The sequence below is a fragment of the Henckelia pumila genome, chromosome 1 (assembly GCF_033568475.1).
Source record: "Henckelia pumila isolate YLH828 chromosome 1, ASM3356847v2, whole genome shotgun sequence".
In the NCBI taxonomy this organism is placed as follows: Eukaryota; Viridiplantae; Streptophyta; class Magnoliopsida; order Lamiales; family Gesneriaceae; genus Henckelia; species Henckelia pumila.
The window spans coordinates 151,673,249-151,745,337 of NC_133120.1; the positions used below are offsets into that span (position 1 = coordinate 151,673,249).

A 72,089-nucleotide genomic window follows, 5' to 3' on the forward strand; every position below is an offset into this window, starting at 1 on the left:
ACTATGACAAGTAGGGGATACATTTTAAGGGGTGGGAACGGGCCATAAACCAGGCCCGCTTTTATTACATATGACAATTCATATTGGGCCATAAACCAGGCCCATTAATAAATCCAACAACAATAAAAACAAATGTAAATTCCCTAACATACACCTACAAAATTGGTCATGGCAATCGATCATCCTTATCCAATAATATTTAATTAAAAATTAATTTATTGGATAACATGCAATGACAATTAAATTAAAAAGGATAAAATCATATTCCATATATAAAATCTTATTTTACATACAAAATCATATTTTATCTTTTTATCAAATAAAATCATATTTTACATATAAAATCCAATTTTATACATAAAATCATATTTTACTCAATATTTCCATAAGATCATATCTTATCATCAATTATACCAAAAATAATTAATTTCATAAAATCTGATTTAACGGATAAAATCTATAAATTTTCCAAAAATTCAAATTTTATCCAAAAATCAATTTTAAAATTTTCGGACTCGAACAATTCGATCCGACGCCTCGTGGACCAATCAAAAACAATTTTCGATCGGACCAAAAATAGAATTTTAACATATTAAAATTTTAATTAAAAATAAAATTAATTTTCCCGGGCCGCCCGGGACGATCCTGGGCAGCCCGCGCCCCAAAAGGGGCTCGGGCCGGGCAGCGACGATCGCTGCCCCGGGCAGCGATCCAATCGCTGCCCATGTTTTGCCCGTCAAAAATTTAATTTTAAAAAATTTGTTTTGTTTCAAAAACCGAGGCATAAAAATTTTTGTACAATCGATTAATTTAATCGCTTGATCTGAGCAACCTGTCTCTGATACCACTGTTGGAGAACGGTGTTCAGATCAATCAGAATTGATACCCGGTGCAGCGGAAGTTTTAAAATTTTATATGGAACGATTCCATATCATGGGTATCAAAACTTTACGATTAAATTGTGCGTGTAAAAATTAAATAACAATTAAATTTTTACCTTGAAATCTCGAAACGAGATTATGGACACCAACAGATAACTCTGCTCTTGTTGTATATCCCAGGAACTGATGGACGAACAATTCTTCAATCAGGTCCACGAACAGAAGTTTAATCCCTCTGATAGATTGCACTAGAAAATCTATCAGAAGTTTCTGCGAAGAGAATTAACGAATTTGATCCGTTAAACCAGACTGCAAATTCGAAATTCACAGGCTGGAATTTTCGACAGAGAGAGGAGAGGGGTGGCGGCCACTAGAGAAAAACAGCTAGGGTTTTCGAAAATTGTGACCTCTGTTGTGTAATTTCTGTACTGCAATAACTTATTTATAATGTGGGCTGCTAACAGCTTAGGGCCCATTAGTCATAAGTTCAAGCCTGACAAGCAAAGCCCGCATGTTCAGAAATTAATATAAAATTCATCAGACTCTGATTGATAAACCAATTTCACCAATGTGCATAGAAACCATTTCTGCACCTTTTAAAGTCAAGATAAATTTTCTGAATCCGAATTCAGTGATTTCCAAAAATGCCCATCCCTATGTCATTTTAGGAAATCTTACTCTTCTACTCTGATATAAGAAGCCCTACTTCTTTGTTCATTAAATTTAACTCTTTAAATTTAACTATCTCAACGGGGATTAAAAATCCATTACTTGTGTGACCCTCAATGGTTCAGGGATACAGCTAGCCGTGGGCTCACAACTCCTTGTGACTCGGAACAACAATTTCCGACTTACCCATTGAATCATGGTAAGAGCGCCTAGCAACATCGCCCCATGATTCCCTAGGTATCACTGATAGTGCCTGCAAGAACCAATAGATTTTGGTTAGCGTACAGTACGGTCCCTTCTTCCATATATCTCGATCGAATCAACAACCATTGGTAAATCGAGAGTCGTTCGAGATTCGATAACTATGCAATGCATCTTGAAGATCAAATAGTGACATCGCATGTGCTACTAAGAAACCATTTCATAAAACACATCATGTACTCTGGCCAGAGATTCGTCACACTAATATCTCCTCAGATTGCATAGGATATCCACACTAGCAAGTATGTGGTGAATCCTTGACAACAAAGCATCGACTCCTATATGTGTCGTAACTGTACCCAATCCCGACACCTGATGACCCCAATAGAGTCGGTAAACGAGTCAAAGTATAGTACTAGCATATAGAGTCTCAATGATGTTTCAAGTAGTAAGGACTAATGGTGTACAACCAAAACCGCGGACTTTATCCACTCGATAAGTGATAACCACTTGGAAAGTTCGGATAGGGTAGTTCGATCATTCATCGTATGAATATCCATTTGCATGCTTTGAACATCTCTATGTTCCATACCAATGAAACGTGGTACTAAGCATCGCAAATGCTAGTCTCAATCTCGAGCGATCCTTATCCTTATTAACGGACGGCTCAATCGACTAGGAACTGTTTAGAATATATAGTGACTATAAGATGTGTTTCATGATAGCCATCCCCATGTGCCACCACATCTTACATACACTATAGTATATTCAAGGTCTTCATCTAAACATCTTATAGTATGTCACAACATAATATTATGATAAAAGATAAAGTAAATGCCATTATAAAAGTGTAAATTATATTAAACAAAAGATTGTTTATACATAGAGTCATAAAAGCCCTTAGCCACAAGTTGGCTCACCGGGCACCCACTCTTTCATTGTAGGCATGGGATCTAGAGGTACGTAAGTACTGACCGAGATAGCCGACATGATATATATGCTTATATGTTGCATGAGTATGTGCTATGTGTTTCACCATGTTTTACAGCTTTAGCACATGAATGTTTTTATGGTAGACTGCATCTGGTATGATGTGAGTCATGACAGTTTCCATCGGTGAGAAGTTACTCCTTATGGATTCGTGTTTGGGGAGACTCAGCCCCTGATTTTTCTATCACTAAGAGCGGCCACGACGGTGGGTTTTTACTCTATAGTTGATAGAAGAATATACGAGTACCCCGCGGAGTCGCTCTCTTAGCACGGTACTGTATATTCATGGCGCCCTGAGTATACTATTTTATCCAGTATTTTAAAGTCATTTGCTTGTTGCATATTAGTTTATATATCATTGCTTTCGTATTGAGTGTTGTCGCTCACGCCCCGGTGTTGGTGTTTTTGGGACTCCTTGTGGCGGGACACGTTTGAGACTGGATGGTCCAGGTGATTCGCAGCAGGGTTGAGGTTGTTACCTGTTGCAGCGAGAGTTTAGTGGTAGGGTTTGTTACCCTAAGACTTTCGATTTGGTTGTATAAGAGTATTTATACACTATTTTGTCGTCGGTTGTATTCTGCCGATTGGATTTGTTGTATTTTAAATTATCCTCTCTTTACGCTTTAAGTATTTATTCCATGCGCTAATTAAACTCTGACTTGGTAGTAGATCCGGGTAGGGTCGCTACATAAGTAGTGACCGAGATATCCGACATGATATATACAACTATATGCTACATTTTATGTGTCATGTTTTACTTTCATTTGCACATGCATGATCATATTGGACTCGTATCTCGTTGGAGATGAGTCATATCGGTAGGAAAGCTCAGTCCTACATTTATTGTGTTTTGTCTATCATCGGAAGACTCCGCGACGGCAGAGACTGACACTAAGGTGATAGGGCGAGTATGTGGATATACCCTGCGGAGTGGCTTCCCGATGGTACTGCATATTCGATTGGCGCCCCTGAGCGGACTGTTTTAAATCAGTATTTGCATACATCATATTTGTTTATATATCTATGCTTTTGTATTGAGCGTAATCGATCATGTCCAGTATTTCTGTATTTTTTTGACACCCTATTCGACAGGGCAGGTTTCAGATTGGGTGATGTCGGAGGATCGTGGTAAGGCTGAGACCATGGTTCAGGTTTCAGTTAGTTTTCCTTAGTTGTTAGGAATTCGTTACCCGTTTGATTTGGTTGTATAATGATTTTTACCTTATGCTTTTAGTGTCGATTTTATTCCGCCGACTTTGTTGTAATTGGGATTTTATTTTCCACTATTATTTCTGATTCTGATTCTATTAAATTAATTGCATGCTTAATTAGTTTTGATTAGTAGTGGATCTGGGTTGGTCGCTACAAACAAGACTGGATTCCCAAGGTGAAACACTCGGTCGGATATAACCCTTATCTAGCAGATCCTGTAACTGCTGCTTCAACTCTCTCATATTTGATGGTGCCAGACAATAAGGCCCTCGAGATATCGGTGATGTCCCTGGCATCAGCTCAAAACCAAACTCTACCTCACGGACAGGATGTAACCCTGGAATCTCATCAGGAGATACATCCGAAAACTTTCGGACCACTGGTATATCCTGAACATCCCAAATATCTGAGGAAGCATCCACGTCATAGATAAGTTAGTCTTCTCCTTCAGACTCTAAAGCACGATGTAGCGACCCAACCCGGATCCACTATCTAATCAGAGTTATAGTAAAAGCGCACGCAATAAAATCTTAAAGCGTAAAGTGCGGATAATTAAAATACAACAAATCCAATCGGCAGAATACAACCGACGCTATCACAAGCGTAAAAAAAATACTGTTATACAACCAAATCGAAGGTTCGGGGTAAATAAATCCCTACCCTCTACAACCTCAAACTCTCCGAAGCTCAATCCTGCTGAGAGCCGCCTGGACCGTCCAACCTCAAACCTGCCCCGCCACAAGGTACACAATACCCAAACATAGGGGCGTGAGCTAGAACGCTCAATATGAAGAAATGATATAAATACAAATATGTGCGCACAGATGATTTAAAACTCAAGTGAAAACACTTGCTCATGGCGCCGGGAATATACAGTACCAGCTAGAGAGCTACTCCGCGGGATACTCGTATATTCCATATCAGGGCTGAGCCAACCCCATCCTAACCCGAATCCAAAACAGGATACGAGTCCCATATGGAAACTGTCATACCTGACTCAAGTCCAAAATAAGATCATCGTTCCCTATGGAGACTGTCAATGACACATCTCTCCGGATGCAGTCATACGTAAAATCATGTATGTGCTAAGGCGGTAAAACATGCTAAAACATGATAAAACATATAGCACATACTCATGCAACATATAAGCAATTATATCATGCCGGCTATCTCGGTCAGTACTTACGTACCTCTTACACTACTGGTCAAACCTAGCTCTGCTGGTCTAGACTCCAAGCCTACTAGTCCAGCCTACTAGCTACTACAATGCAAATATCCATGCTCAACAATTAAGCTCTAAAAGCCTTAACTAAGCTATTGCATACTCCTAAATAATTTTAGGAAGCCAAATTATACCTTCGTCCGTCATCAGCCCGCTGGTGTAGAATCACCTCAAAACTTAGGCACACCTCCGCACGACGCCGGGATCGCTAGGCAACTTCCGGATTCCCAATAGGATGCCTAGAACTCCGTAGATCTAAGTAAGGAGGTTCGAAAACCAGAGGAAAGGAGGGGAAATCGGTGCACAGAATGAGGGCTCGGACCCCTTATTTATAGACGGCGATCGGAACGCCTGATCCCTCATCGGAACGTCCGATCGCGAACGGAGCGTCCGATCATGACATCGGAATGTCCAATGTCACCTCACGTGCGTAAGCAGTGACGTCATCTTGCTGACGTCGGTGATGACGCCAGCCCTAGCCAAAACGGAACGTCCGATCCTCTAACGGAACGTCCGATCCCGATCGGAGCTTCCGATCTGTGCTTCGGAGCTTCCGATCCACTTCGGATAATTTTAGGCAAAATTAGTAATTAATTTCCTTAATTACCTTGATTAATTGCGGGTCACTACATTCTCCCCCACTTAAGAAATTTCGTCCTCGAAATTACATTTTAAGGAAAACATAGAACACTAAATCAATGCTCTTATTACAACTGAATAATATACATTCGATACAATAGAGTACAAAATCTTAAAACAACTCGGGGTGCTCGGCTAACATCCGACTCTCCAACTCCCAAGTAGCTTCCTCTGTACCTCTGCGTTGCCACTGTACCATCACCAATGGTATGCGCTTGTTACGAAGCACCTTGTCCTTCCTGTCGAGAATCCTGAGAGGTTTCTCCACATATGACAAATCGTGGTCTAGTTGCACCTCAGTCGGACGCAAGATGTGGGAATGATCCGCCACGTACTGTCTCAACAAAGACACGTGAAACACATCATCAATCTTCGAAAGATTCGGTGGCAAGGCTAGACGATAAGCCACGTCTCCAACTTTCTCGAGAATCTCAAAAGGACCAATAAATCTTGGTGACAACTTACCCTTGCGACCAAACCTCATCACCTTCCGAAAAGGTGACACACGCAAGAAAACATACTCTCCTACCTCAAAATGAAGTGGCCTGCGGTGAGTGTTCACGTAGCTAGCCTGTCAATCCTGGGCTGCCTTAACCCTGCGTCGGATCAATTCTACTGCATCAGTCATCTGCTGAATCATCTGAGGACCCTCCACTTGCCGCTCACCAACCTTGTCCCAAAACAAAGGTGTACGACAACGGCGTCCATAAAGAGCCTCAAATGGTGCCATGCCAATGCTGCGATGAAAACTATTGTTGTAGGCGAACTCCACCAAGGGTAAATGATCATGCCATGCTGGACCAAAATCCATCACCGCCGCGCGAAGCATATCCTCTAGAGTACGGATAGTCCTCTCCAATTGTCCATCAGTCTCTGGATGATAAGCCGTACTCAAGCTCAAAGTAGTACCAAGGGCTTGCTGGAAACTACCCCAAAATCTCGAGGTGAATCTCGGATCTCTATCGCTGACAATGCTCAACGGAATCCCATGCAATCGAACAATCTCCCGCACATACAATTGTGCCATCCTATCAAAAGTGTAATCGCGGTTACAGGGAAGAAAATGCGCTGACTTCGACAACCGATCCACGACAACCCAAATAGCATCACAATTCCTGGAAGACATAGGCAAGTGGGTGACAAAGTCCATCGTCACATGCTCCCACTTCCATTCAGGAATCTCTAAGCTGTGAAGTAACCCTCCGGGTCGTCTAAACTCTGCCTTGACTTGTTGACACACAAGGCATCGGGATACGAACTGATAAACGCTGCGCTTCATCACTTTTCACCAAAATCGAGTGCGAAGATCCTTATACATCTTCATGCTGCCTGGATGTACAGAAAATCGACTGCGGTGAGCTTGCGATAAGATCTCATCCCTCAAAGTAGAATCCTCGGGTACCACAACTCGACCAAAAAGACACAATAGACCGTCTCCTTGCAGATGAAAACCAGAAGTATTATCACCTTCAGCCAGCCGGGCCAACTTTTGAGTCTTCAGATCAGAATTTTGAGCTTCCCGGATTCGTCTGTATAGCGCTGGCTCTGCAAGCACATAAGAGACACGAATCCCTTGTTGTTCTTTCTTATGACGGAACATGAATCCCAAAGAACAACACTCCTCCACTGCCTTCGAAACTGAACTGGTATGAGTGGAACTCACATAAATCTTGCGACTAAGCGCATTAGCAACGGGATTTGGAGAACCTGGATGGTACCTGATCTCACAATCGTAATCCTTCAAGAGATCCATCCAACGACGCTGCCGCATGTTTAACTCAGCCTGAGTGAACAGATACTTCAAACTCTTATGATCGGTGAAGATCTCAAATCGTTCTCCGTACAAATAGTGACGCCATATCTTAAGATCAAAGACAATGGCTGCAAGCTCTAAATCATGTACGGGATAGTTCTCCTCGTGAATCTTCAATTGTCTGGAGGCATAGGCAATCACGTGGCCATTCTGAGTCAACACACACCCCAAACCCTGGAGAGAAGCATCAGTGAAGACTACAAAACCACCTGATCCAGACGGTAAAGCAAGAACTGGAGCTGTCGTCAGACGACGTCTCAACTCACAAAAACTGTCTTCACAAGCATCAGACCAAACGAAAGAAACGTCTTTCTTTGTCAACTGAGTCAAAGGCTTAGCTATCTGAGAGAAATTCTCCACAAAACGACGATAGTATCCTGCTAAACCAAGGAAACTACGAATCTCAGAAGCTGTAGTCGGACGCGACCAATTCAAAATAGCTTCTGTCTTGCTAGGATCAACAGATACGCCATCTTGAGAAATGACATGACCAAGGAACACAACTCGGTCAATCCAGAAGTCACACTTACTCAGCTTCGCGTACAACTGTCTCTCCCTCAAGACCTAAAGTACAGTATAGAGATGGTAGGCATGCTCATCCATGCTGCGAGAGTACACCAAAATGTCATCGATGAACACCACCACGAACTTATCCAGAAAGTCGCGGAAAACTCTGTTCATCAGATCCATAAAAACAGCTGGAGCATTCGTCAAACCAAACGGCATCACTAGAAACTCATAGTGTCCATACCGCGTACGAAATGCTGTCTTAGGAACATCCTCTTGTCGAACTCGCAACTGATGATACCCAGACCGAAGATCAATCTTCGAATAGACAGATGTACCCTGCAACTGATCAAAGAGATCATCTATCCGCGGAAGAGGATACTTATTCTTCACTGTCACTTGATTCAACTGACGGTAGTCAATACAGAACCGCATCGAACCATCCTTCTTCTTGACAAACAGTACTGGGGCTCCCCATGGCGAAACACTAGGTCGAATATAACCCTTATCAAGAAGATCTTGCAATTGCTTCTGCAGCTCTTTCATTTCTGACGGTGCCAATCGGTAAGGAGTTCTGGAAATCGGTGCAGTCCCTGGCACTAACTCAATGCCAAACTCGATTTCCCTTATTGGTGGCAAACCTGGAATCTCCTCTGGAAACACATTTGGAAAGTCACGAACCACTGGTATCTCTTGGATATCTGGCTCTCCTAAGGATGCGTCAATGACATAGATAAGGTAGCCTTCCACGCCAGACTCTAACGCATGCCGGGCCTTCAAAGCTGAAACCACTGGCATCGGGGGTCGCGCTCCCTCACCATAGAAATACCATGACTCGTCATCCTCTGGATGAAACTGAACAAACCTCTGATAGCAATCCACTATCGCTCGGTAGGTAGTCAATAGATCTATCCCAATGATGCAATCGAAATCCTCCATCGCTAGAATCATTAGGTTAGCACTAAGCTGATGTCCCTCAAAATCCAAAACACAACCCACAACTAGACGCTTGGCTAAAACCTCGCTCCCCATAGGAGTAGAAACCACTAATAACACGTCTAGAGGAATATATGGCAACTTATACTTATTAGCAAAACGTGCTGAGACAAAAGAATGCGATGCACCGGTATCAATTAAAACATATGCAGGAAAACCACATAAACTACAGATACCTGCAATCATCCAATCGCTGTCAGCCTCTGCCTGCTCCTGGTTAAGCGCAAAGACCTGACCCTGGGTACGTGGCCTCAAAGAAGAATGACCCCGAGAAGGAGTCTGAGTAGGCTGTCTCTGAGACTGCTGCGGATGCTGGTGCTGCTGTGAAAACTGCTGCTGGAAAGGTGGCTGCTGGTACTGAGGTGGCTGAACAGATGCCTGAGAACCTCCGGAACCACTCGCTGCCCCAATCAGCATAGGACAATCTCTCTTCATGTGACCCTCCTGGCCACACTGGAAGCATGCAGTGGCTGACCGTCCACACTATCCTGGCGGATGTCTGCGTCGGCACTGAGTACACCGGTTCGGTATCTGTCCACCAAAACGATGCACCCCACCAGATCCAGAGGAAGAAGAAGAAGTACCTCCTGGCTTCTTGAAGGACTGTCCTCTCGGACCCAAAGGACTAGAGCTCGCTGGCCTGGAAGAAGAAGAATAAAGTCCCCTGTTCCTCCGAATACTGTCCTCGGCCTGGCGACAACGGTCCACCAAATCCTCGTAAGTCCCATCGCCGCCCACAGAAACCATATGATGAATGTCAGGATTCAAACCCTGAAGGAAATGATCAAACTTCGCCATAGAACTATCAGCAATATGAGGACAAAAGGGTAGCAGATCAAAGAACTTCAGCTGGTACTCCTCGATCGTCATCGTCCCCTGTCGCAAACTCAACAACTCACTGGCTTTTGCCTGACGAAGAGCTGGAGGAAAATAAAATCTTTGATAAGCAGTACGGAACTCCACCCAAGTAGCTGAACCTCTAGCTGCTATGAATGGTGTGGAAGTAGATCTCTACCACTTCCTCGCTCTGCCCTCAAGCATAAAGGCAAGAATCTCCATCCTATCCTCAGCCGTGCAACGGAACTCCTGGAAGCACTGCTCCATCCTCTCCATCCAATCCTCCGCCTCTTCAGCTGTCTCACCACCCGTCAAAGGCTTCGGGCTAACTTCTTTGAATCTACGCATGCTCACTCGCCTGTGCTCCTCGGGCTGTCCCCGATGTCTACGATCATCCGGATCGCCCCAACGATCGCCGTCTACGCTACCGTGACTCTCGTCGTAATCTGCCATCTGTTACATAAGAACAGATAATTACTTAATCCGCTTTACGATATTCCCAGTGCAATGCGTTGCTCTGATACCAAAAATATAGCGACCCAACCCGGATCCACTATCTAATCAGAGTTATAGTAAAAGCGCATGCAATAAAATCTTAAAGCGTAAATTGCGGATATTTAAAATACAACAAATCCAATCGGCAGAATACAACCGACGCTATCACAAGCGTAAAACAAATACTGTTATACAACCAAATCGAAGGTTCGGGGTAAATAAATCTCTACCCTCTACAACCTCGCACTCTCCAAAGCTCAATCCTGCTGAGAGCCGCCTAGATCGTCCAACCTCAAACCTGCCCCACCACAAGGTACACAATACCCAAACAAAGGGGCGTGACCCAGAATGCTCAATACGAAACAATGATATAAATACAAATATGCGCACACAGATGATTTAAAACTCAAGTGAAAACACTTGCTCATGGCGCCGGGAATATACAGTACCGGCTAGAGAGCTACTCCGCGGAGTACTCGTATATTCCATAGCAGGGCTGAGCCAACCCCATCCTGACCCGAATCCAAAACAGGATACGAGTCTCATATGGAAACTGTCATACCTGACTCGAGTCCAAAATGAGATCATCGTTCCCTATGGATACTGTCAATGACTCACATCTCTCCGGATGCAGTCATACATAAAATCATGTATGTTCTAAGGCGGTAAAACATGCTAAAACATGATAAAACATATATCACATACTCATGCAACATATAAGCAATTATATCATGCCGGCTATCTCGGTCAGTACTTACGTACCTCTTACACTGCTGGTCAAACCTAGCTCTGCTGGTCTAGACTCCAAGCCTACTAGTCCAGCCTACTAGCTACTACAATGCAAATATCCATGCATCAACAATTAAGCTCTAAAAGCCTTAACTAAGCTATTGCATACTCTTAAATATTTTTAGGAAGCCAAATTATACCTTCGTCCGTTGTCAGCCCGCTGGTGTAGAATCGCCTCAAAACTTAGGCACACCTCCGCTACGACGCCGAAATCGCTAGGAAACTTTCGGATTCCCAATAGAATGCCTAGAACTCCGTAGATCTAAGTAAGAAGGTTCGAAAAACCAGAGGAAAGGAGGGGAAATCGATGCACAAAATGAGGGCTCGGACCCCTTATTTATAGACGGCGATTGGAACGTCCGATCCCTCATCGGAACGTCCGATCGCGAACGGAGCATCCGATCGTGACATCGAAATTTCCGATGTCACCTCACGTGCGTAAGCAGTGACGTCATCTTGCTGAAGTCGGTGATGGTGCCAGCCCTAGCCAGAACGGAACGTCCGATCCTCCAACGGAACGTCCGATCCCGATCGGAGCTTCCGATCTGTGCTTCGGAGCTTCCGATCCACTTCGGATAATTTTAGGCAAAATTTAGTAATTAATTTTATTAATTACCATGATTAATTGCGGGTCACTACACACGATGGGCTTTCAGAGCAGATACAATCGGCATCAGGGATCGCGCTCCCTCACCGTAGAAATACCAAGTATCACCATCCTAAGGACGAAACTGGACAAAAATCTAGTAGAAATCCATTGTGGCTCAGTAGGGAAGGTCAATCCCCGATGATGCAGCCAAAGTCATCCATCGCTAAAACCATCAAATTGGCACACAAATGATGACCCTCAAACCCCAAGGTACAACCTACCACTAGATGCTTAGCTAAAACTTCCTGTCCCATCGGGGTCAATACAAGTAAAAGGAAGTCTAAGGAAATGCAGGTCAACTTATACCTCTTGAAAAACCGTGCAGAAATGAACGAATGATATGCACCAGTGTCAATCAATACAAAAACAAGTATACTAAATAAGCTAAACTTACCTGCAACAATGCGCTCAATCTCGACGTTGGCTTGCTCCTGGTCGAGTGCAGAGACTGGCCCAAAATTCGTGGGCGCAAAGTAGACGGACCATGTGATGCAATTTGAGGGCGCTACTGGATGGTAGTCTGAGAACCAGAACCACTACCTAACCCTCCCTGGTTGGGACAATCTTTATTCATATGACTCATTGACCGTAGATGACACAAGCTCAAGATACTCGACGACGCTCATCAGATGGGTGCTTCCTCCCATAGTGCTCACAAAGGTCTTCCCTCTTCTTCTTTCCAAATCGGAACACACCATAAGAACCAATGGAAGAAGACGTCGAGGCCTACTTCTTGAATGACTAAGCACGTGGTCCAAGAGAACTAGCAGGTTGGGAAGACTAAAACTACTTTGTGAGGTTAACACTAGTCTTTGCCTGTTGGAACTGGTTCACTAAACCCTCATAAAAGATGGGGTAACATAGATGGTGACTCGGTCGTAGATCTCATGATTCATACCCTGTAGGAAGTGATCGTACTCCGCCTCAGAACTGGCACCAAGATGCGGGCAAAATGGTAAGAGATCGAGGAACTTCTGCTGATACTCGTCGATCGACATTGATCCTTACTTCAGATTGAGAAACTCCACAGACTTTTCTTGATGTAGGGCTGGAGGAAAATGCAACTTCATGAATGCCCTACGAAAATATGCTCACATAACCTGTTCTTGCTCCTAGAGCATTTGTGCGGACGTGGATCTCCACCACTTGCGGGCACTACTCTCAAACAAAAAAGTGGTCGCCTTCATCCTCTGCTCGTCAAAGCAATCAACTTCAAATCCAAAAACAGATTCGGAGGGAAAAAGGAAAATCTCTAATGTTAGAAGTGGGTAACAAAGTTATGGACGGGTCCTATCCGATCCCTTTCCCTAATTATTAGTTAAACAACCACCGTCTCTAGTTCTCTCTCTCCCTGCCGTTTACAAAAATTCACCAAAAATAATGATAATAATAATGATAATAATAAAGCATAACAAGCGTAGAAATGGAACAAAAGGTGGTAGATGCATGAGTCAGTAAACGCCAACTGCTTCTATATTAAACTTCTCTCTTCGATTCTTACCACCTTCCCCTTGTTATCTATTCTTTAAATCACCCCTTTTCATAATTTTTTCTCTTCGGTAACTTCTACCTTGTCTTGTTCCTGGATAGGTATTCCCGCAAAAACTCCTGCTCCTTGAAAAGGAGCTTGTGATGTAAAGATTGTGTTTTTTTTTGTTTTGGTCGAAATTATTTTGTCCGCATTGGTTGACTACTTGTCTTGTTACTAATTGTTGGGATTTGGAATTAATGTTGTTCTAATGATTTTCATCTTGTTATTTGTTTAGTTTAGATTTCGTGGTTGGATCTTGTTTTCTTGTTGGGATTTTCGCTTATACGAGAAAGGTTGTAGGTTTGTGGTGGTTGACTTGTAAAACTGGAAAATGGGATGATTTTGTTTTGATTGTGTTAGTTCTTGTTTGCTTTATGAGTTTTTTAGTTCAACTTCATGGCTAATTTTAGCTTTCTGTTTTTCATTCTCACTCCTTTATATCTTTAAGATTTGAACAGTTAGCTACTATGATACTTGTAACGCCTAGAATTTTCTTAGGTGATTTCGCATGCATAACTAGGAAATAATTGAATTAGAATTTAGTAAATGGGTTAAATGACCTTAGTGAATTATGTGATTTTATTTTCATGATTTAAATATTATTTATCTTAGTTAACCCGTATTTATTTTATTTATGAAATTCTTAGGAATAATATTTATTTTACCGCGTAGACGGGACCGTGGACGTACGAGATGTTGGTTTTTCACCAAAAATATTTTATGAAATTTTTATGGACCTTAAATATTATTTTAAGGTATTATTCTAGGAAAATTTTAGTATAATTAATTATATATATATATAGTATTCTTTTTCCTCCAAATTAAACCCTTTTATTGACTTTTAGGGACTTTTAAAAATCCCTTAAGTTAATATTTCGAGATTTAGAGTTATTATCAGATTTTCTAGTGTATTAAGGAGTTTGAAAATATATTTTTTTTACTAGGATATTAATTGGTTAATTATCCTAAGCATAATTTAAACTAAAAATCCTACCCTAGCTCCCCAAAACTCACGTTTAATCACCCTAGCCGCCATTTCCTTCTTCTCCATCGTTTTCACCAGAAAACTCACAACACACACAAGTACTTTGAAGATTTATTTGAAGTTTTAAAGTCCGTTCATCCCGGTGTTCGTCGTACGCGTCGCGATCACGTTTCTACTTCGAAAATAAATCAAGGCACGTTTGAATTCTCTTCTTGGCCACCATTTAAGTTTTATATTCTGATCTTTCATGAAAACCATTGATCTAGCATGTGTGTTCGATTTTTTTTGTGATGAATTTGCATGTATGCATAAGTTATTCACGTTTTTCATGCTTCCTTCATGAGTTTTCTTCACGTTTTCTGACATGGTTCAATCAGGGTCTGCTGGCTCATGGTTAAGGGGTGTAATAAGGTCCCTAGGGTTGAGCTATGAGGTCTCTAGAGTCTGGAATAGGCTAGAAACGGACCGGTTGTGTTTCTGTCACCGGGTCGTGCAGGTTCATGGTTGCAAGGAAGGAAGGTTCGTTCTCCTTCCTCAGACCACTATTTAATGCGTGGTTTGTTGGGTTTGAAACTCTAGGATGTTAGCTAAGTCTTAGAAGTGGTTTCACAGTCTTTGGCGGTCGGAGGAAGTCGCACGAACGAAAGTTTGGCAACTGCTCGCGTCTGCGTGCGAGCTGCAGATGGTCAGGATTTCAGAGCTTCGTTCTCACTTCATAGTCGATGGTTTGGTCTGGTTTTTAGCTTGTTGGAAACTTCTTTGAGTGTACTACGTTTGGGCGGTTGTTTCACCACCAAAGGTTGCCAGAGCAAGCGGCACGAACGAATCTCGTGGAACTGCTCAAGCTACTGGCCGAGAAAGGGGTAGGGGGAGGAGTTTCGGGCTGGGCTGCTTATTTTCAGGCTAGGCCGGGCTGGGGCGGTCCGGGTTGGGTCTGGTAGGTCCGGGTCGGGTTAGTAGAGTCCGGGTCCGGGTTAGGTGGGGCGGGCTCGGGTATTTTTAATTTTTAAGTAATTAAGAGTTTAAATGGTTTTTGATCCAATTTAATGTTTAGAAAATTATCTGGGCCTCCAAATAATTTTGTTTGGGCCTTAAATAATTTATTTAAGTTAGCCCAATAATTTTTATGGGCTTGGGAGCCCATTGGAATTTTGGGTCAGTCTTTGAATTTTTGGATCAGTCTACAAGTTAATGAGCTTAAGTCTAAGGAGTTAGCAGTCTGAACCAATCCATGAAAATTATGCATGGTCCGTAAATATATATTTAATTATTGCATGAATATTTTAAGTAAGAAAATTATTGTTTTTACATTTATTATTAAATAATTAAATATATATTTACGGGCAATATTTTATGAAAATAAGATCATGAAAAAATTTATGTATGTGCATGATACTATATGTATATGTGTGATGCTGGGCAATGAAAAATATTTTAAGGGAGTTGAAGTGGGTGTGTGACAACCTACGAGATTGGAGATGGGATGCCTAGGCCCGGAGACCTCTTCATATGACACGGGATTGGAGATGGGATGCCTAGGCCCGGAGACCTTTCCATATGACACGGGACTGTGGGTCGGGATATTGGGGCCTGATTGCCTTTCCATACGATTATGATTATGTTTGCCTGATGAAAGGGCCAAGAAGTGGAGATCCCACTGCCACGTACGTTGGTTTTAGATTGATCAATCGACATGACATGTCACACAACATGGATATAACCTTCAGATTTTTAAATTATGATGTGCCCAAATTATGATGCATGATGACTATGTTATGAGTATGTATGTTATGTTATGAGACGACCATGAGCTATGTATTTAGGACATGCATGTATATATATTATTTATTATGTATCGTGCATGTGTTATGTGATGCATTATTTTTAATCATGTTGTTATTATGAGATAGAGCGTGCTGAGCCTCTAGGCTTACTAGACTTAAATGGTGCAGGTGAGCAGATAGATACTGATGTAGAGCCTTTTGCCCCGACTGGCGGTGAGGACGTATGAGATCCCGACAGTTGGCTAGCCCGTGACCATCGCTCTAGTCAAGTTTTAAATGAATTGAATATTATTATGTTTTCCGCACATGTTTTATGATTTAATTATGGGTTTACGGAGTTTAGGTGAGATTTTTTATTGAGAGGTTGATGATGATTTTATTGCATGAGTTATACTTATTTTGTTTGCATGCAAATTCTTATTATGGATTTTAGTGGGAACATTTTTATGAAAAATTGTTTATGTTTATAATTATTTTAAAAAGTAATTATTTATTATGTGTATATATATATACGTTTTAATTATATATATTATATTAAGTATTGTTTTATTTATTCATTTTAGATGCATGATTTTTAAAAATATTTTATATTAAATATTTAGTTATTTATTTGTAAAAAAAAAAATAGTAGTAGTAGGATCGAGTTGTTTCATTTGGTATCAAAGCGCGGTCCTTGGAGGGTACTAGACTACTGCGTGGAGCTCAGAAGTCGCACTACCAGTCTGTAAGTTTTAATGTTTTAATTATTTTTATTTATGGGGCTTAGGATTTATGATATATTGGTTTAAAGTATGAAAAATTTTAAGTATACTTAGTTATGCATTGCGATCACGTGAGAGATTTATGAAAAATGCAGCATGGCTCCCCGAAGGAATCCTCAGGAAACCAACCCCAATAATGGCGATGAGACGAACCAGAATCCACCTCTACTTACTCCATTTGAGCAGGCCAGTGTGAACATTTGGACCGGGATTACGAGACTGCTCGAGAACCAGGCTGCTCAGCCGAGGAAGTCTCATGAGGAGGATGTAGCGGAGAGATTCAAGAAGCAGGAGCCCAAGGAGTTCAGAGGAACTACCGATCCACTTGTTGCTGAGGAGTGGATCCGATCTTTAGAGACCATATTTGCCTATATGGGAGTCACTGATGTTGACAGGGTTCGATGTGCTATCTACATGCTTAAGGAGGATGCAGCTCTTTGGTGGGAAGGAGCTGTAATCGGAGTGAACTTGATGACCCTGACTTGGGCAAATTTCAGGACTATGTTCTTTGAGTAGTACTACACTGCAGAGGAACGAGGAATATTGATCAGGGAGTTTATGATTCTCCGTCAGGGAGACAAGTCTGTTGCGGAATATGTGAAGCAGTTCGAGAGAGGATGTCATTTCGCGCCCCTGATTGTGAATGACAAGCAGGAGAGGCTGAGGCACTTTACTGATGGGCTTAGACCGGATATCAAGCACGACGTTTTCATGGCTGATGTGGCAAATTATAGTGCAACAGTGAAGAGAGCTTTGAGGTCCGAGCAAGGGAGAAAGCAGATGCAAGCAGTGTAACGCCCCGTTTTTATCTTAAATGAGTTTATTGAGTTTATCAGAGATTACAGAGTTCTCGAGCCGGTTTGATTTTGATCAGGGTCCTTTTTGCAAATTTTGGAAATTTCAGGGACTAAAATGCTAATTTTGATTTTTATGTATTATCTACACATGGATTTTAATTTGGAGAAGCCTCCATCTTCCTCTCCAACCGTGAGCCTCCATTAGAGCCGCCCCTTTGGAGTTTTGAGCTTTCAGATTTCCTCCCGAGCTCGATCCGTCCGTTAGAAATTAATTCTGAAGGCAGATTATCGATCACTGTAGTGAGAGCTCTGTTATATTGTAAGTTCTTCTACGATCGGATACATTCTAGTTTTTGGATGTTGTTAGAATCGTTCTAGATTCGAGTATGTTGTTCTCTACAGAGTTCTGATCGTTTATTATCTGTCGGTTTTGAATTAGAGCGACGTTCGGAATTGTTATGATTTTTGGAAGTATTATTCGAAAATGTGGGTTTTGAGATTTGTTGGGTTTGTCTTGTTTTTGTGGTTTTAGCATTGAATTGAGTTGATATCAGTATTGAACTGCTGTCTGCATTGCCGATTTGTTCAGTTTATAGCCGTTATGCCGTCGGTTTGAGTTTTGAGGGTTTCGAACCGTTTTTGAGTTGTTGAACTTGGCTTGTAAGTTGGTCTTTGTTGTTGATCAATCTCTTGTATCTGAACAGATTCGTTTGGAGTTGTCAAGCCCTGAGTTAGCAGCTGATTGATCGTTTCAGAGTTGGACGAAGATCGGTAATGAGATTTACCTTGATCCGTAGTTGTTGTTTAGATTGTATAGTTGTTGATACAATCTTTTGTTGTAGCTTTCCTGGAGTTGGAACTACTGCATTGAAAGGTAAAAGCAGTCATCGTAGCGGGATAGCATACTCGGGACTGTTGGTTCTCGAGTTTCCCTTTTTAAATCACATATTGCATTGATACTTGTTCTAGCACATGGAACTTGTAATTGTTGATTGATTGAGTTTTTGTTATGTGGCTTATGTTTATGTTTCTGTTATGCATTCATCTTGAGCCTACTTTGATTTCAGCGGGCAGAACCGCCCTTTTTGTTAGACGTTTGGGAACTATGATTGAGTGGCCTAGGTTGTAGTATTTCGCCTAGTGCTAGCATACTCATTATGGTTGCTCAAAGTCTAGAGGAGTGGGATACGTGGCACCACCTCGATTGGGAGAGTCGGTGAGTCGTTACGTGATCTCATCCTCGGGATCCCAAAAGCAGAGCAATACTCCCGTGTTTATCAGAATCGATATCCTGGTTTTAAAGACATGCATATCATTAACTTCGACTTGAATATGTGGTTTGATAGCATGTTGTATATTCATTACTTGATATGTTGCTTTTACTGGGATTATCATTCTCACCGGTTATCCGGCTGTTGCTTTGTTTTGTATGTGTACTTGGCAACAGGTGGGGCAGGAACAAGTCAGAAGAGGCATGGTTAGCTTCGAGGGCAAGTAGTAGAAGTGAGACTCGGTTTAGAATTCGAATTAGCATGTTTATCTAGTTTAAGATTGAAGCATGTTAGAACTCGAACTTGATATGTTTTGTTATTCGAATTAGTTTGTATTCGGATTGTAATCTGAAATCGAAGCATGTTGTTGTTGTATCGATTTAGACTTCTGGTTTTTTTTAGGCCTTCTGAAAGCATGACTTGTTATGGCATGTTTCCCTACACCCTGTTATTGTAATTGTATTTGAAGGCATGTCGGACCAAACGCGGAAATCCCTTTTCTTTTTCTGCAGCCTGAGCATTTCTGCCCAGGCCTTCCGCGTGCGGGCGAGGCGTTCCTCGCGCGCGCGCGAGGCCTCCGTTGGGCCTCGGGATCGTTTGCCCGCGCGCGCGCGAGCTTGGTTCCTCGCGCGCGCGCGGGCGTTTAAAAAAAAAAAAAAAAAAACTTTGACTTGTTTTACTCTTGGATTCTTGTTCGCTTAATAGTTGTTTAATCCGAGATTAGTGGTTTAGAACCGAGGTCTCACATTAAGTGGTATCAGAGCGTTAAGATTCTTGGTCGAACTAGAGTGAGCGGGGTAGATCGAGTCTGTGTGTAATGACTCCTCGCATGTGTTTGAATTATTTAATTGTGTACTTAATTCCATGCGAGCATGCTTTATTGTTTGAGCATTATTTGAATTACATGGTTGTGTGATTTAAATTAATAAAGCATGATCTACTTGAGATATAACTGTTTCTATTCTCGACTGGTTTTCGGTATTCCAAGCGGTTGTAAGGGCACTGATGGTAGCGATTGAAATATCTCGTGTGCTAACCTTTGATTATCAGATGGGTCCTCGTCGAGTGATAAACAGAAACACACCACCAGTTATCCCTGCGACTGAACAAGCTAGCACTGAGGTTGATCAGTTGGATGCTTCAGCAACTCCTATGGAAACCTTGCTGAAGAGGTTTCAGTCGTTCAATCCGCCATTGTTGATGGGTTCAGAAAGTCCAGTTGACTGTGAGAGTTGGTTGGATGATATGGATCAGTTGTTTGATTCCATTGACTACACAGATGACCGCCGAATCAGGTTAGTAATTCATCAGCTGCGTGGTGGTGCTAAGAGCTGGTGGATCATGACAAAGAAAGCAATTGAGAGTAGAGGTACAGAGGTTACTTGGACTCTTTTTAAATATGAGTTTTATAAGCGGTTTTTCCCTATCTCGTATCGTAAGGATAAGGGAGCAGAGTTTGCAAATCTGAGACAAGGGAATCTGAACATTGAAGAGTACGTGGCTAAGTTCGATAGTCTGTTGCGTTTTGCACCGCTAATTGCCGGAGATGAAGAAGCTAAGGCAGATCAGTTCATCAACGGGTTGAACCCCGATGTCTTCACGTTGGTTAACACCAACAGGCCTAGCAACTTTGCGGATGCCATGAATTACGCAAAGGGAGCAGAAGCAGGCTTGTGGAAGCAAAGAGGTAATCAGGGGGCACCTCAGCAGCAGAGGCAGTATCAGAACCAACCATCTCAGTACCAGAATCAGCCACCTCAACATCAGAACCAGCAGCAGAGGTATGAAGGTGGAAACAGAAAGGACCAGTACAAGGCAAGAGGTAAACAGTTAAAGAGACAGGGGAACAGTTCGTCCAGTTCCAGTGGTTCGAAGCAATTCGGTTCAGGACCGAGTTCTGGGTCATCATCCTTGTACTGCAGCAAGTGTGGAGGAAGACACTCACCGGATCAGTGTGTGGGAGTCTTCGGCAATTGTAACACATGTCAGCAACCGGGACACTTCTCTAAAGTGTGCCCTCAACGTAATAGAGATAGAGCTCAGAGTGGGAGTTCGTCTAGACCTGCAGCTCAGCCGGAAAGGCAGTCGTCTGCAGTGCACTCTTTCCAACCCCAGCAACAGCAGAACAGACAAGGAGGTAGCTCTAGTGCAAATCAGCCTCCGAGATAGCAAGCACGAGTCTTTGCATTGACAGAGGATCAGGCTCAGGCAGCACCTGACGATGTCATAGCAGGTAACTGTTCGATTTTCGGTCATTCTGCTCATGTCTTGATAGATACAGGTGCTTCCCATTCCTTTATCTCTGAGAAATATGTGTTATTGCATGCTTTGCCAACTGAATTGTTGCCTACAGTAGTAGCTGTTACTTCACCTTTGGGTGGAGGAATTGTTTCTGTCCGACTAGTCCGTAACTGTGAATTTTGTTTCGAGGGGAATTTGTTGGAATTCGACTGTATTGTGCTTGGGTTGTCAGATTTTGATTGTATTGTCGGGATAGATGCTTTAACCAAGTACAGGGCGACAGTTGATTGTTTTCTGAAAGTTGTCAGGTTCAGACCTGAAATGGCAGACGAGTGGAAATTCTTTGGTAAGGGTTCTCGATCTAGAATTCCTTTGATTTCAGTGTTATCTATGACTCGTTTGTTACAGAGAGGTGCAGAAGGATTTTTGGTTTATGCGGTTGATGTACTTAAATCTAGCCCAGCTTTGGTTGACTTACCAGTGGTTAGAGATTTTGCTGATGTGTTTCCGGAAGATGTTCCTGGATTGCCACCCATTCGAGAGGTTGAATTCAGCATTGACTTAGTGCCAGGTACTCAACCTATTTCAAAAGCTCCTTATCGTATGGCACTTGTTGAATTGAGAGAGTTGAAGGAGCAGCTTGAGGATTTGATTGCCAAGGGATACATCAGACCTAGTGTATCGCCTTGGGGTGCTCCTGTTCTATTCGTTCGGAAGAAGGATGGTTCTATGCGGCTCTGTATCGACTACCGTCAATTGAATCAGGCTACAGTTAAGAACAGGTATCATTTACCCCGAATAGATGACTTGTTCGATCAACTGCAGGGTTCTTCTGTCTACTCTAAGATTGATCTGAGGTCAGGCTACCATCAGCTGAGAGTGCGAGAGGAAGATGTTCCTAAGACCGCATTCAGAACGAGGTATGGTCACTTTGAGTTTATAGTCATGCCATTCGGTTTGACTAACGCTCCAGCTGTTTTTATGGGTTTGATGAACCGTATCTTTCAGCGTTATTTAGATGAGTTCGTCATTATCTTCATCGATGATATTCTTATCTACTCGAAGAACCGTACTGACCATGCAGAGCACTTGAGAATCGTCTTGCAGATTTTACGAGTTGAGCAGTTGTTTGCCAAGCTATCGAAATGCGAATTCTGGTTAGATCGAGTTGTCTTTCTCGGTCATATTATTTCTGAAGATGGGATTTCTGTCGATCCCAGCAAAATCGAAGCGGTTATGAATTGGCCTAGACCGACATCAGTACCTGAGATCCGAAGCTTCATGGGTTTAACTGGTTATTATCGTCGTTTCATCGAGGGTTTCTCGTCTATTGCCAAGCCTATTACCCAGCTGACTCAGAAGAATGCGCCTTTTGTCTGGACTTCAGATTGTGAGGCTAGCTTTGTTGATCTGAAGAGGAGACTGACCAGTGCTCCAATTCTTTCTATTCCGAAGGGTACTGGAGGTTTCACAGTCTATTGTGATGCTTCTAACCGAGGCTTGGGTTGTGTTCTTATGCAGCATAAGCATGTGGTGGCGTATGCATCAAGGCAGCTGAAACCGCATGAGACTCGTTATCCTGTTCATGATCTTGAACTTGCAGCGATTGTATTTGCTTTGAAGATCTGGCGTCACTATCTTTATGGTGAGTCTTTCGAGATCTTTTCTGATCATAAGAGTCTTAAGTACTTGTTTTCACAGGCAGAGCTGAATATGAGACAGAGAAGATGGTTAGATCTGTTGAAGGATTTTGACTGTGAGATCAAGTATTATCCAGGGAAGTCGAATGCAGTTGCAGATGCCTTGAGCCGAAAGCTTTGTTCGTTATCTCTTTCAACTATCGGTGTTTCTCAGTTGGTCGATGATTGTTGCACTTCTGGTTTAGAGTTTGAAACAGATAGGGAGACTATCAGAGTGTTTGCTATTCAAGTCGAGCCGGAGTTGTTTGTTGCAATCAGAGAAGCACAGAAGTCTGAGCCGAGCATTCAGGTTTCGATAGAGAAAGTCAGAACTGGGCATCAGTCAGAATTCCAGGTTAGAGATTCAAGAAGCAGGAGCCCAAGGAGTTCAGAGGAACTACCGATCCACTTGTTGCTGAGGAGTGGATCCGATCTTTAGAGACCATATTTGCCTATATGGGAGTCACTGATGTTGACAGGGTTCGATGTGCTATCTACATGCTTAAGGAGGATGCAGCTCTTTGGTGGGAAGGAGCTGTAATCGGAGTGAACTTGACGACCCTGACTTGGGCAAATTTCAGGACTATGTTCTTTGAGTAGTACTACACTGCAGAGGAACGAGGAAGATTGATCAGGGAGTTTATGATTCTCCGTCAGGGAGACAAGTCTGTTGCGGAATATGTGAAGCAGTTCGAGAGAGGATGTCATTTCGCGCCCCTGATTGTGAATGACAAGCAGGAGAGGCTGAGGCACTTTACTGATGGGCTTAGACCGGATATCAAGCACGACGTTTTCATGGCTGATGTGGCAAATTATAGTGCAGCAGTGAAGAGAGCTTTGAGGTCCGAGCAAGGGAGAAAGCAGATGCAAGCAGTGTAACGCCCCGTTTTTATCTTAAATGAGTTTATTGAGTTTATCAGAGATTACAGAGTTCTCGAGCCGGTTTGATTTTGATCAGGGTCCTTTTTGCAAATTTTGGAAATTTCAGGGACTAAAATGCTAATTTTGATTTTTATATATTATCTACACATGGATTTTAATTTGGAGAAGCCTCCATCTTCCTCTCCAACCGTGAGCCTCCATTAGAGCCGCCCATTTGGAGTTTTGAGCTTTCAGATTTCCTCCCGAGCTCGATCCGTCCGTTAGAAATTAATTATGAAGGCAGATTATCGATCACTGCAGTGAGAGCTCTGTTATATTGTAAGTTCTTCTACGATCGGATACATTCTAGTTTTTGGATGTTGTTAGAATCGTTCTAGATTCGAGTATGTTGTTCTCTACAGAGTTCTGATCGTTTATTATCTGTCGGTTTTGAATTAGAGCGACGTTCGGAATTGTTATGATTTTTGGAAGTATTATTCGAAAATGTGGGTTTTGAGATTTGTTGGGTTTGTCTTGTTGTTGTGGTTTTAGCATTGAATTGAGTTGATATCAGTATTGAACTGCTGTCTGCGTTGCCGATTTGTTCAGTTTATAGCCGTTATGCCGTCGGTTTGAGTTTTGAGGGTTTCGAACCGTTTTTGAGTTGTTGAACTTGGCTTGTAAGTTGGTCTTTGTTGTTGATCAATCTCTTGTATCTGAACAGATTCGTTTGGAGTTGTCAAGCCCTGAGTTAGCAGCTGATTGATCGTTTCAGAGTTGGACGAAGATCGGTAATGAGATTTACCTTGATCCGTAGTTGTTGTTTAGATTGTATAGTTGTTGATACAATCTTTTGTTGTAGTTTTCCTGGAGTTGGAACTACTGCATTGAAAGGTAAAAGCAGTCATCGTAGCGGGATAGCATACTCGGGACTGTTGGTTCTCGAGTTTCCCTTTTTAAATCACATATTGCATTGATACTTGTTCTAGCACATGGAACTTGTAATTGTTGATTGATTGAGTTTTTGTTATGTGGCTTATGTTTATGTTTCTGTTATGCATTCATCTTGAGCCTACTTTGATTTCAGCGGGCAGAACCGCCCTTTTTGTTAGACGTTTGGGAACTATGATTGAGTGGCCTAGGTTGTAGTATTTCGCCTAGTGCTAGCATACTCATTATGGTTGCTCAAAGTCTAGAGGAGTGGGATACGTGGCACCACCTCGATTGGGAGAGTCGGTGAGTCGTTACGTGATCTCATCCTCGGGATCCCAAAAGCAGAGCAATACTCCCGTGTTTATCAGAATCGATATCCTGGTTTTAAAGACATGCATATCATTAACTTCGACTTGAATATGTGGTTTGATAGCATGTTGTATATTCATTACTTGATATGTTGCTTTTACTGGGATTATCATTCTCACCGGTTATCCGGCTGTTGCTTTGTTTTGTATGTGTACTTGGCAACAGGTGGGGCAGGAACAAGTCAGAAGAGGCATGGTTAGCTTCGAGGGCAAGTAGTAGAAGTGAGACTCGGTTTAGAAGTCGAATTAGCATGTTTATCTAGTTTAAGATTGAAGCATGTTAGAACTCGAACTTGATATGTTTTGTTATTCGAATTAGTTTGTATTCGGATTGTAATCTGAAATCGAAGCATGTTGTTGTTGTATCGATTTAGACTTCTGGTTGTTTTTAGGCCTTCTGAAAGCATGACTTGTTATGGCATGTTTTCCTACACCCTGTTATTGTAATTGTATTTGAAGGCATGTCGGACCAAGCGCGGAAATCCATTTTCTTTTTCTGCAGCCTGAGCATTTCTGCCCAGGCCTTCCACGCGCGAGGCCTCCGTTGGGCCTCGGGATCGTTTGCCCGTGCGCGCGCGAGCTTGGTTCCTCGCGCGGGCGCGGGCGTTTTAAAAAAAAAAAAAAAAAAAAAAAAACTTTGACTTGTTTTACTCTTGGATTCTTGTTCGCTTAATAGTTGTTTAATCCGAGATTAGTGGTTTAGAACCGAGGTCTCACAAGCAGCTTACCAGCAGAAGTGGCAGTTTTAGCAGCATTTCCGTGGTCAGTCTTCGCAGCCAGCGAAGAAGCAGTTTACTGGGCCGGTTAAGGGCCCGAATCCTCCCAGACCACAGCAGAGGCAGCAAGGCCCACAGAGGCCGCAGCAGAGAGGGGCAGTCGCCCCAAATCCTGGAGGTATTCCCTTATGCAAGACTTGTCTGAAGCCTCATGCGGGACAGTGCATGGCTGGTTCAAGTGTCTGTTACAAGTGTAAGCTACCGGGGCATGTTGCGATGAACTGCCCTAATGCGAGGAACATCCCGGGACGTGTTTATGTCATGCAGGCAGAGGAGGCTGACCCAGACATGTCTTTGATCACGGGTAATTCTAACTTGTGTATTATTCGATAGTTGCATATCTATTATGAGTTGCATGGGAAATTCATTTTACGTGTTAGTAATTGGGTTAATTGCCCTTGCATGTATAGTATAAAAAAGAAATGAATACGAATTTAGGTAATAGTATTCTTGTGAGACCTCGATTCTAAACCACTAATCTCGGATTAAACAACAATTAAGCGAACAAGAATCCAAGAGTAAAACAAGTCAAAGTTTTTTTTTTTTTTTAAAAAAAAAATAACGCCGCGCGCCCGCGCGAGGAACCAAGCTAGCGCGCGCGCGGGCAAACGATCCCGAGGCCCAACAAAGGCCTCGCGCGCGCGCAAGGAATGCCTCGCCCGCGCGCGGAAGGCCTGGGCAGAAAAAAAATGCTCAGGCTGCGGGAAAAAAAAAAAAGGATTCCGCGCTTGGTCCAACATGCCTTCAAATACAAATGCAATAACAGGGTGTAGGGAAACATGCCATAACAAGTCATGCTTTCAGAAGGCCTAAAAACAACCAGAAGTCTAAATCGATACAACAACAACATACTTCGATTTCAGATTACAATCCGAATACAGACTAATTCGAATAACAAAACATATCAAGTTCGAGTTCTAACATGCTTCAATCTTAAACTAGATAAACATGCTAATTCGACTTCTAAACCGAGTCTCACTTCTACTACTTGCCCTCGAAGCTAACCATGCCTCTTCTGACTTGTTCCTGCCCCACCTGTTGCCAAGTACACATACAAAACAAAGCAACAGCCGGATAACCGGTGAGAATGATAATCCCAGTAAAAGCAACATATCAAGTAATGAATATACAATATGCTATCAAACCACATATTCAAGTCGAAGTTAATGATATGCATGTCTTTAAAACCAGGATATCGATTCTGATAAACACGGGAGTATTGCTCTGCTTTTGGGATCCAGAGGATGAGATCACGTAACGACTCACCGACTCTCCCAATCGAGGTGGTGCCACGTATCCCACTCCTCTAGACTTTGAGCAACCATAATGAGTATGCTAGCACTAGGCGAAATACTACGACCTAGGCCACTCAATCATAGTTCCCAAACATCTAACAAAAAGGGCGGTTCTGCCCGCTGAAATCAAAGTAGGCTCAAGATGAATGCATAACAGAAACATAAACATAAGCCACATAACAAAAACTCAATCAATCGACAATTACAAGTTCCACGTGCTAGAACAAGTATCAATGCAATATGTGATTTAAAAAGGGAAACTCGAGAACCAACAGTCCCGAGTATGCTATCCCGCTACGATGACTGCTTTTACCTTTCAATGTCGTAGATCCAACTCCGGACAAGCTACAACAAAAGATTGTATCAACAACTAGACAACCTAAACAACAAGCAACGGTTCAAGGAAATCTCTTTACCGTTCTTCGTCCAACTCTCGACGAACAATGCTGCTAACACAGGGCTCGACACACTCCAACGAATCTGTACGAATACAAGATTTGATCAACAATCACGATCATTCACAAGCCAAGGCTTCACTCAATGCCAAAAACGATTCGAAAACCCAAAACTCAAACCGACGGCATAACGGCTATAAACTGAACAAACCGGCAACGCAGACAGCAGTTCAATACTGATAACAACTCAATTCAATGCCCAAAACAACAATAACAAAGCAAACCCATCAATCTCAAAATCCACATTTTCGAAAATGGCTTCCAAAAATCATAACAAATCCGGACGTCGCTCTAATTCAAAACCGACAGATAATAAACGATCAGAACTCTATAGAGAACAACATACTCGAATCTCAAACGATTCTAACAACATCCAAAAACTAGAATGTAACTGATCGTAGAAAAACTTACGATAGAACGAAGCTCTCGCAGCCGTGATCGCTAATCTGCCTTCAGAAATAATTTTCAACGGACGGATCGAGCTCGGACTGAAATCTGGGAGCTTGGAAACTCAAAGGGGCGGCTTCAATGGGGGCTCACGGTTGGGAGGAGGAAGGAGGTGACTTGTGAAATAAATATCAAGTGTAGATAATATATAAAATCCCCTATTTGCGTTTTAGTCCCTGAAATTTCCAAATTTTGTAAAAAGGACCCTGATCAAAATCAAACCGGCTCAAGAACTCTGTAATCTCTGATTAACTCAAATAAACTCATTTAAGATAAAAACGGGGCGTTACAATTCTCCCCCACTAAGAAGAGATTTCATCCTCGAAATCAACGAGAACCACAACTCATAAGATAGAATAAAGAACTAAAGACAGTAAGAAGAACTCACGTCATCCGAACAACTCTGGAAAACGTTGTCTCATGTCAGATTCTGTCTCCCAAGTCGCTTTCTCGACTCCGTGACGGCTCCACTGCACTTTCACCAACGGAATCAACTTGGTCCTGAGTTGCTTTTCTTTCCGATCAAGGATCTAAATCGGTCGCTCAAAATAGCTCAGGGTCTCGTCTAACTCGGCTTCGTCAGGCTGAAGGATATGAGAAATATCTGGTTGGTACTTTCGCAGCATAGAGACGTGAAAAACGTCGTGAATACCAGATAAAGACGGAGGAAGTGCAAGTCTGTAGGCAAGATCGCCTATCTTCTCGAGAATCTCGTACGGACCGATGAATCTCGGAGATAACTTTCCTCTCTTACCGAATCTGACGGTGCCTCTGAACGGAGAAATCTTAAGGAATACACGGTCTCCCTGCTCAAAACTCAGAGGTCGACGTCTGACATTCGCATAATTCGCCTGTCTATCTTGAGCTGACTTCATTCTGGTCTGAATGATCTTAACCTGCTCTGCCATATCTCTAAGCATCTCCGGTCCCAAATCTGGTGACTCGGACAATTCATCCCAAAACAACGGAGATCGGCACTTTCTACCATACAAAGCCTCAAAAAGCGCCATACCGATACTCGCTTGGAAGCTGTTGTTGTAAGAAAACTCGACAAGAGGCAAAGAATCCTGCCAACTAGTGCCAAAGTCTAGCACTACCGCTCGCAGCATATCCTCCAACGTCTGGATAGTCCGCTCTGACTGTCCATCTGTCTGAGGATGATAAGCTGTACTCAGATGCAATCGAGTACCAAGTGCCCCCTGAAGACTGTGCCAGAAGTGAGAAGTGAATCTAGGATCTCTGTCTGAAACGATCGACTTCGGCACACCATGCAATCTCACAACATTGCTAACATACAACTCAGCCATCTGATCATGACGATACGTCATCCTGTACGGAATAAAACACGCAGACTTCGTCAATCGGTCGATCACTACCCAAATAGCATCGCATCCTCGAACGGATCGTGGTAGCTTCGTGACAAAATCCATAGAAATGTGATCCCATTTCCATTCAGGAACAGATAGGCTGTGCAAAAGACCACCTGGTCGCTTCCGCTCTGCTTTCACTTGCTGACAATTCAAACACCGAGATACAAATCTCGCAACATCGTCCTTCATTCTCTTCCACCAGAACTGACTCTTCAGATCGTTGTACATCTTACGACCTCCAGGATGAACGCTAAACCGACTGCAATGAGCCTCTCGGAGAATACGCTGTCTCAACTCCGAAATATCAGGCACAACAATACGGTTATTCACAAACAAAACGTCATCTCTAACCTGGAATTCTGACTGATGCCCAGTTCTGACTTTCTCTACCGAAACCTGAATGCTCGGCTCAGACTTCTGTGCTTCTCTGATTGCAACAAACAACTCCGGCTCGGCTTGAATAGCAAACACTCTGATAGTCTCCCTATCTGTTTCAAACTCTAAACCAGAAGTGCAACAATCATCGACCAACTGAGAAACACCGATAGTTGAAAGAGATAGAGAACAAAGCTTTCGGCTCAAGGCATCTGCAACTGCATTCGACTTCCCTGGATAATACTTGATCTCACAGTCTAAATCCTTCAACAGATCTAACCATCTTCTCTGCCTCATATTCAGCTCTGCCTGTGAAAACAAGTACTTAAGACTCTTATGATCAGAAAAGATCTCGAAAGACTCACCATAAAGATAGTGACGCCAGATCTTCAAAGCAAATACAATCGCTGCAAGTTCAAGATCATGAACAGGATAACGAGTCTCATGCGGTTTTAGCTGCCTTGATGCATACGCCACCACATGCTTATGCTGCATAAGAACACAACCCAAGCCTCGGTTAGAAGCATCACAATAGACTGTGAACCCTCCAGTACCCTTCGGAATAGAAAGAATTGGAGCACTGGTCAGTCTCCTCTTTAGATCAACAAAGCTAGCCTCACAATCTGGAGTCCAAAAAAAAGGCGCATTCTTCTGAGTCAGCTGGGTAATAGGCTTGGCAATAGACGAGAAACCCTCGATGAAACGACGGTAATAACCAGCTAAACCCATGAAGCTTCGGATCTCAGGTACTGATGTCGGTCTAGGCCAATTCATAACCGCTTAGATTTTGCTGGGATCGACAGAAATCCCATCTTCAGAAATAATATGACCGAGAAAGACAACTCGATCTAACCAGAATTCGCATTTCGATAGCTTGGCAAACAACTGCTCAACTCGTAAAATCTGCAAGACGATTCTCAAGTGCTCTGCATGGTCAGTACGGTTCTTCGAGTAGATAAGAATATCATCGATGAAAATAATGACGAACTCATCTAAATAACGCTGAAAGATACGGTTCATCAAACCCATAAAAACAGCTGGAGCGTTAGTCAAACCGAACGGCATGACTATAAACTCAAAGTGACCATACCTCGTTCTGAATGCGGTCTTAGGAACATCTTCCTCTCGCACTCTCAGCTGATGGTAGCCTAACCTCAGATCAATCTTAGAGTAGACAGAAGAACCCTACAGTTGATCGAACAAGTCATCTATTCGGGGTAAAGGATACTTGTTCTTAACTGTAGCCTGATTCAATTGACGGTAGTCGATACAGAGCCGCATAGAACCATCCTTCTTCCGAACGAATAGAACAGGAGCACCCCAAGGCGATACACTAGGTCTGATGTATCCCTTGGCAATCAAATCCTCAAGCTGCTCCTTCAACTCTCTCAATTCAACAAGTGCCATACGATAAGGAGCTTTTGAAATAGGTTGAGTACCTGGCACTAAGTCAATGCTGAATTCAACCTCTCGAATGGGTGGCAATCCAGGAACATCTTCCGGAAACACATCAGCAAAATCTCTAACCACTGGTAAGTCAACCAAAGCTGGGCTAGATTTCAGTACATCAACCGCATAAACCAGAAATCCTTCTGCACCTCTCTGTAACAAATGAGTCATAGATAACACTGAAATCAAAGGAATTCTAGATCGAGAACCCTTACCAAAGAATTTCCACTCGTCTGCCATTTCAGGTCTGAACCTGACAACCTTCAGAAAACAATCAACTGTCGCCCTGTACTTGGTCAAAGCATCTATACCGACAATACAATCAAAATCTGACAACCCAAGCACAATACAGTCGAATTCTAACAAATTCCCCTCGAAACAAAATTCACAGTTCCTGACTAGTCGGACAGAAACAATTCCTCCACCCAAAGGTGAAGTAACAGCTACTACTGTAGGCAACAATTCAGTTGGCAAAGCATGCAATAACACATATTTCTCAGAGATAAAGGAATGGGAAGCACCTGTATCTATCAAGACATGAGCAGAATGACCGAAAATCGAACAGTTACCTGCTATGACATCGTCAGGTGCTGCCTGAGCCTGATCCTCTGTCAATGCAAAGACTCGTGCTTGCTGTCTCGGAGGCTGATTTGCACTAGAGCTACCTCCCTGTCTGTTCTGCTGTTGCTGGGGTTGGAAAGAGTGCACTGCAGACGACTGCCTCTCCGGCTGAGCTGCAGGTCTAGACGAACTCCCACTCTGAGCTCTATCTCTATTACGTTGAGGGCACACTTTAGAGAAGTGTCCCGGTTGCTGACATGTGTTACAATTGCCGAAGACTCCCACACACTGATCCGGTGAGTGTCTTCCTCCACACTTGCTGCAGTACAAGGATGATGACCCAGAACTCGGTCCTGAACCGAATTGCTTCGAACCACTGGAACTGGACGAACTGTTCCCCTGTCTCTTGAACTGTTACCTCTTGCCTTGTACTGATCCTTTCTGTTTCCCCCACTGTTTCCACCTTCATACCTCTGCTGCTGGTTCTGATGTTGAGGTGGCTGATTCTGGTACTGAGATGGTTGGTTCTGATACTGCCTCTGCTGCTGAGGTGCCCCCTGATTACCTCTTTGCCTCCACAAGCCTGCTTCTGCTCCCTTTGCGTAATTCATGGCATCCGCAAAGTTGCTAGGCCTGTTGGTGTTAACCAATGTGAAGACATCGGGGTTCAACCCGTTGATGAACTGATCTGCCTTAGCTTCTTCATCTCCGGCAATTAGCGGCGCAAAACGCAACAGACTATCGAACTTAGCCACGTACTCTTCAATGTTCAGATTCCCTTGTCTCAGATTTGCAAACTCCGCTCCCTTATCCTTACGATACGAGATAGGGAAAAACCGCTTATAAAACTCAGATTTAAAAAGAGTCCAAGTAACCTCTGTACCTCTACTCTCAAATGCTTTCTTTGTCATGATCCACCAGCTCTTAGCACCACCACGCAGCTGATGAATTACTAACCTGATTCGGCGGTCATCTGTGTAGTCAATGGAATCAAACAACTGATCCATATCATCCAACCAACTCTCACAGTCAACTGGATTTTCTGAACCCATCAACAATGGCGGATTGAACGACTGAAACCTCTTCAGCAAGGTTTCCATCGGAGTCGCTGAAGCATCCAACTGATCAACCTCAGTGCTAGCTTGCTCAGTCGCAGGGATAACTGGTGGTGTGTTTCTGTTTATCACTTGACGAGGACCCATCTGATAATCAAAGGTTAGGACATGAGATATCTCAATCGCTACCATCAGTGCCCTTACAACCGCTTGGAATACCGAATACCAGTCGAGAACTGAAACAGTTATATCTCAAGTAGATCATGCTTTATTAATTTAAATCACACAACCATGTAATTCAAATAATGCTCAAACAATAAAGCATGCTCGCATGGAATTAAGTACACAATTAAATAATTCAAACACATGCGAGGAGTCATTGCACACAGACTCGATCAACCCCGCTCACTCTAGTTCGACCAAGAATCTTAACGCTTTGATACCACTTAATGTGAGACCTCGATTCTAAACCACTAATCTCGGATTAAACAACAATTAAGCGAACAAGAATCCAAGAGTAAAACAAGTCAAAGTTTTTTTTTTTTTTAAAAAAAAGAACGCCGCGCGCCCGCGCGAGGAACCAAGCTCGCGCGCGCGCGGGAAAACGATCCCGAGGCCCAACGGAGGCCTCGCGCGCGCGCGAGGAACGCCTCGCCCGCGCGCGGAAGGCCTGGGCAGAAAAAAAATGCTCAGGCTGCGGGAAAAAAAAAAGGATTCCGCGCTTGGTCCGACATGCCTTCAAATACAAATGCAATAACAGGGTGTAGGGAAACATGCCATAACAAGTCATGCTTTCAGAAGGCCTAAAAACAACCAGAAGTCTAAATCGATACAACAACAACATACTTCGATTTCAGATTACAATCCGAATACAGACTAATTCGAATAACAAAACATATCAAGTTCGAGTTCTAACATGCTTCAATCTTAAACTAGATAAACATGCTAATTTGACTTATAAACCGAGTCTCACTTCTACTACTTGCCCTCGAAGCTAACCATGCCTCTTCTGACTTGTTCCTGCCCCACCTGTTGCCAAGTACACATACAAAACAAAGCAACAGCCGGATAACCGGTGAGAATGATAATCCCAGTAAAAGCAACATATCAAGTAATGAATATACAATATGCTATCAAACCACATATTCAAGTCGAAGTTAATGATATGCATGTCTTTAAAACCAGGATATCGATTCTGATAAACACGGGAGTATTGCTCTGCTTTTGGGATCCCGAGGATGAGATCACGTAACGACTCACCGACTCTCCCAATCGAGGTGGTGCCACGTATCCCACTCCTCTAGACTTTGAGCAACCATAATGAGTATGCTAGCACTAGGCGAAATACTACGACCTAGACCACTCAATCATAGTTCCCAAACGTCTAACAAAAAGGGCGGTTCTGCCCGCTGAAATCAAAGTAGGCTCAAGATGAATGCATAACAGAAACATAAACATAAGCCACATAACAAAAACTCAATCAATCGACAATTACAAGTTCCACGTGCTAGAACAAGTATCAATGCAATATGTGATTTAAAAAGGGAAACTCGAGAACCAACAGTCCCGAGTATGCTATCCCGCTACGATGACTGCTTTTACCTTTCAATGTCGTAGATCCAACTCCGGACAAGCTACAACAAAAGATTGTATCAACAACTAGACAACCTAACAACAAGCAACGGTTCAAGGAAATCTCTTTACCGTTCTTCGTCCAACTCTCGACGAACAATGTTGCTAACACAGGGCTCGACACACTCCAATGAATCTGTACGAATACAAGATTTGATCAACAATCACGATCATTCACAAGCCAAGGCTTCACTCAATGCCAAAAACGATTCGAAAACCCAAAACTCAAACCGACGGCATAACGGCTATAAACTGAACAAACCGGCAACGCAGACAGCAGTTCAATACTGATAACAACTCAATTCAATGCCCAAAACAACAATAACAAAGCAAACCCATCAATCTCAAAATCCACATTTTCGAAAATGGCTTCCAAAAATCATAACAAATCCGGACGTCGCTCTAATTCAAAACCGACAGATAATAAACGATCAGAACTCTGTAGAGAACAACATACTCGAATCTCAAACGATTCTAACAACATCCAAAAACTAGAATGTAACTGATCGTAGAAAAACTTACGATAGAACGAAGCTCTCGCAGCCGTGATCGTTAATCTGCCTTCAGAAATAATTTTCAACGGACGGATCGAGCTCGGACTGAAATCTGGGAGCTTGGAAACTCAAAGGGGCAGCTTCAATGGGGGCTCACGGTTGGGAGGAGGAAGGAGGTGACTTGTGAAATAAATATCAAGTGTAGATAATATATAAAATCCCCTATTTGCATTTTAGTCCCTGAAATTTCCAAAATTTGCAAAAAGGACCCTGATCAAAATCAAACCGGCTCGAGAACTCTGTAATCTCTGATTAACTCAAATAAACTCATTTAAGATAAAAACGGGGCGTTACAATTCTTAAGGGCATTGTTGTGAATTATGGGATTTATTAATTATTCTTAAGTTGTATGTGCGTTGGGACATTTTCTGAATGCAGGGAAGATCCTCGTTAGAGGTAATTCTACGTATGCGTTGCTAGACTCAGGAGCTACGCATTCGTTTATCTCTCAAGAATTTGTTAGGCGGGTAGGCATCATACCTGAGGATGCTGTTACTAGCTATGACGTTACCTTGCCATCTGGCGAGATTCTTACTACCTCTAGTGTACTTAATGGTGTTGAGTTGGAGCTTCAGGGGAATCTGATTAGAGCCGATCTAGTGGTTCTACCGATGTCAGGATTTGATCTCATTCTTGGCATGGATTGGTTATCAGTTAATGGAGCTTCGATAGATTTTTGGAGGCGATCAGTTTCAGTGAATCCGTCAGGCAGAGATTCTTTCATATTCTTTGCAGCTCAGAGCAGTGGTGCTTCGTATGTCATATCTTATGTGCGTGCAAAGAAGTTATTGCGCAAGGGTTGTCAGGGCTTCCTTGCAAGTTTAGTAGTTGCAGCGGATGAGCCGTCTTCTAAATCTATTGCAGAAGTTGAGATCGTTTGTGAGTTTTTGGATGTCTTTTCGGATGATGTAGTAGGAATTCCACCAGCCAGAGAGGTGGAGTTCAGTATTGAGCTGATGCCGGGTACTGTGCCTATCTCTAAGGTACCGTATCATCTTGCTCCCACTGAGATGAAAGAGTTGCGGGATCAGATACAAGAGCTTTTGGAGAAGGGCTTTATCCGCCCTAGTGTGTCACCTTGGGGTGCGCCGGTCTTATTTGTGAAGAAGAAGGACGGCAGCATGAGGTTATGTATTGACTATCGAGAGCTGAATAGAGTCACCGTGAAGAATAAGTATCCACTGCCGAGGATAGAGGATTTATTTGATCAGTTGCAGGGAGCTTCGGTTTTTTCTAAGATCGATCTGTGATCAGGTTATCATCAGCTTTGAGTCAGAGAGGAGGATGTGTCCAAGACTGCTTTTCGGACACGTTATGGGCATTACGAGTTTATGGTGATGTCATTTGGCCTGACTAATGCTCCAGCGGTTTTCATGGATCTCATGAACCGTGTCTTTAGGCCATATCTTGATCAGTTCGTCATTGTCTTCATCGACGATATTCTGATATATTCGAGGAGCTTGGAGGAGCATAGACATCATTTGCAGACAGCTTTGCAGACTTTGAGAGAGCAGAAGTTGTTTGCGAAATTCAGCAAGTGCGAGTTTTGGCTTGAGCAGGTGGCATTCTTGGGCCACATTGTTTCTAAGGAGGGCATAGCAGTGGATCCATCAAAAGTCGAGGCTGTCCAGAATTGGGAAATTCCGAAGAATGCCTCTGAGATACGCAGCTTCTTGGGTTTAGCTGGTTATTATCGGAAGTTCATCAAGGGTTTTTCTTCTATAGCAGTACCTTTGACATCATTGACCAAGAAAAATGCAAAGTATGTTTGGAGCCAAGAGTCTCAGAGGAGCTTTGATCAGCTTAAGGAGGCACTTAATTCTGCACCAGTGTTGGCAATGCCAATGGATCATGAGGAGTTTGTGGTGTATACAGATGCGTCTAAGATGGGCTTAGGCGCTGTTCTTATGCAGAATGGTAAAGTGATTGCTTATGCATCAAAACAGTTGAAGACTCATGAGAAGAACTATCCGACGCATGACTTAGAGCTTGCAGCTGTTGTGTTTGCGCTCAAGATATGGAGACATTACTTGTACGGTGAGAAGTGCCAGATTTTCACTGATCACAAGAGTCTCAAGTACTTCTTCACCCAAAAGGAGTTGAATATGAGACAACGCCGATGGTTGGAGTTAGTTAAGGACTACGACTGTGATATTAGCTACCACCCTGGTAAAGCTAATGTAGTAGCCGATGCTTTGAGTTGGAAGAATTCAGTGTTGTCTTGTGTTTCAGTTCAGCAACCTCTACAGGATGAGATTCAGAGGTTTGACCTAGAGATCTACTCCAGTGGGCACGCACCGAGATTATCCACTCTTGTAGTACAACCGACTCTACAGGATCGGATTCGAGAGGGACAAACCACTGATGAGCAGTCGTAGCGCATGAGGCGCAAGGATGAGTTGAAGGGTAGTCTCCTTTATACAGTGGATGATGACATTTTTCGATATAGAGGACGTATGTGGGTACCGAGTACTGATCAGTTGAGAGAAGATATCATGTTAGAGGCACATGCATCTCCGTATTCCATCCATCCAGGGGGTACGAAGATGTACCGAGATTTGAGGACCTTGTATTGGTGGCCGGGTATGAAGGGAGATATTGGTCAGTTTGTTTCCGAATGCTTGACTTGTCAGCAAGTCAAGGCAGAGCATCAGCGACCAGCGGGATTGTTATGACCACTTCCCATTCCGGAGTGGAAATGGGAGAACATCTCTATGGATTTTGTAGTTGGGCTACCAAGGAGTACTAGAGGATCGACAGCGATTTGGGTGATTGTCGATCGACTCACCAAATCTGCACATTTTCTGCCGGTGAGGACTACTTTTACTATGACTCAGTTTGAAAAACTTTACATTAAGGAGATAGTAAGACTTCACGGTATTCCAGTGTCCATCGTGTCGGACCGAGATCCAAGGTTCACTTCTGCATTTTGGAAGAGTCTGCATACAGCTTTGGGGACTAAGTTATTGTTCAGCACTGTTTTTCATCCTCAGACAGATGGTCAGTCGGAGAGAGTAATTCAGACACTTGAGGATTTTTTGAGGGCATGTGTGATTGATTTCCAGGGCTCGTGGGAGTCGAGATTGCCTTTAGTGGAGTTTACTTATAACAATAGTTTTCAGGCGTCTATAGGTATGGCTCCATACAAGGCTCTTTATGGGAGACGGTGTAGATCTCCTGTGCATTGGAACGAGGTTGGAGAGAGGGTCTTGCTAGGACCCGAGATTGTGCAGCAAACGGCGGATATTGTAGCTCAGATCCGAGAGCGGATGAGGACCGCACAGAGTCGTCAGAAGAATTATGCTGATCGACGACGACGAGACCTCGAGTTTGCCGTGGGAGATCATGTATTCTTTAAAGTCTCGCCTATGAAAGGCGTGATGCGGTTTGGTAGGAGAGGCAAGCTCAACCCGAGGTATATCGGTCCGTTCGAGATTTTGGAGAGGATTGGGACGTTGGCTTATCGTTTGGCACTACCACCGAGCCTTGCGAAAGTTCACAACATGTTTCACGTATCTATGCTTTGGAAGTATGTGTCAAATCCATCGCATGTGTTGGATTTTGAGCATCTACAGTTGACACCAGAGCTAGCATTCCGATGGTCAAGGAGAGGCCCGTTCGGATCTTGGCTCGTGAGGAAAGGAGACTTAGGACGCGGTCTATTCCGATGGTCAAGGTCCAGTGGCTGAATCATTCCGAGGAGGAAGCTACTTGGGAGACCGAGGCCGACATGAGGACTCGTTATCCGGAGTTATTTGGTACGTAATCTAATTTCGAAGACGAAATTCAATTTAAGGGGGGGAGAGTTGTAACGCCCAGAATTTTCTTAAGTGATTTCGCATGCATAACTAGGAAATAATTAAATTAGAATTTAGTAAATGGGTTAAATGATCTTATGTGAATTATGTGATTTTATTTGCATGATTTAAATATTATTTATCTCAGTTAACCCGTATTTATTTTATTTATGAAATTCTTAAGAATAATATTTATTTTACCGCGTAGACGGGACCGTGGACGTATGAGATGTTGGTTTTTCACCAAAAATATTTTATGAAATTTTTATGGACCTTAAAATATTATTTTAAGGTATTATTCTAGGAAAATTTTAGTATAATTAATTATATATATATATAGTATTCTTTTTACTCCAAATTAAACCTTTTTATTGTCTTTTAGGGACTTTTAAAAATTCCTTAAGTTAATATTTCGAGATTTAGAGTTATTATCAGATTTTCTAGTGTATTAAGGAGTTTGAAAATATATTTTTTTTACTAGGAAATTAATTGGTTAATTATCCTAAGCATAATTTAAACTAAAAATCCTACCCTAGCTCCCCAAAACTCACGTTTAATCACCCTAGCCGCCATCTTCTTCTTCTCCATCGTTTTCACCAGAAAACTCACAACACACACACAAGTACTTTGAAGATTTATTTGAAGTTTTAAAGTCCGTTCGTTCCGGTGTTCGTCGTACGCGTCGCGATCACGTTTCTACTTCGAAAATAAATCAAGGAACGTTTGAATTCTCTTCTTGGCCACCATTTAAGTTTTATATTCTGATCTTTCATGAAAACCATTGATCTAGCATGTGTGTTCGATTTTTTTGTGATGAATTTGCATGTATGCATAAGTTATTCACGTTTTTCATGCTTCCTTCATGAGTTTTCTTCACGTTTTCTGACATGGTTCAATCAAGGTCTGCTGGCTCATGGTTAAGGGGTGTAATAAGGTCCCTAGGGTCGAGCTATGAGGTCGCTAGAGTCTGGAATAGGCTAGAAACGGACCGGTTGTGTTTCTATCACCGGGTCGCGTAGGTTCAGGGTTGCAAGGAAGGAAGGTTCGTTCTCCTTCCTCAGGCCACTATTTACTGCGTGGTTTGTTGGGTTTGAACCTCTAGGATGTTATCTAAGTCTCAGAAGTGGTTTCACAGTCTTTGGCGATCGGAGGAAGTCGCACGAACGAAAGATTGGCAACTGCTCGCGTCTGCACGTGAGCTGCAGATGGTCGGGATTGCAGAGCTTTGTTCTCACTCCATAGTCAATGGTTTGGTATGGTTTTTAGCTTGTTGGAAACGTCTTTGAGTGTACTACGTTTGGGCGGTGGTTGCACGGCCAAAGGTTGCCGGAGCAGGTAGCACGAACAAATCTCGTGGAACTGCTCAAGCTACTAGCCGAGAAAGGGGTAAGGGGAGGAGTTTCGGGCTGGGCTGCTTCTTTTCGGGCTAGGCCGGGCTGGGGCGGTCCGGGTCGGGTCAGTAGAGTTCGGGTCTGGGTTAGGTCGGGCGGGCTCGGGTATTTTTAATTTTTAAGTAATTAAGAGTTTAAATGGTTTTTGAGCCAATTTAATGTTTAGAAAATTATCTGGGCCTCCAAATAATTTTATTTGGGCCTTAAATAATTTATTTAAGTTAGCCCAATGATTTTTATGGGCTTGGGAGCCCATGGGAATTTGGGTCATTCTTTGAATTTTTGGGTCAGTCTACAAGTTAATGAGCTTAAGTCTAAGGAGTCAGCAACCTGAACCAATCCATGAAAATTATGCATGGTCCGTAAATATATATTTAATTATTGCGTGAATATTTTAAGTAAGAAAAAGTATTGTTTTTACATTTATTATTAAATAATTAAATATATATTTACGGGCAATATTTTATGAAAATAAGATCATGAAAAATTTTATGTATGTGCATGATACTATATGTATATGTGTGATGCTGGGCAATGAAAAATATTTTAAGGGAGTTGAAGTGGGTGTGTGACAACCTACGGGATTGGAGATGGGATGCCTAGGCCCGGAGACCTTTTCATATGACACAGGACTGTGGGTCGGGATACTGGGGCCCGATTGCCTTTCCATACGATTATGATTATGTTTGCTTGATGAAAGGGCCAAGAAGTGGAGATCCCACCGCCACGTACGTTGGTTTTAGATTGATCAATCGACATGATATGTCACACAGCATGGATATAACCTTCAGATTTTTAAATTATGATGTGCCCTAATTATGATGCATGATGACTATGTTATGAGTATGTATGTTATGTTATGAGACGACCATGAGCTATGTATTTAGGACATGCATGTATATATATTATATATTATGTATCGTGCATGTGTTATGTGATGCATTATTTTTAATCATGTTATTATTATGAGATAGAGCGTGCTGAGCCTCTAGGCTCACTAAACTTAAATGGTGCAGGTGAACAGATAGATACTGATGTAGAGCCTTTTGCCCTGACTGGCGGTGAGGACGTATGAGATCCCGACAGTTGGCTAGCCCGTGACCATCGCTCTAGTCAAGTTTTCAATGAATTGAATATTATTATGTTTTTCGCACATGTTTTATGATTTAATTATGGGTTTATGGAGTTTAGGTGAGAATTTTTATTGAGAAGTTGATGATGATTTTATTGCATGAGTTATACTTATTTTGTTTGCATGCAAATTCTTATTATGGATTTTAGTGGGAACATTTTTATGGAAAATTGTTTATGTTTATAATTATTTTAAAAAGTAATTATTTATTATGTATATATATATACGTTTTAATTATATATATATTATATTAAGTATTGTATAATTTATTCATTTTAAATGCATGATTTTTAAAAATATTTTATATTAAATATTTAGTTATTTATTTGTAAAAAAAAAAATAGTAGTAGTAGGATCGAGTTGTTTCAATACTAACTGTCGTTTATTGTGTTCAAGGCATTGGAATGAAACGTTCTGAATGATGGATGGCCGTGTGTGTTATTTTAGGCACGTTATTGTCCAAATTTAACTAACTTCCTTTATGTTATCATTTGTACATGTAAGAAGGGTGAAATTCTTGTGGTGTCTTAGGGAGTGTTTGCAATCACTAAAAAAAAGTGATTGTTAGCTTTTGGCTTAAAAAAAATCATTTTTGTGTGTTTCTTAAACCTAGATCATGTGTTAGCTTATGCTTAACTTAATTGAAATTCGAAAGCTAGTTATGTGGTGATTATGATTTTCCAAAAGTGATTCTAATAAGAAGGTCATTGTTAAAATCATTCTATTCACTTATTTATTAAACACTACCAAACTTTGATTTTTAGATTTTCACATTTGTTTTCAAACACTACCAACTTTTGTTTTTTCTTAACTTTTTTATAATCTATAAATTAATCACTTCTACATAAGCACAATCTATTGCAAACACTCCCTTAGTTCAGAGAATCAAGGTCTAATCTTTTTTTATTTCGGGCTGGGGGCTGTGTGAGGATAAAAAGTCTTGATGTGAATTCGCTGAAAATGCCATAAATTGTAAATCGTTTGCTTCATTTTTTAAAGTATATTATACTGTTTTTTTTTTTTTTTTTGAGAGGAGTATATTATACTGTTATGCTATGCTGAACTCTGGAGAAACAATGAATGGCTAAGTAAAATAAAATGTGGACAACTTTGTTGTTTAACTTGTACCACCATTATGAGTCTGGCTGGCTGCATTTGTATTTCATTTCCCTTTTTTGTCATCTTGTTCCTTGTATTTGTATTACATTTTACATTTTACATTTTACATTTCATGGGTTATTAGCTGAATGGTTGGCTTGTGTGTCAGGAGCACGGATATTAAGGGAGTGTTTGCAATCACAAAAAAAAAAAGTTATTGTTTGTTTTTGGCTTAAAAAAATCATTTTTGTGTGTTTCTTAAACCTAAATTATGTGTTAGCTTATGTTTAACTTAATTGAAATCCAAAAGCTAGTCATGTGGTGATTATGATTCTCCAAAAGTGATTCTAATAAGACTAATCACTTATTTATCAAACACTACCCAACTTTGATTTTTAGATTTTCACATTTGTTTCCAAACACTACCAACTTTTGATTTTTCTTAATTTTTTTTAAAATTTATAAATTAATCACTTATACAAAAGTACAATTTATTGCAAACACTACCTATGGTGAGCATCCGGAGGCGCAAACTCTTAGGACCATGCTCTGGTATTTTAAATTGAAACAGTTGTTATTATTGATGAAGTTTACTGTGTGAATATGCTTGGTTGGCAATACAATATCATGCATCTTCCTTCTTGAATTGTTCTGTAAAATTCATTTCATCATCCTATTCCAGAAATTTAAGTTAAAGTGCAAACGTTTTGGATACTTTGCTTGCTCTTTCAAGGAGAAGTTCTTTCTTGGCTCCGCAGCCCCAATTTGCTGAGCTTGGAAAATTTTTTAAAAACTCTTTGGAGAACACAGAGTCTGTCAGCAATTATGGTCTGTCCACGAATGGTAGCTACATCCCAAAAGAAGTAAGCATTTCTTAGTTCTATTTGTGTGATTTTATGTGTTATCTATCACATGATTTGTCTGCATGCATGAAATATGGGACCATAGCCGTTTAGAGTTTAAGTTTACTATCAAGCCAATGTTTGAATGTATATGATTTTTTTTTATTTTACTGTGAACAAGTGTCTTGCATCTAACATTAGAAGCTTCTCTCCTTTTAAAATTGTGAAGTCTCTTTTGTAAGAGGAACTTCGAAGTATTAAGCATGCTCAGACACATGCAAGATTGATTATTTACTTTGACCACCAATTGATGACCTTCAACAAGAATTATGTCTTAATTCCCCACCATCTTTTGACGAGATACTGTAGCATTGTTGAATGCTTTGGTATCGCGTGGTTGAAATTCTTGCTTTTGGAAGGACGAGCATTCTTGTATGTGTGAGTTGCTTTAAATCTGACTAGCCCTGCTTGCTTATGAAGGTAAATGTGTAGAATCTTTTGGTATAAACTTTAACAGCTTGTTGTGTCTCTCACTCTGTTTTCTAAGTGGATAAAGAATCATCTCTGTATCACCAACGTTAGTTATTCTTGCATGCTTACCTTTAATAGAGAATCTTAATTACAAGGAAATATTCATCTTCCTCTCTGTTAAACATTCCTGTAGAAAGATCATCCTCTCCTTTATCTGTGGATCATTGTTAATATGTGGCATGTGCTATTCCGGTCAACATACGCCTGGCATCATTTGACTAATGATAACTTTCATAAAGAAAAACTTAAGTGTATTCATCTCTACCAGTTGCAATATTATATAATCCTTGCATTTTCAAATCCATGCTCTATTTGTCTGTGTGCTGTATGTGAAATTAAAGTTTTTCATTTTGAATACTGCCAGGAAACCACATTGGAAGATGGGCCTGGTAAATTAAATGTGTCTGCATCAAGTCCATCGCAAGACAATATCTTTCAACACTTCCCTGGTTCATTTCGTTCTTTTTTTTTTCCTTTATTGTTTATGCCTCCTCCTTGCACTCTTGTTTCTGCTAAGAACTTCATGCCAGTAATAGTGTGAAGTGTGAACCCCATTGTCGAGTTGTTATAGGATAACTTAACGTTGAACCAATGACTAAGAGACAATTTGTTGATATTGAAATGAATGCTAATTGATGTGAAGATATGGAATGGAAAATTAATCATCCGAACCAACCCATTGGCAGAACATTTTTCATTAAAAATATTTGTTGGCATGCACATTGTTCATTTAAGAACTTATTGGTTGTATGTTCGAATCGCACTTCCTTTTATGGATGAACAAATTGGCAAGGCATCTTTTTCTGAAGAGCAAGCAGGATTCAGTGTAGTCACTTAACATCTAAATGAAATGAACCAACAATTAAAAGCAGTAGAAAACCCTTATTCAGGTGTTGAAAATTTACGAGCATATGCCACTTGCCTGATGGTTTCCGGACTAACTCAACATTAGAAAAATACGGTGGAAACTTTACCTCTCATTTGTGTCCCACCGTCAACAACTGACGTAACTCTTTTCTGATAATCTTGTCCTTCTCGAATAAGATTGCTTGTCAACTCACCTCACTTTAATCCAATCACGAATACTCAGTTTTGTTATGTTAGCTGAAGTATATCTTTGTCTTTGTATGTTTTAGAGAAATTGACAGATTTGATGGATTTTGTCTTTTCACATATTTATACATTTTGACATGATTTTAAAGTCACAATTCTGTCTTTTGTGGGTACTTAAGTTCAACATTTTAACACGGGATTATGTGTAAATACAGATATATTTAGATGTTCTCAGCATCGTATAATTGATTTGATCCAATATTCCAGACGTTAAACGCAGAAAGCGTCATAGGAGAAAACAAGTTAAAAACCAAGAACCATGCATCATGCGAGGTGTCTATTTCAAGAATTCTAAATGGCAGGCTGCAATTAAATTTGACAAGAAACAGATCCATTTGGGTACTGTTGGCTCTCAAGAAGAAGCTGCTCGGTTATACGACAGGTAACTTTACTGGTTTGCCAAACGTTTGAGAATTAATTTGAGTTTTATTTGACTAAATTTTGTTCAGTTGCCCATCAATATTTGTTCTCATCAATTACCACTTGCTACTCTGTTTTGCAAAACTGAGCAACTCAAGTTGCTAAATAAGTCAAGTGGGTTCAAAGGTTGGTGCATAAACCCCGTTTTTGAGGGAACAAAATTACATTTTAAGTTGCATATTAGCACAACCCCAATAAAATTTGCGTACACTTATATTTGTGATAACTTCCAGTCTTTTAGTCAAAATGCGACTGTTTTTTCCAAAACTCACAGGGCTGCATTCAAGTGTGGAAGGGAACCCAACTTCGAGCTATCAGAGGAGGAAAAGCAACAGCTTAGAAAATTTAAATGGGACGAGTTTCTAGCTTTCACTCGTTTAGCAATAACCAGCAAGAGTAAGGAGTCTCATTCGCACAAAAACATATGTGCGTGTATATTGTTTATTTTCTCATTGAATCACGCGTTTTTACTTTATCTACAGAAAGTCAGAGAACTACCCCCGACTCTCAGAGAAAACTGCAAAACAACGAATTGGAGAGAGCGCAAGGACACAGCAGCAGAAGCAGTGTTTCTGCTTCAGATGATGATACATCAGTCCCTTGATTTTTGCTTTATTTTTTTTGCAGGTCACACGGGGCGGATAATCATTTTTATTCAATTTACAAGTTATATAAATGGCGCCCCTATTTGGGCAGATGATGTTCGAAGGGACGACCAAATGGTATGTCTCAATCGGTTATAGTTAGTTTGTTCCACCTTACCATCTCAAGAATTATTAGCCCATGATTCGTTTGAATCAATTGTTTGTTAGTAACTTGTATTCCGAATTCTGAAAATTTCAATGTCGGAAGCAATCAACAGCAACGAAAATGATCAACACAGTCGAGGCGAGAGAAACTCTATATCCGCAAGACGAAATTGCCCGTTCCAAGTGCTAAACGTTAGTGGCAATCGTCTCTAAGATACAACGACTTTCGATCGTGATATTGCAGCACAGCAAATATCACGAACTTCAACGAACGAAAATATGCTTTAACTTTTCTTTTGAGAAAGTGAGGGAGAGATTTTGAGAAATTTGAAATCTGAAATCTACGTTATCAGAGGTTTTTGTGTGTGTTTTCTGTATTATAACCACCATATATATAGTCTTATACACGAAAAAACACGTTTGAAGGCGTAAGGATGCAACCCATGACAGAAAAATGCCAGAAACTGTTCATTCTGCAGAAGGTGCGCTCGGGCGATAATTTTCTACCGCACGAGCGCCCAACTTTAAGCCAACACACTGCCTCGCCATTTTGGTACCGCGCTCGCGCGGTAATTTTTAACCGCGCGGGCGCACGTACCGCTCGGGCCTACTCTATAAAATAATAAAATATTATTTTAAATAAATTTTATTCAAAAAGAATAATCGGATAAGAAGACCACACCACACCACACCATTCCACGCCGAGCAGGCCGGCCGCGCGCGCATGTGTTTGTTGCATCGACTAGCGTCTTGCCCTTTTACAAAACATCCGGTGCCCTAAGGGCTCAATCCCATAGTTCAATGTTAGACTAATTAAGGTGAACAATAAATTGGAGTTGTTCCAATGTGGGACTACCATTTCCCCATTTTCCTCCAATTTATTTCACCAAAATTTTGAATTTTGTAATACTTTGGACAAGGCTTTTACAAATAATTTGGGTTAATCAATTCAAACCCTTTCAAGCCCATTTCAATTGTAATTCATTCAATAATACAATTTTCAACAATCCCCCACATGAATGAATTTCACGTATAGTAACATTCTCACTAGAAAATCATTTTGAGTTATTGTTATATCAGGATAGGTAGCTTGTGGCTTTGAACCTACCGTAGTAAAATACTATCGGATTTACTAGTTGCATAGTAACGCGATGTTTTGAACTAGTCAACCGTTTGTGTAAACCAAGACAATAGTACTTACATAACAATACTCTTACATATTTTGTTCTCACATTGTGTCCATTTCGGCCCTGGACCATATCTTAGATTCATAAGTGTTGCAATCAAAGCGGCCAATACTTTGCACTTATATAGGTGATCTCCTATCAAGAGTATTCTGCATTACTCCACCTTATAGGTATAGGAATCATTAAAAGAAAAACTTAACCTCATCACATTTTGCATGTTATGTCAACTTGGATGTTCCAGGAATGAGTAAGTAATTTTTTCAAGTACTCAAACTAATATTTATAACTTAGTTGTCCCATTGAACCAAGGTTTTGGGATCTCCAATTCTCAAGGTTGGGTTACCGCTATAAATATTTTATTTTGTAGATTTTAAACCCATTCCTCCAAGTAGTTTGTACATTTGATCTCTATTTATACTTTTTGTAAGCGGATCCGCAAGGTTTTCCTTTGACTTCACATAGTCAACCGAAATAACCCCATTCGAGATCAATTGTCTTATGGTATTATGTCTCCGACGAATATGTCGAGATTTACCATTGTACAAACTACTTTGTGCTCTTCCTATTGCTGACTGACTGTCACAATGAATCGTAATGGAAGACACCGGTTTATTCCAACATGGAATATCTTCGAGAAAGTTTCGAAGCCACTCGGCTTCTTCTCCAGCTTTATCTAGAGCAATAAACTCGGACTCCATAGTTGATCGAGCTATACAAGTTTGTTTAGAGGATCTCCATGACACCGCTCCTCCACCGATAGTGAACACATATCCACTCGTAGACTTGGAGTCTTTTGTGTCAGAAATCCAATTTACATCACAATATCCTTCTAGGACCGCAGGATATTTTGTATACACTATTCCATAACTCAAAGTGTATTTCAAATATCCAAGCACTCTCATTAGTGCTTTCCAATGATCCTTACTTGTATTACTTGTGAATCGACTTAGCTTATTTACGGTATATGCAAGATCAGGACGGGTACAGTTAGTTAAATACATCAAACTTCCTATCACCCTTGCATATTCCACTTGTGAAACAGGTTCTCCTCTATTTTTGGCTAAATGTGTACCCAATTCCATAGGTGTTCTAGCCGTAGGATGATTTGTGGCATTAAATCGTTCAAGAACTTTTTCTACATAATGAGTTTGGGATAACATAATTCCAGCAGGAAGTCTAGAAACTTTAATCCCTAGAATTATATCACACAATCCCAAATCCTTCATATCAAAATGTTGTCTCAACATTTTCTTGATTTTCACAATCAATTCATGGTTGTTACCCATGATTAACATGTCATCTACATAAAGACAAACAATTACATATGCATTTGTAGTACCTTTAATGTAGACACATTTATCACATTCATTTATTGTGAAACCATTTGACAACATTGCAGTGTCAAACTTTTGATGCCACTGTTTAGGTGCTTGTTTAAGTCCATACAATGACTTGACAAGTTTACACACCTTTTGTTCTTTTCCGGGTACAACAAACCCTTCTGGTTGTTTTATATATATTTCTTCATCCAATTCTCCGTTCAAAAACGCAGTTTTAACATCCATTTGATGAATCTCAAGATCATGCAATGCTGCAATAGCTATGAGAACACGAATGGATGTTATTCTAGAAACCGGAGAGTAGGTATCGAAGAAATCATATCCCTCTTTTTGTCTAAAACCTTGAACCACGAGTCGAGCTTTATATTTATCTATAGATCCATCTTCTTTGTATTTCCTTTTAAGAATTCACTTGGATCTTAAAGGTTTACATCCCAGAGGGAGATCAACCAACTCCCATGTATGATTATGCATTATGGAATCTATTTCATTTTGTATGGCTTCCTTCCAAAAAGGAGCCTCAGGATTTGAAAAAGCCTCTTGAAGAGTTCTTGGTTCATTATCTAACATGTATTTTAGAAAATCAGGACCAAACGATTTTTCAACTCTTGCACGCTTGCTGCGTCGTGGTTCCTCGTTGTTTTGTGGAGTTTCAGTTGTGTTTTCATGAGTTCGCTTGTTCGAACTTATTTCTTTCTTTTCTTTACATGGAAAGACATTTTCAAAGAATACAGCATTCCTTGACTCCATAATTGTGCAGTCATGTATATCAGGATTCGTTGACTTATGCACTAAGAATCGGTATGCACTACTATTGTATGCATAACCAATAAATATACAGTCAACCGTTTTAGGCCCAATTTTTATTTGTTTTGGCTTAGGTACTTCTACTTTCGCCAAACACCCCCACACTTTGAGGTATTGGTAAGAAGGTTTACGACCTTTCCATTGTTCATATGGTGTTTCATCTTTTCCTTTGATTGGAATCCGGTTTAGAATGTGAGTTGCTGAGAGAATCGCTTCACCCCACATATTTTGAGATAAGCCAGAATTTATTAACAACGCGTTCATCATTTCCTTTAATGTTCGATTTTTTCGTTCTGCAACGCCATTAGATTGAGGTGAGTAAGGGGCTGTCGTTTGATGAATGATGCCCGAAGTTGAGCAAAATTTTTCAAAAGGAGCCACATACTCTCCACCTCGATCACTTTGAATCATTTTAATTTTCGAACTTCGTTGATTTTCAATCTCAGTTTTATATTTCTTGAAAGCTTCGATCGCTTCATCTTTGCTTTTCAATAAATATACATAACAAAATCTGGTGCAATCATCAATGAATGTTATAAAGTACTTATTTCCACCTCGTGTTTGTACCATTTTTAAATCACATACATCAGTATGTATTAATTCAAGTGGCGTAGTACTTCTCGTGACATTATGAAATGGAGCTTTAACCATTTTCGCTTCAACACAATCTCACACTTGTTTTGTGGATTTCTTTTAAACATAGGTATTACATTTAAATTTGCAAGTCTTTGCAACGTGTTGAAGTTAACATGTTCTAATCGTTCATGCAATATATCATAACTTTCAGTCAAGTAAGCAGAACCAATAACTTTATTCTTCGCCTCAAGGCGGGAAACATTCATTACATTTAACTTAAAGAGACCACTATCTTGGTACCCTTTCCCAACAAATACACCAGTTTTAGTTAACACAAATTTATCAGATTCAAATACCATTCTAAATCTAGCCTTGCTCAAGAGAACCAGAAACTAAGTTCTTCCGAATGTCTGGCATATGCAGCACATTTTTTAGCGTCACCTCTTTACCCGAGGTCATCTTCAACACCACATTTCCCACTCCCACAACTTCAGACGTTGCGGAGTTTTCCATGAACAACTTTCGATCCCCAACGGTGGCATAGGTGGAATACATGTCTTTCTCGACACACACGTGACTCGTAGAGCCGGTATCGATCCACCATCCTCTTGGATCATCCACCATGTTGGTCTCACATATAACAGCACTAAGATCAATATCAGAAAGTGCTAAAGGTACATACCTTTCTTGAACCATGTTCACTTGCTTTGGTTTCTGATTTTTGTTATTTTTCTTTGGAAGTCGGCAGTCCCTTGCCATATGATTCGGTTTGCCACAGTTGTAGCAACTTCCTTAAAATTTCTTCGCTTTCCCCTTTTGCTTTTCATCATGGGGGCGCTTCCTCTTTTGACTCGTACTAGACTCCGCCAGATTTGCTTTGGCCTCGGTTTCCATCAGCTTTTTATGTGACTTGGCCTCGGTATTTCTGTTGTCCTCCTCGATGCGAAGCCTCACAATAAGATCTTCAAGTTTCAACTCCTTACGTTTGTGCTTAAGGTAGTTTTTGAAGTATTTCCACAGTGGAGGCAATTTCTCAATGATAGACGCGACTTGGAATGGTTCATTGATTTCCATTCCTTTGGCCAATAAGTCATGCAAGATGATTTGTATCTCTTGCACTTGACTCATTACAGTTTTTGAGTCTACCATCTTGAAGTCCAGAAATTTGCCAACTACAAACTTCTTTATGCCGGCATCTTCAGTTTTGTACTTCTTTTCCAAAGAATCCCATAATTCCTTGGCCGTCTTCACAGAGGAGTAGACACTATAGAGAGTGTCGTCGAGGCCATTCAGAATATAATTCCTGCAGAGAAAATCGTTGTGGTTCCATGCATCTATTGCTGTCCTTCTTTGTGTGTCAGAATCGCCTTCAACGACGACGGGGGGATCCTCCTTGAGAAATCTAGACAGATTAAGGGTGGTCAGATAGAACAGCATCTTCTGCTGCCAACGTTTGAAGTCGGCACCAGAAAACTTTGGCGGCTTTTCTCCATGAGCGGGGGCGGAAGCGAGCGGAGTGAATGAAACGGTAGACATCTTCAGAATCCGGGAAATACAAAGAATTTCGTCTTGCGATTGTTAGTAACTTGTATTCCGAATTCTGAAAACTTCAATGTCAGAAGCAATCAACAGCAACGAAAATGATCAACAGTCGAGGCGAGAGAAACTCTCTATCCGCAAGACGAAATTGCCCGTTCCAAGTGCTAAACGTTAGCGGCAATCGTCTCTAAGATACAACGACTTTCGATCGTGATATTGCAGCACAACAAATATCACGAACTTCAACGAACGAAAATATGCTTTAACTTTTCTTTTGAGAAAGTGAGGGAGAGATTTTGAGAAATCAGAAATCAGAAATCTACGTTATCAGAGGTTTTTGTGTGTGTTTTCTGTGTTATAACCACCATATATATAATCTTATACACGAAAAAACACGTTTGAAGGCGTAAGGATGCAACCCATGACAGAAAAATGCCAGAAACAGTCGTGATTGTTCATTCTGCAGAAGGTGCGCTCGGGCGGTAATTTTCTACCGCGCGAGCGCCCAACTTTAAGCCAACACACTGCCTCGCCATTTTGGTACCGCGCTCGCGCGGTAATTTTTAACCGCGCGGGCGCACGTCGCTTTGAACTCACTGTCTTGCATGTGCGGTGCTGCTAATAAAATATTATTTTAAATAAATTTTATTCAAAATAATCGGATCAGAAGAACACACCACACCACGCCACGCCACGCCGAGCCGGTCGCACGCGCGTGTTTGTTGCATCGACTAGCGTCTTGCCCCTTTACAAAACATCCGGTGTCCTAAGGGCCCAATCTCATAGTCCAATGTTGGACTAATTAAGGTGAACAACAAATTGGAGTTGTTTCAATGTGGGACTACCATTTCCCCATTTTCCTTCAATTTATTTCACCAAAATTTTGAATTTTGTAATACTTTGGACAAAGCTTTTACAAACAATTTGAGTTAATCAATTCAAACCCTTTCAAGCCCATTTCAATTGTAATTCATTCAATATACAATTTCCAACATTTTTTTTCATCCTAGAATGAGCTTGTCTCGTTCCCAAATGGTGGTTGCCTTTGTGTTTTATATCGAGGCATTTTGGCCTCAATAAAGCAGTTTTTCATATTAAATGATATTGACACATATAGGTGAACCTGAATTCTGTCATCTGAATTCTCATTCTAAATTTGTCATATTAAATGAACTTTTTTTTAACAACTAAAAATTAAACATATCAATTGTAAATAGATAATATAAATGTGGTACAATGAATTAGAATGATAAATGACACAATTAATAGCACAGTTACATCCAAATAATTGAACTTACAATATTGCCCTTATTTTTATCATCTAACATCCCAAAATATCCATCACATTTTATACTCTAATGAACAAAATTTGGGCATTAATGAAATTTCACAATACAAAAACTTTGTCCAGCATTCATACTTTTATAATAGAGAAATAGATAATGAACAAAATTTGAGCATTAATGATGTTTCACAATACAAAAACTTTGCCCACCATTTATACTTTTATAGTAGGAAGAAGAAATAGATATGAACTCAACCGTGTGTTCCACAAAAGGTAATACTGAAAAGTTGCAAATTTATGGTTGTATATCTGCAATGACACAAAAACCTACAAGCTTATCCAAGCATCTTGTTCTTGAATAATAGGTGCCAGAAAGCAAAACAGCACCCAATGAACAGTTGTTAAGTAAACATCAAATTCATTCAACTACATATATACGCCACAAAGATAAATAAGCTCCACGAGCCTTCTGTAGTTCAGCAGTTACTGGAGGATATAACTGATACAAAACAAAAGCATTGTAGGAATAACTTGTTTTTTATTAACTTTTTTCTATCACGAGGTTACATCATACCGGCAAAAAGCTCCAAAGACGAAAAATTCCAAAACTTACCTATTACTTTAGTACGGAAGTAAAAATCAGCAGTAAAATACTACAGATCGGGAATGAATTAGAAATAAAATAAATGGTCGACGACAATCTAGCAAAAATAATGATTGATAACACCATTTTGTAAAGCTCTTCTTCAAACTTCGTAGCAAAATCCTCTTTGCATACCAAGATAATTCAAACCAATTGAAGGAGCTAGAATTTCAACGCTCATATACTCACTTTGTTCCACGTCCGACAATGAGATTGTTCAGTTACACCTTTGGAAACGGGGCTTGAACTTCATTTGTTTATTCCACTTAATCAGAGAGCAATATGGCCACCAAATATAATTAGACGACACCCTATTGTTTCTTCCTCTTTGAATGCAGGCTTGCCTGTCAAACACTTCATAGGCCATCAGTTGATCAATGCCTGCATTATATCGAAAACATCATACCAAAGGATGGAAATATCAACATATATTAAACTTCGGTCACTACATTAGACACATCACTTAACAATTATCTTGGCCGTACATAAATCCTGTTTTTGTTACATAACGAAGCTTGATACAGTTTTCTCAGCAGCAATAAAAGAAGACAGATAGGGGCATTTTTTATCAAGTGAAAGAGGCAGAACATAGAAAGAATGGGCTCAAAACTGACGAATATTACTGTTAAGCAGTGTTCTAAAGGCGGTCGACCGCACCGCCTTAGTTTTAGGCGGTTTCGTAGGCGGTCAAAGGTCAGCCGAGGTTGGGAGGCGGGCAAATTCAACAAAACCTTATATTAATACATTATTATACACTTTCTATTCAAAACATAATAGCCAACTTAATCAATCATATTTAATTTATGCATATATTACATGATTATATATACAATTGTTTGATCAACACCAACATAACCATGACCTTGAGCTGAATTACCAAATACAACCTGTTTTTTTACATAGCATTTGTTTGGCAAATATATCAACATTGTAAGCTATCATTGAATGTAAAAACTTTTGTGGAGTCAAAGATAACTGGAAGATTTCAAAAGTTGTAACCATGAATCATTATCAATAGGTATCAGATCCAATTAAGAGAACCAAGTAGGAAGGAGCCACAGGGCTGAACAGAATCATGTTACAGGATTAAGAATCAGAATAAAGACAGTTCCTATTCCGGCTGTGTGATAGAAGTGATTCTTATCGGTCGAAAGTACAAAAATTAAGTGTTCGAAAAAAAAAGTACAAAAATAAAATAAATGTTCAAAAGAAATGGGGAAGACTGTATCCCAGATTTTATTAGCATCCTTTAGTTGAAGTCAAATAAAGCCCATTGAAACAGAGACGACACGAGGAGGTGAAAATTGAATGAATACTTCAGATGTAATTAATGCTATCGGTTTGGTCAAATATTCTTTCCCACATATTTGACAGAGAAAAAGGTGTAGAGGAAGGAGGACAAAACTATCTTTGCTCAATGATGTTCATGACCGTGAAAAAGTAGAACAAATCCAAACTGAAGAAATGGCGTTCATTAGGAATTCACAGTTTCATATCGCCCATGAAACTGCAGATCATTAACGACTGACTAAATTTAAGGACCATAGAATAGGTTCCTAACTTGAGTTTAAAAAGGAACAGATTTGCAACCGTAATGGCGCAAATATTTTGGTGTGAAAATATTACGTTGCCAACAACTCCATTTCTAACAGAGCAGAATGTAGGATGCAATTCACATGGCAAATTTACAGATTATCCGAAACGTCTTCTTAAACTGCAGCAGCTACAGTCTTCTATTAGGCACTGAATACAAATTGTACTATAGATGTGCAGACATAATGGGTGGTGCAACTTCAAGGAAGCTGAAAAACATCACATTGCGTAGACCAGTCGGATCTAAGTGGATGTAATGCACATGAAAAACTACCATATATTAGAACGTACTTGTTTGATTGGAGAATAAAATAAATAAGTCATTGTTATCGACTATTATATAATTTTTTAATATAAGAAATTGTACTAACCATTATAAGTATCATATTTTGTTATCTGCCTAGGCTCAGTTGGACACCTTCTTGTTACGAGTAAAGGAATATAGTTCAAACTTTCAATACTTTAGAGAGTAAAATTTCCCTTTTCTGTGACTGTCACAATATACTTTGGGAATAAGAACATTAGTTGGTTGCAACGTTCTAACATGCTCCATATTGTCTACTGTGTCATGTAAGAAGTATGATCAAGTCGACTTTATACAGAGTATATACATCTAATAAACCCTGAAATAAAAACCACCACGTTTGAATATTTGATAAATCCCAAAAGACATAGATTGTGTTGCAAGAGGAGACATATCACTAAGAGGAGACATCATCATGGCATGAAAATTAGAAATCACAGACATGCAAGCATGAAAAATCAACAGAAATGGCAGAGGACATGGATATTTCAAACTCATGAGATAAGATCCAAAGACAACAATGCATTTTTTATACCAGAGGAGAGTTGTCTAGAAGTGAGAACCAGAATTCTATTTCCACTTTCCGACTGGTTGTAATGAGGGTACTTAAAGTGGACTGACAGACAAGCTCCCGCCCTCGTTGGAGAAATAAACAACTCCCGTGCTAAGCAGAACTCTTCAAGAGTAAGAAACACATACACAACAGAATGTCCCACGTAATCAGAGTTGGCATTTACAGAATGTTTTTCCAATCATGAAGCTTGCGAGGACACATTACTCAACTCACGGGAATTCATAACAAGCTCGAATGCAGTGCAATTGCAACATAGGACTCTTCTAATTCTTCCATTCAGTAGTCCGCATGACAAGTTATCATGGAGAAATAACATCAACGGTTGATTAATAACCCAACAACTTGGCTATCCGGACTTTCAACTTAAAATTTTGAACATCCCTCCTGGAGCCTGTAAGTTTAAGACCTTTAATAACAGCCCTTTTGTCTGATCTAAGTATTTTCATACCAGCTTTAATGCAAGATAGCAAGAGTTCAGAAGCCAATCGGTACCTCCGAGCCTTGCAAAGATTGTGTACCAAGGAAGAGTAGGTAAAGGAATCCTTTACATCCATCGAGCGAAACACTTGCAGTGCATAATCTACGTGGCCAAGTTTACAAAGAGCGTCGATAAAGCAATTAAAAGCAACCAAGCAATAGAATCCCATTGTTTTCAAATGGTTTAGATGTATCTCGGCACCAGAAATATTTCCTGCCTTGCAAAGTCCATCTATCAAGATGGTATGGGTATATATATCACATTCCAGACCACTCTCTTCTGCTGCATTCAATAAGTTGTAGGCATTTTCTAGCTTACCTGCCTTACAGTGCATATTTATTAAGGTGTTATATGATGCAATATCAAGCTGATACCCAATTTTAATCATGAGAGCAACGTAATTACTGGCTTCCTGGGTCCTGCCCGACTTTAACAATGCCCCAAGCACTGTACAGTATGAAAATAAATCGTATGCATAACCTTTATTCTTCATTTCTGAAAAGATTTCAAGTCCTTCCCTGAGGTGCTTCCGCTTGAAACAGCATTTCATCAATGTGGTATAGGTAACAGCATTAGGGGAACAACCTGACTGTCGAAGCTCCTCGAAAAGCTTTGTTGTGTCTTTCCACTTTTTTGACTTGCATAGACCATTGATAAGAATATTGTATGTCATGATCCCAAGAACATATCCTTGACACTGCAAATTCCTAAATAAAATTAGTGCATTCTTTATATACCCATTCCTGCATAGCCCATTGATTATAATGTTGTAAGTAGTTTGACACGGATAAACATTCTGGAGGAGAATATCATGGAAAACCCGGTATGCTTCATCTGGTTTTCCGTTTTTGAAATGGCAGTGGATCAATGTGTTATAAGTCCATACATCAGGAATAATTCCTGTTTCAAGCATCTCTTCAAAAATATCCAAACATTTAGACAATGTGTGCCCCCTGGTGGCACCGGCCATTAATGAATTATATGTAACAACATTTGGAGACACCCCAGCTTCCTTCATTCTGTAGATAACAGAGTAACCTGCTTCAAACCCAACAATACGACAATACCCATTGATCAGAGTATTGTAAGTCACAACATCTGGTACTACTCCCAATCTAATGCCATCGATTATGGCAGCTTCTGCTTTCTCCATCTGCCTTGTTCTACAGAGGGAAGCTATAGAAATGTTCAACAGCTTAGTTGATAATCTAAGAAACATTATCACGCCACATCACACCCAATATCAGAGACCCAAACCTGGCACCAGCAAAATTAGTGTTGTCATCTTTCTTGGTTCTATCACATCATCTCAAACTTGGAGATCATTATCATCTAATACGCCAAAATTTCTGGATCCGGGCTTTTAGGGAAAAATTGGAGATATATAGGTCGATTAATTGGGAATGTAGTGGGAAGGTGTGTGGAGGTAGAAATGGATAGTCAAGATCGTTGTTGATATTACACAACCTCTACAGCGTGTGGTCTGTCTGAATTTGGATACTGACATAAATCGGACGATTGTGGGTATAAAAAATTACAGGATTTTTGTGGGCATGTAGTGCGTGATTGTGAGATGACAACCTCTGAATCTCAATCGGACCCAGCTAGTTATTTTATCCGGGCTGAGGATCAGAGAGCTTCTTCAATTCAGTCTTTGTTGGGGGCAGAGGGCTCTCGTCTCTAGAAGTAAGACCCTTGGGGTTTATGAGGAAGGTTGATTTGAAGATGGTCCAACGTTAAAGCACAAAGAGACCCAAAAATCCTCGATTAGTCCAAAATATTATGGTTCTTTCCGATTCAGTCCCAAATGAATTAAATGAGTCAATTTAGTCCCAAACATTTTAATTTTTTTTCCAATTTGGTTTTTCGCCAATTGAAAAGTTAAAATAACGGGAAACTTAGTAAGACACTTGTAGTAACCAAACCCGAATCACCAACTAGCTAAATATTAAGCATGCAATAAAACTTAAACGGATAAACATAATCAGAATTAATGTGAAAATTTAAATAACTGCTGACTCAACGGAATATAACCAGTAAATAAAACCCAAGAAAAGTTAAAATACAACACTATCGAATAAACTACTTAACTAGACTAACAACAACCTTTGCATCCTCGCCTAGATCACCTATTACGCACAGATTTATCTGCTGAGTCACCTGCAACTATCTCATAGAATAGGATGTCCATGAAAAACAACATATACGTGAGAGATCTTCCCTCAGTACAAAAACACGAGTATACAAACCTACTATGATACATGCAAAATGATTAGGTACTGGTCAACTGTCTAGTCCTCCTCAGTTTAGGAGCCAATGAGCGTATAGTACCATCTGGGTTCAATTTCGCTGGGTACATCCACACATTTCTCAGGATCACCGTAGCGTCAGTCCCCGTCATCATGGCGTCTCCCGGTGTCCAACAATATAACAAGGATATAGGTCTTTAGCAATCCTACTACAAATGCTATATCGAAAGAGACATAACTCAACATGAATATGCACATACAACATAATATGTCATCACGGCGTCTCCTGGTATCCGACAATAAAACAAGGATATAGGGCTGAGCGACCCTACTATAAAGGCTATCTTGGAGGAGACACAACTAAACATGAATATGCACATGTAACATAATATATCAAAACATTAAAACATGAATAACATAATATGCAACACATAAGCATGCATACTCGTTGTCTATCTCAGTCAGTACTTTACGTACCTGATCGAGCAAATACTATTACAGAAAATTAACTCAAATATGTCTATCAATTAAGCTCGAATAAATCGCAAGTGCACGAGTCAAGTAATAATATAGTGTACAAAGTACGAGTATCGTCCCATAGAGATTGATTTGTGACAAAATTACCTCAAGTATGATTCTTTAGTTAATTAAAACGATAAAGAGAATAAATTAATAAAATAAAATAAAAATATGAGAAAAAAACAAACAATAAATTAAAATCAGAAAATAAATAAACGATTGTTAGGATTTCAGTTCACCTGCCCCTTTTCTTCTCTAATGATTGAATTTTAATTCTCAAGCCATGCTTTTGACGGAATTCTTTAATCTATCAATATACACTCTCGAGCTTTATTAATATAATTAAAAAATTGTAATAACCAAGTCTCCTTGCGTTATTTAACAATTGCAATTGCATTAATAATTTATGGAATCCTCTAGCTTTCGACCTGATGGACTATGACTATCAACATGTATCCAACCTCATATCTCTATGAAAGTTGTAGATCCATGAATTATATTACCCTTTCTTGTCATAAAATCTCCTCTCGGTATCAATTATAACACATAAAATCAATAAGAAATTGATCAAACTCCAAAATTGCAATAAACACAATAATATAATCAAGAACGCTTAAAAACTAAATTCAATCTTCAAAAAGAAATCAAAACATAGTTTTGGGGGTAGGATTCCCTAAATCCCAACAAATAAAAGAAAAAAAAAAGAGAAAACTAGTGTTTGCGGTTCTCGAGTTCTTCAAGTTTTCTCCCTCTTTTCGTTCTTCTCCTTGGATGGCCGCCTCCTCTCTTGAGTTTCTGATATTTTTGGAACCCTTAAAACGTCAGAATTTTTTTTATTTATAGTGCCCAAGAGTTCTTTCCATGTAAAACACCCGCAAAATATAAATTTTCAACTTTACGCGCGGGTGCTCGGTTTGGAAAATTCTACCGACCGAGCGCTGGGAATTCGCCAACTTTCTGCCCGTTTTTTCTCAGCGGGCCCTCGGTCCGCTAAATACTACCGACCGAGCGCCCAACTTTCTTCCCAACGCGCAACAATTTTGTAAAATTCATAACTTGAGTTCTAACCGTCGGATTGAGCTTACATTTTGACAGCATCTTCAAAAAATTTTTAACTTTAATTTGGACGGTGGAGATTTGATTTGGAGCTCTTTAAAACTAAATTTGAATTTTTGACCAAGGCTTCTCCGTAATTCACTCTTCAAAAATCTATTTTCCTACAAAATTAACCCGAGGAGTGAAATGCACACACATGAACAAAAATCATAAAAACACATAAAAATAATATGAATGCACACAAGATAGACAGAAAAATAACCCGAAATAATGCACACAAAATGCACTTATCAACACATCCATACTTAAACCTTGCTCGCCCTCGAGCAATACAAACAATGCAACAAGCACACCACAAAAACAAAAGTAGGAAAAATTCATGGGAAGCTGCCTCAGAGAAGTCATATGTCAACTTAAAACACGAATGCTCTCAACCTTTTATAATACACCGTCGATTTAGCGTGAACGTGCGTGTGTGATTTGTCATTCCAGTTTCATGCAACTCAAATAGAATCCGTTTACACGACTGCTTAGTGACCTATAAACACATCATTGCAAGTTCCTTCTCATGTAACCATTCCTTACAGATAACACTAAAATTTACACCTCCCTCAAGATTTTGAAATAACAAAACAAAATAAGGGTGATTTATATTTTTAACGCACCTCTGCCCCATAAATTACCCGCATACTTAGCTACAACTAAGATAGGATTAGGATTTCAATCCCCTCGTCTATATCCCGGATGGAGCTCCAACCCCATTTCATCCGCATACTTAGCCTTTGATTTAGGGATTAGGATTTCAATCCCTTTTTTTTTCATGGCCCGGATGAAGTTGTTTTTTTTATTGTTTTTTTTTTCAAAGTGCGTATACAAATCACTCAATTTTGAAGTTACAAAAATAAATCCGAGATCATGAATGCACTTATTAGAGTATCACCAAAATTCACAGTAATACAATCGAGTTCCCTAATCACCTAGTTCCGTGCAATGGTCAAGTAGTAAAAAAAAAACATCATCAAATCCTTCGCTACAATTCACTGGTTTAACATGAGTGCTTAAAAATATTCACGGTTCAAGTCAAGAGCAAAACTAAAAATTTTTCACAAAAATCATAACTTCATATCATCATTGGCTCCCATTAATCATCCTACTCAACACAAATGCAAACAATGAATAAAACAAACTATATGAAAATAAACTAAACGATTACTAATGCAACACAAACATAACAAAACACCAAAATAAAATAGTCTATCCCCCATACTTATCCAAAGCATTGCCCTCAATGCTCTAGAACAATGAATAGAATGAGAAACGAACAAATGCAAAAAAAAAAATAAACACAATGAAAACAAAATAACACTTCCCTGGTCAATCATCGTGGTGTATATCCATCTGCCGCTGCTGCACCACATTTCTTAGGCCATCAATATTCCCATATATTTACCTTGCAAATCAAAACTTTTGAGGGATTAAACATGATCAACTCAATATAAAGCAAAAACTAGATAAAAACTAACACTAAAAAAAATGAAGTAAAAATTTTGGGTTGCCTCCCAAGTAGCGCTTGATTTTCAGTCTTCGGCTCGACCCTCAGAAGCACTCAACAAAGAGCGGTTGACACCCAAAGTAAGTGTTATATGACACCACCAATGGGTCTTTATTCCATGTGCCCTCAATCTTGGCCAGATGTATGCATTTTAAGCTCGTCAACTCAACAAAACTCCATAACAGCTGATAAACATGGGAAGAGAGCATCTCTGTGGGCTCTCGGAGAACAAATTCTTGTGAAATTGGTATTGGAGGTGTATCTGCATATATTTTATCCCTCAGAATTCCTTCCGGTCGAGGTCCAATGGAAAGAGAAGACTCAAACGCCTCAAGATCTTCAACATGAATTGAATCGCACTCCAAATCATGGTTCTCTGAGTCATCATCATCGAACCAAATTTGGGGGATCACTGTTTGAGTATCTTTATTCACTTCATGTTCTTGGTGTTCATGGAGAATTGATATTTTGAGATTCTCTATATTCTCCTCAAAGTGGCATCTAGAATTGATTAGATCTTCTATAGCTCGCTCGTTCATAGCCACGTACTTGTCCACCATATCCTTCAGTGAGTGGAACATCAATTGAGAACAACTTACCTCCTCTTCTTGAAGCTCGAATGGTTGGTCTGAAAATTCTGGATAATGAGCATCTTGTGGGTCTTTGTGGCTCCAAATATGTGGTGTAAGATCCCAATACCTGTGGTAGTCAAATTCTGCCATATCCTCTAGTATGTATATCGCATTGTCATCATCTCGGCAAAATAGTGGACAACCAGTTTGCAAAGCTCCATTAATTACCCATCTCCTTGTCACTGCATCCAAACCATTAAGAAAAAATTTAAGAAGAGAATAATTGGAGAAATCATGATACCGGAATGTGCTCGCCAAATTATTGTATCTCTCCCATGCTACGTAGAATGGCACTCCATGTTGCTGGGTAAAACTCGTGAATAATTGTCGACGGAATATCTCAAAGTATTACACTAGATGAACTCCTGCAAAAATAAAATAGAAAATGGTAGATCACGCAGGAATAAAATAGAACAAAGAAATAAAAATAACTAAAGATAACAAGAAGTAAAAATTGTCTATTCAATCCCCAGCAACGGCGCCAAAAACTTGATCGAGCAAATACTACCACAGAAAATCAACTCAAATATGTCTATCAATTAAGCTCGAATAAATCGCAAATGCACGAGTCAAGTAATAAAATAGTGTACAAAGTACGAGTATCGTCCCACAGAGATTGATTTGTGACAAAATTACCTCAAGTATGATTCTTTAGTTAATTAAAACGATAAAGAGAATAAATTAATAAAATAAAATAAAAATATGAGAAAAAAAACAAACAATAAATTAAAATCAGAAAATAAATAAAATATTGTTAGGATTTCAGTTCACCTACCCCTTTTCTTCTCTAATGATTGAATTTTAATTCTCAAGCCATGCTTTTGACGGAATTTCCTAATCTATCAATATACTCTCTCGAGCTTTATTAATCTAATTAACAAATTGTAATAACCAAGTCTCCTTGCGTTATTTAACAATTGCAATTGCATTAATGATTTATGGAATCCTCTAGCTTTCGACCTAGTGGACTATGACTATCAACATGTATCCAACCTCATATCTCTATGCAAGTTGTAAATCCATGGATTATATTACCCTTTTATGTCATAAAATCTCCTCTCGGTATCAATTATAACACATAAAATCAATAAGAAGTTGATCAAACTCCAAAAATGCAATAAACACAATAATATAATCAAGAACTCTTAAAAACCAAATTAAATATTCAAAAAGAAATCAAAACATAGTTTTGGGGGTAGGATCCCCTAAATCCCAACAAAAAAAATAAAAAAAAGAGAAAACTAGTGTTTGCGGTTCTTGAGTTCTTCAAGTTTCCTCTTTTCGTTCTTCTCCTTGGATGACCGCCTCCTCTCTTGAGTTTCTGATATTTTTGGAACCCTTAAAACGTCAGAATTTTTCCTATTTATAGTGCCCAAGAGTTCTTTCCATATAAAACACCCGCAAAATATAAATTTTCAAATTTACGCGCGGGCGCTCGGTCTCCAAAATTCTACTGACCGAGCGCTGGGAATTCGCCAACTTTCTGCCCATTTTTTTTCTCAGCGGGCGCTCGGTCCGCTAAATACTACCGACCGAGCGCCCAACTTTCTTCCCAGCGCGCAACAATTTTGAAAAATTTATAACTTTAGTTCTAACCGTCAGATTGAGCTTAAATTTTGACAATATCTTCAAAACATCTTGAGCTTTAATTTGGATGATGGAGATTTGATTTGGAGCTCTCTAAAACTAAATTTGAATTTTTGACCAAGGCTGCTCCGTAATTCACTCTTCAAAAATCCATTTTTCTACAAAATTAACCCGAGGAGTGAAATGCACACACATGAACATAAATCATAAAAACACATAAAAACAATATGAATGCACACAAGATAGATAGAAAAATAACACGAAATAATGCACACAAAATGCACTTATCAGTACCTCAACAATTGTCGTAGGATTTACAGGAATCTACAGTCCATCACTACTGTAACGCCCCAAATTTATCTTTTTTGACTTTATTTGAGATAATCAAAAATTTTAGAATTCGAGGATCGAATTGTATTTGTTCAGGGACTACTTTGCAATTTTCAAAAATTTCAGGTACTAAAATGCAAAATTGGGATTTGTTAGATATTTATAGGAGCTTTGAATTATTTTTCTTCACTTCATCTTCCTCCTCCACGCCTAGACTCCATTGAAGGGCTCAAACGTTATTTTGAGCTTCCATAATTCTTTCCGAGCTCGATCCGTCCGTTGAAATTTATTTATTAAGGCAGATTAGCGATCACGACTGCGAGAGCTTCGTTCTATCGTAAGTTTTTCTTCGATAGGATACTTTCTATTTTTTGGATGTTGTTAGAATCGATTGATATTTGGTTATGTTGTTCTTGACAGAGTTTTTATCGTTTATTCTCATTCGGTTTCGAGATAGAGCGTCGTTCGAATTTGTTATGAATTTTTTAGGCTTAATTCGAAAATGAGAGTTTTGAGATTTGATGGGTTTGATTCATTATTGATGTTTTGGTATTAATTTGAGTTGATATCGATATTAAACTGTTGTCTAAGTTTCCTCTTTGATCAGAATACAACCGTTATGCCGTCGGTATGAGTTTTGGGAATTTTGATTCGTTTGATTTGTTGAATCGTTTTCAGTTGAGTTTGTTTGTTAATTCCGGGCCTTTATTACTTGTTTCTAGATTGGTTTGAAGGACGTGGAGTTTGGAGTTGACAGAATTCGCATCTTTGAAGATCGTAGCCGGTATAGTGTCGATTTTATTATTATCGATTTAGGGAATTGATTGAGTTTGAATGAGATTTTATTGCTTTACAGATTTGAAGATTGTGAAGCACCGAGATAGGTATAAGACAACTTTGGAATGGAATGAGACGATTAACTCTAGTTGGATTGATTCGAGTGTCCTAGGAGAAAATCACATACTTGCATGTTTGAATGCTTATTTGAGTTATATTAAATGCATGAGATTTCATATGCATTCATATTGAGCCTATTGATTATTCATTTTGATTTAGACGATCTAGGGGTTGTAGTTGAGTGGCTTGGGTAGGCGATTTACTACCTAGGCGATTAACTCACTATTATGCTCTGGAGTCTAGAGGATTAAAGTATACCTCGTCCACCTCGAAAGGGGAGTTCGGTGTGATTGTTGGATATTTTAACCTCGGGATCCCAACCGAAGAAAAGAAGAGATGAATTGCATTTTGATTATCTGATTCTGATAATCCAAGAATTTTAAAGTCATGCATATCATTTTAATTCCACAGTTAAATGAATTACTTGAGATATATGTGGAATTTGAATTGTATATCATGTTTGATATGATTACGTGATATTGCTTGTCAATCTCTTTTACTGGAAATATTATTCTCATCGGATTATCCGGTTGTTATCTTTGTTTGTATGTGTACTTGGAAACAGGTGGGGCAGGACCGAGTCAGCCAAGACCTGGTTAGCATCAAGAGTGAGAGATAGAAGTGAGACTCGGTTTAGAAGTCGAATTCAGCATTTCAATATAGTTTATGTTTTGATGCTTGTCGAGAACTCGAACTTAGATTGAAGATTGTCGTTGCATGTAATTCGAATTTGTTATGCTTTGTATTCGGATTGTAATAGCTAGAACCGATGCATGTTCTATCTTTGGAGCAGTTTGATCAACTCCAGAACTTTTTGTTTTATTGCAAAGATTGAGTTTTAAGATATGTTTATGTTTTGATGAAATTTGGGAGTTGTAGAACTTGGAGCGAAGCATGTTATAATTTCTATCGATGTTTCCATTAAGAAAGCATGCTTTGGTGTTGATAATTGCCATTGCATGTATTTACCACACCCCGTTTTGTTTATGGGTTTGAATGTATGTCAAAATCGAGCGCGAAAGTTTTTTTTTAAGCTGAGCACTTTCTGCCCAAGCCTTCCGCGCGCGAGCGAGATTGTACCTCACGCGCGCGCGGAAGCACTTTCCGAGGGCTCGAGTTTGTTAGCCCTCGCGCGCGAGAGAGATGTTTCTCACGCGGGTGCGAGCCTTCAGTTTTGTTACTGGAGGTTAAGCCCACGCGCGTGCGAGATGTTTATCTCCCGCGAGCGCGGGGCATTTTCAAAAAAAAATATTTATGTCATGTTTTTATTATGGCTTATTTATTGTTTAATCCGAGATTAGATGTTTAGAACCGAGGTCTCACATTAAGTGGTATCAGAGAGATAAGATTCCTGGACTGAATTAGAGTGAGCGGGGTAGATCGAGTCCGCATGAATTGAATTCTTGCATGTGTTTGATTTATTTAATTGAGTTATTAAATACCATGCGAGCATGCTTTATTGATTAAGAATTATTTGAATTACCTGATTATGTGATTTAAATTCTAAAGCATGAAATACTTGAGATGTAAATTGCTTGAATTCCCGGATCGAGTTTGAATCTTCTCGCGATTGTTGGATTATTCGGGAAAGAGATTTTGGCACCGAGTGGAATTGATGGAATTAGAATTTTGTGTCCTAACCCTTTGATTATCAGATGGGTCCTCGTCGAGTTATAGTACTAGATAAAATCCTAAGTTATTGTTGTGATCTGGGGAGTGACGTCTACTAGTTATAACTAGTTCTAGCGAGAAGATTGCTAGTTAGTGAATCAGCTGAATGAGTTGTTCCATTTTAAATAGGATCGTTAAGAGTAAGCAGACGTTATTGGTAAGCTAAATGGCTGGCCAGTCGTGAGATAGGGAAATAGAGTTGTCCCTATAGACTTTTGGGTACTTTATATTAGCGTTTTAAGATTTTGTGAACGTCAACCGGTAAGAGTAATGCACGAACTATAGGTATAGAAGGATTAATATAATATTTAGGAAGTTTTCTGGATAAATTGAAGATTTATCTATCGACGAAATGCTAAGGTATTGGAGGAATAATGAGAAAGAATTTTAAATCGAATTACAAACTCATTGAGGTTTCCAATTTCATACTAAGTTCTTGAAATATGAATTCAGGTTGTACATAAAATAATTTGGGAAGTTTTGGATTTTCAGACTTGCTGCCAAGTTGAACTAGGGATTTGAAATATGTCTTCAGGCGATATGTAGGAATTGTTTGGTACTTAGAGAACCATATAATCCAATAAGTGGATAATAACTCGTGGTATATTTTTTTACTTGAGGTGTAAATTATGGATTTCTTAGTCGTTGCGTAAGGAATTGAACATAAGCCCAGGAGCATTAAGTGTAGCACTACTAATAAGTGGCATAGACCTTTAGAATTTCAAGGTTTGGTTATTAAGTTGTTCTGGAGGTATCATTGATCTTTGGAACCATGGATTTGAGAATAAGAGGAAATTAAATTGTTGACGATCTATATGTGATTGTTGAGGAAATTGGTAATTTTTTTTTATCGTTTGGGCACGCCGTAGAGATTTTTTGTGGATGTATGGTTAGATCCATCCCATATATTGAGGTCTAATAAGGTAGAAATGTATAGTCCCTTAGCTATTCTATTTAAAAAAGTTTAGTGTTTAGTTGCTAAGTATTTTGGGAACTTGTGAATTTCTCAAGAGCTCAAGTTCTAGATTATATGAGTTAACTTTTACTGGTGAATAAACATTAAGCATAGTTTCGTGGTTAGGAAGCCTCTAAGTTATGAGAAGGGTCGACATAAATTATTTATTAGTTTTACGGATATTTATTGATTGAAGTTGCGATCTAGGATTTAAGGCTATCGAACTAAGGAAAGTATCATATATTTTAGGAGTTTAGGTGGCGAATTAAAAACTCTTACATTCACATGGGAACATTGATTAGAAATTTCTCTTAGTCTACAATCATTTGAGGATAAATAAGGATTTGCAATTTACTTTGCAGTGGGAGTTAGTTAGCTTCTTGCTTTGTAGGTGTTGATAAGCATCAGAGTGCGCAGCGAAAACTGATTTGGGCCAACTCATGTGGGTGCAAAGTTGGAAAAATCTAGTGTTGATCTGGTCGAAGGTATTCGAACCTAGTTAGTAAGTCTTGAATTTCGAGGACGAAATTTCATTTAAAGGGGGGGGGGGGGGGGGGGGGGGGAATTGTGACGCCTAAACTCCAATCTACTAAATTGTACGCATTAAATTTAATAAATATTAGGATTATTATTTTTAAATTTTATTTAATTTAAATTTCATATTTGAATTATGTGCTAATAAAATATTTTGTTATTTATTCAAATGATTTTATTTTAATAATTAATTGTTCCAGTTTATTTTTCAAATGATTTTATTGTGCAATTTAAATTGTTTTAAATATTTTAAAGGTTTAAACTTGCTTATTTAAATGATTTTTAATTGTTTAGTTTATGATTTTAAATGATTTTAACTGTTTAGCTTATTTGTTTAAATATTTTCGAGTGTCCAACTTATTTATTTTAAATAAGCCTAAGTTTAGCGGTTAATTATTTTAAATTATTTTAAATGTCTAGCTTATTTATTTAAATCCTTTTTAATTGTCCAAATCATTTTAATTTTTTTTTATTTTTATTTATTTATTTTCGCTTGTTTATTTATTTAAATTATTTTAAACATTAGCCTAGCCGGTCTAAATTATTTTAATCGCTCAGCTTGTTATTTAAATATTTTACTCATTGCCGTGACATCAGAATATTTATAATGTTTAATTCCTGGATTTTCTTGATTTTGCATTTTATTAGTGAAATTAAATATTTAGACCCAAAGTTGCCAGTTGGAGTAACACTTTTAAAGGCGAGTAGCACTTTTCCCATTGCACTCACATTTTATATGCCTACACCTATACATACACTCTCAACCTTACACTTAGACTCAAGACTTAACCCTAGCCTCCAACATTTTACACCCAAAATACACCTAAAACTAATGCCTAACACACACACACCTCACGACATTCTTCAATCCTCTTCACCAAGAATCAGCGACATCTTCATCTCCCTCACCTGTTTCCTATCGCCGACCGCCGCCAGCACGTCCGGCCAGCCACCAGTAGCGGCGCAGCTCACCCATAGCTTGAGCTTCTCGAGTTTCTTCTCCATTCCCTCAGCTCGATTCCAGCCCATTCGAGCTTCCCATTTCGTTTCTTCTCAAGTCTAGGCAAGGATGTGGCTTCTTTTCTTCCCCATGTAGATTAGTATTTATTGTGTGTTTCATATCTTGAAGCTTTTGAAATTTATATACGTCGTATGCCCTATTTCGGTTTTCTTGCATTTGGCCGAGAGGTTTCTGTTTTGTTTCAAAATTTGTTGTGCAGTTCGCATTTCATGCTTGAGGGTTATTGATGCTATGATCTTGGTTTATTGAGGATTGAAATGAACATGTGTTGTTGGTTCGAGCATTTTATAGTTTCTTCATAGCTTGTGTTTTTGAATTTCCAGAACTTTTCATAGCATATGGTTCGAGCATTTTCCAGTTTTCTTCATAGCTTATGTGTTTGGAATTTACAGGTTCATTCATGGCATGTGTTCGAAACTTTCCAGATTTTTATTCATGACTTGTGGTTTGAATTTTCCAGAGTATTTATCTATCATGTTGGTTCTAAAATCTTGCGTTTTGTTGGGATGAATTGGTTGGTGATTTAGGAGCTACCATGGGTGAAATGTAGTCACATGGTAGCAACTAGGATGACTTGAAGTTAGTTTGTTAGATGGAGTGGGGTCATTCGAACTAGAGAGGACTTGGTCTCGGTTTTGGGGTGTTGAAGGGGCTGCCATTTTTGTGTATAGTTGAGCTGGTTTGAGGTGCGTTTTATGGAGTTTTGGATGAGCCTAAATGCTGGTCTTGACCTTAGGATAATGGCTTGGAACTTGGGAGACAAATAGATAAGTTTTTGATTGAGTTTAAAAGGTAGACATGAACAGAATTTTGGCTACATTGGGGCTGTCCAGAAACTGGTTTTAAAATATGGATTAAACTCGGGTTTTGGTCAAGGGTTCGGGACTGTAAATTGTCTTAAATTTAGGGGTTAGGTCGGTTCAAGCGGGATTTAATTCGGTTAAGATTCGGTCGAGTTCTAGACATATAAAGGAAGGTGTGCAGAATTTTGAAGTTATAGGAGGTGGCTGTCCAGAAATGGGATTTTTGTAGAATGAATGGATAGGAATAATACATCGAGGATGATTTCATGGCTTCTAAGTCTCATGGAGTCGTGGTTTCAAGCGAAATTTTTTTTGATAAAGAATCGAGCAAGTTACAAATATTATGGGCGAACCGCTCGAATTTGTACTAAGCACTATATTATGGTTTAGTTTTCACATCCTATGGTTTGTTTCCTAAATCACCATCCCGATCATCCATGTGTGAGTCATATGCATGATTATCGATTTATATTTTCATGTACGTCATATTTACATATGCATGCTAAGTCCATATTCAAGTATGAAAGGAAAATATTTTTAGGAACAATGTGAGATGATTGTGACTATAGAAAGTATGGGTTTGGACGAGTTAGGAGACGTTCTGACTTTCCTTACCAAATTTATGGGTTTGGACGAGTTGGGAGAAATTCTGGCTTCCCTTACCAAGTATGGGTTTGGACGAGTTGGGAGAAATCCTGGCTTCCCTTACCAAGTATGGGCATGACAAGTTGGGTGTTATCCCGACTTCCTTGCGGCATAGTGCACTGCAACCATGATCATGATCGAATCACAGAGTCACAATCCAAGGATCAAAGTTCAATATTTATGACTATGTTCAGATTATTCAGTTATTTATGTTCGACTTAGCCATGCATATGTTTCATTCATGTTCACTCCATTTATTTAGAAATCATTTATTTAAGGTAAGGGCACAAAGTATTTTTATTATCAAGCTATTTTTTAATCTTCGTGTGCTTGTATTTACGTAGTACTCATTATTCCCCCCCCCCCCCCCCATGCTCTTGCTGAGTTTTTTAGACTCACTACACTTATTGTTTTCAGGTAAGGAGTATTTCATTTAGATGGAGGGGCAAGACTATCTAGTGGATTGCGATGCGAGCACGACACATCCCTCCTACCTATGCTCGTCTTCCGCATAGTTACTATAATTTATATGTTATGAAGCATTTATTTTGCTTATTTTTCAAATGTACATGAAATGTTTAGTTAGAATTATTTTGGGCATGTAAACATTAGATTTTTAAACACTTTTGGATATTTTTTTTATGTCGAATCTCTTCCTTGGGTTCTCGTTCGTTTCTCGGTTTAGTTTACTTGTGTCGTCGGTTGTTTATTTCTTTCATTTTATTTTTTTTGATGTCTGAGACAGACGGGTTTTCACTTAAACAAATAGGTCATGCCGAAATTTTTATAAAATTCGTATTTTTATTTATTTATAATTTATAAGTAATTAGAGGTCGTTTCAGTTTGTGCAGCATTAGTCTGCTCTGGTTGATTCACTACCAATGTCTGTCTAGGATTCGGTACTTGACGGGGAGGCATATCTGATAATCAAACAGATTAGTGCACAATTCATCAATAAATCATATACACAATTCTGTCTCAGTCCCTCCTCTAATTAGCACTTTCATGCGTCTTCAAGAGATCGAGTTCTGATTCATACTCATTCAATACATGCTGCTACTCAATTCAAATGTTCAGGTAGTATATAAATCAGAAAACTATACGGCATACTCTTACCATTTAATCACATACTCATGCGATAATAAAAATCTGGAAACAG

General features: G+C 39.8%; 4 protein-coding genes across 5 annotated transcripts; 2 read left to right on the plus strand and 2 right to left on the minus strand.

Annotated features, from left to right (window-relative positions):
- Positions 1 to 23,405: 23,405 nt before the first annotated feature.
- Positions 23,406 to 38,769, plus strand: LOC140874217 (uncharacterized). The gene is made up of 9 exons (XM_073277501.1): positions 23,406 to 23,486; positions 23,550 to 23,822; positions 25,888 to 26,191; positions 35,459 to 35,476; positions 35,552 to 36,015; positions 36,496 to 36,766; positions 36,809 to 37,002; positions 37,918 to 38,094; positions 38,203 to 38,769. The coding sequence occupies exons 1-9, from the start codon at positions 23,406 to 23,408 to the stop codon at positions 38,767 to 38,769; spliced, it is 2,349 nt and encodes a 782-aa protein (XP_073133602.1).
- A 4,238-nt stretch (positions 38,770 to 43,007) lies between these two features.
- On the plus strand, positions 43,008 to 46,008 carry LOC140874218 (ethylene-responsive transcription factor-like protein At4g13040). Its single transcript, XM_073277503.1, has 6 exons — positions 43,008 to 43,050; positions 43,231 to 43,361; positions 44,236 to 44,320; positions 45,192 to 45,366; positions 45,679 to 45,800; positions 45,887 to 46,008. The coding sequence occupies exons 1-6, from the start codon at positions 43,008 to 43,010 to the stop codon at positions 46,006 to 46,008; spliced, it is 678 nt and encodes a 225-aa protein (XP_073133604.1).
- Positions 46,009 to 50,855: 4,847 nt separating this feature from the next.
- LOC140874219 (uncharacterized) lies at positions 50,856 to 51,599 on the minus strand. Its single transcript, XM_073277504.1, has one exon. The coding sequence runs from the start codon at positions 51,597 to 51,599 to the stop codon at positions 50,856 to 50,858; it is 744 nt and encodes a 247-aa protein (XP_073133605.1).
- A 1,818-nt stretch (positions 51,600 to 53,417) lies between these two features.
- On the minus strand, positions 53,418 to 58,160 carry LOC140881356 (uncharacterized). 2 transcript variants are annotated; one of them, XM_073286606.1, is made up of 3 exons: positions 56,494 to 58,160; positions 55,963 to 56,392; positions 53,418 to 53,911 (listed from the first exon to the last, which is right to left on the minus strand). In XM_073286606.1, the coding sequence occupies exons 1-2, from the start codon at positions 57,696 to 57,698 to the stop codon at positions 56,365 to 56,367; spliced, it is 1,233 nt and encodes a 410-aa protein (XP_073142707.1). In that variant the 5' UTR covers positions 57,699 to 58,160; the 3' UTR covers positions 53,418 to 53,911; positions 55,963 to 56,364. The 2 variants fall into 2 exon arrangements, with proteins under 2 accessions (XP_073142707.1, XP_073142698.1); XM_073286597.1 differs by having other exon boundaries at positions 55,963 to 58,160.
- Positions 58,161 to 72,089: the final 13,929 nt, after the last annotated feature.

Excerpts from the sequence above, each read along its gene's own strand:
- LOC140874217 (XM_073277501.1), top strand. The coding sequence starts at position 23,406 with ATGGGAGTCACTGATGTTGACAGGGTTCGATGTGCTATCTACATGCTT. Across the intron at positions 23,487-23,549 it reads CTCTTTGGTGGGAAGGAGCT|TACTACACTGCAGAGGAACG; the intron begins GTAATCGGAGTG and ends TTCTTTGAGTAG. Across the intron at positions 36,767-36,808 it reads CAGCTTCTTGGGTTTAGCTG|TACCTTTGACATCATTGACC; the intron begins GTTATTATCGGA and ends CTTCTATAGCAG.
- LOC140874218 (XM_073277503.1), top strand. The coding sequence starts at position 43,008 with ATGGTGAGCATCCGGAGGCGCAAACTCTTAGGACCATGCTCTG. Across the intron at positions 43,362-44,235 it reads GTAGCTACATCCCAAAAGAA|GAAACCACATTGGAAGATGG; the intron begins GTAAGCATTTCT and ends GAATACTGCCAG. Across the intron at positions 45,801-45,886 it reads TTTAGCAATAACCAGCAAGA|AAAGTCAGAGAACTACCCCC; the intron begins GTAAGGAGTCTC and ends CTTTATCTACAG.
- LOC140874219 (XM_073277504.1), bottom strand. The coding sequence starts at position 51,599 with ATGTCTACCGTTTCATTCACTCCGCTCGCTTCCGCCCCCGCTCATGGA.
- LOC140881356 (XM_073286597.1), bottom strand. The coding sequence starts at position 57,698 with ATGTTTCTTAGATTATCAACTAAGCTGTTGAACATTTCTATAGCTTCC.